This window comes from Leptosomus discolor, chromosome 20 (assembly GCF_034619465.1).
Source record: "Leptosomus discolor isolate bLepDis1 chromosome 20, bLepDis1.hap2, whole genome shotgun sequence".
NCBI classification, from domain to species: domain Eukaryota; kingdom Metazoa; phylum Chordata; class Aves; order Leptosomiformes; family Leptosomidae; genus Leptosomus; species Leptosomus discolor.
The window spans coordinates 8,263,408-8,334,360 of NC_141410.1; the positions used below are offsets into that span (position 1 = coordinate 8,263,408).

General features: G+C 44.7%; 3 protein-coding genes across 5 annotated transcripts; 1 reads left to right on the top strand and 2 right to left on the bottom strand.

Annotated features, from left to right (window-relative positions):
- Positions 1-8,398: 8,398 nt before the first annotated feature.
- TNFRSF4 (TNF receptor superfamily member 4) lies at positions 8,399-14,469 on the bottom strand. The gene is made up of 7 exons (XM_009960815.2): positions 14,328-14,469; positions 11,777-11,899; positions 11,313-11,414; positions 10,815-10,881; positions 10,116-10,372; positions 9,673-9,798; positions 8,399-8,975 (listed from the first exon to the last, which is right to left on the bottom strand). Exons 1-7 carry the CDS (start codon positions 14,467-14,469, stop codon positions 8,914-8,916), a joined length of 879 nt encoding a protein of 292 aa, XP_009959117.2. The 3' UTR covers positions 8,399-8,913.
- A 2,893-nt stretch (positions 14,470-17,362) lies between these two features.
- On the bottom strand, positions 17,363-32,821 carry SDF4 (stromal cell derived factor 4). 2 transcript variants are annotated; one of them, XM_086476024.1, is made up of 7 exons: positions 32,556-32,821; positions 30,971-31,336; positions 25,656-25,792; positions 25,050-25,163; positions 21,681-21,839; positions 20,354-20,529; positions 17,363-18,733 (listed from the first exon to the last, which is right to left on the bottom strand). In XM_086476024.1, the coding sequence occupies exons 2-7, from the start codon at positions 31,276-31,278 to the stop codon at positions 18,557-18,559; spliced, it is 1,071 nt and encodes a 356-aa protein (XP_086332150.1). In that variant the 5' UTR covers positions 31,279-31,336; positions 32,556-32,821; the 3' UTR covers positions 17,363-18,556. The 2 variants fall into 2 exon arrangements, with proteins under 2 accessions (XP_086332150.1, XP_086332149.1); XM_086476023.1 differs by lacking the exon at positions 32,556-32,821 and adding an exon at positions 32,119-32,192.
- Positions 32,822-33,428: 607 nt separating this feature from the next.
- On the top strand, positions 33,429-34,472 carry B3GALT6 (beta-1,3-galactosyltransferase 6). Of its 2 annotated transcripts, XM_086476261.1 has the most exons (2): positions 33,429-33,602; positions 33,648-34,472. In XM_086476261.1, the coding sequence occupies exons 1-2, from the start codon at positions 33,429-33,431 to the stop codon at positions 34,470-34,472; spliced, it is 999 nt and encodes a 332-aa protein (XP_086332387.1). The 2 variants fall into 2 exon arrangements, with proteins under 2 accessions (XP_086332387.1, XP_009954215.2); XM_009955913.2 differs by having other exon boundaries at positions 33,429-34,472.
- The last annotated feature ends 36,481 nt before the right edge of the window (positions 34,473-70,953 follow it).

The following is a 70,953-nucleotide window of genomic DNA, read 5'->3' on the forward strand; positions in this document are numbered from 1 at the left end:
CCTCTTCCCACACAGCCCTGCTCCTCACGCTTCTCACGGCCTGCACTGCTCACCCAACGCTGGAAACACAGACCCACCGCCTGCCGCAGCCGCTGCTCAGCTGGCCACGGAGAGTCCTGGACACCACCAGCTCCTGGGTTCAGTCCTCCAAGCCTGGATTCCTTTCACCAGCTCTCCCAAACAGCATAACCACAATGTTTATCCCTGGCTCTTCTAAAAATAAGCTAATAACAAGGAGAACTTGTTCCAAAACCCTTACTATGGTTATGTTAAGATTCGCCCCAGGGCAGGCTGGCTGCAACACCATTTGAAAATCCTCCTCCTCACATAACGGAGCAAGGAACACCCGGAGCACACTAAGCCCCTCACCTCACTGTGGCTGCAGGCAGGATTGCTGGGGTTACAGCATCCCACATCTGCCCTGGTAACAAGTGCTGCCACTCTTGTAAACGGCGGGCTAGCCAAACTCTCCCTTCCACCTTCTCCTCCCTTTTGGCTCTTCCACCACACAGGCTGGTAGGGCAGGGAAATGCGGCACCAGGAACTTCTAGTTCTCCTCGATGCGTGCGTAAAGTGATCGTGGACAGGAGGGGACACACCTTCCCATTCAGCCCAGCACCTTCCCTGGCTCTGCAAGTCCTTCTCACAGGCTGTGAAAGACATGTGTAGCCTCAACTGCATGAAGAAGGCAAGAACAAAAGGCCCACGAAGGAAAGCCAGATTTCTTGAAATCAAGACCTCTTCACCGTCCCAGCAGCACCTGCCTTTGATGTCAGGTGCTTCCAGTTTCATCAAGAGATAGTGTACAGGCACCCACAAACATAAAAGGGCTGCAAACCCTCTTACAACAGGCAGCCACACTGACAGAAATCACGGGGCATGTCACAAAGGGTCTTAGGAGTAACCCTGACAAATCCTTTATTCATGAGGCGTGCAGAGCAAAATGTAACTCGGGAATAAGAAGCGATGGGATCAGCTCCGTGTGCTGCTGAGAGACATGCCCAGGGGTGCAGCCCAGGCTCCCCAGAAACTCCCTGAGGCTCTGTTCTGTGTACTTGTACCCCGGGTGGAGTCCCACTGCCATTACCGAGGGGGAAGAGACAAACCCTGTCAGGACCCTGACGGCTGTTCTAATGCCAAAGCTGCGGTCCTGAGGAGCTGAGAGTTATTTAGCTTCGCCTTCTGGAAGCTACACCTCAAGGCCACCCCCCCTGGCATTTCTGGCACACCAGTTACCGATAACTAATGCTGCTGAATAACCAACAGGAAGAACTGTTACTTCCAGCAACAGCAGGGACGGGTAATTGCATCGTTAACAGAAAGACTCGAGTGGTAGAAGACCCGGTCTCCAAGTTAGGCACCACACTTAGGTCTCCTGACGCCGTACTTTCTTCACCTTTAGAAGCACAGCAGTAGCAATAGACCACGTTTATCAGAAGGGACAAGGACAGCGCAGCGGTTCCAGGTGGAGGAACTGGCCATTCCCCTGAAGCTCAAAGAAGGACATTGATAATTAGCACTGCCTAAATACCAAATATGAACATTCATCAGACTTCTGCTTAGCACATACACACAGCAATAGAGAAGGGACCTCCAAAGGTCCTACCAAGACAACCGGCTAGTGGTCCCCGAGGGAACCCTAAGCCTGGCAAAGGCTGCAGGCAGGCGGTCGGTGTGGGTGTTATCAGATACCTGGTGTCTATCAGAACAGGACCTAATAATTTATTTCCTTCTATCTTTTCTGAATGTTGTTTCTTTCTGACTTGGTCTCTACACGATTTTGTTCTTGTTCAAGCATTACAGCCCTGCACAGATACTGCCAGATGACGGAACATTTACAGTCAGATCACACACAGAAGTTGTATATGCCAAGTCTAAATCTCTAGAGTCAGCAGTGACCTTTCAGAGACAACTTGACTATCTAGCTTTAAAATCTTTGGGGGTTTTCTAAAGCTAACCTTACCTGTCTCTGATACAAGGTAGTGACATTTCTTCTGTCAATCCCTTTCTTGCTCAGTCCTGTACGTGACGTACGTCAGCGCTGCTAGGTTCCACGCTGCTGCCTGATCCCACAGGGTTTCCAGCTCTCTCTGCACCTATTGATAGAACAAATGCCTGTTTCACTCATCAATAAGCAGTAGTTCTCACCTCCTCATCACCTGACTGTTCGGTGGTTTTACTCAGCAGCAGCTACAGGATTAACTAGACAGTATTCAACCGAGACTTTTCAGAAATTAGGAATCCTTACAGTCTTCACGCACAAGCAGAGGTTCTGTGCCTGCAGAGCTCCTTTCAATCCACGTGAGCTGTGGTCAGAATTATAATCCCAAGGGTTAAAAGGCTGTTGGAAGCAATGTGGTCTTTGGGGTTGTCTGAGCACACGTATCATGAAGTGCCGTCTCCTTTGCACGAAACAGGAAGACATGGCAGAGTCTTGAACAGGCAAAGAGAAGAACGTGGGGTCCGAGACGTTCAGAAATGCCTCGGGGTTCAGAGTCCCCAGCTGCCACTAAAAAGGAGCATCCCAACGCTGCTGCTAACATCCCTTTGAAGAGAGACTCTGCAAGGGCTTGTGCTGGGGTTTGAAACGAGACGTCTCTTGCATGCCAGGCTCTAGGTCCTCGGCCTTGGAGGAAGAGGTCTTAACCTTCTATGACTGCCTCCAAGAAATGCACCTCAGTTCTGAGTGTGGGGCCTCGCTGTAACAGGAGGACCTGGGGAAGATGGGTTTCTTCTCCTTCCTTCAGCAAAGAAAGGAGGCACAGAAACACACATGGCAAAAGACCCCAAATGCAGTGACTTAACTCCTGCCCCAACCTCCACCGAAGAAAGGACTCTCTTCCAGCCCCGCCTGCCCATACCTGTACATAGCTCAGGGCAAATTAAGGCTGAAACAGAAGCGCACACCGTGATGGAACAGAATGTTACAGGTCTCCTAATACCCTCTCCCTCCTCTGTGCCACCATGACCTGCACGCATAACGCTAGGAGAAGCGCTCCAGGGTGAGATCTGAAGTAAGAACCAGTGGATCCTTCCACTCACTTGTACCTCTGTCTTCAGGGCACATATTCCTAAAAGTATTTACAGAACTGGCTGCAAATTCTACTTTTGCCCACCTTAAGGATATCCAGCCGTGAGCTGAATATTATAGACATCACCGGGTGCCTCATTTTACGGTTTCCTTTTTGCTTGGGGCTACTGGAGCCACTAGTTTGCTGAACTGTACTAATTACTAACCTTTTAGAAAGAACAGAAAAAAAAAGAAAATGAAAAAAAAAAAAGAGCATAATCACTTCCCAAACACATAATTAGTTCTTGCAAGTCCAGTGGCTTTACTGACACCCCTTGGACTTCACGTCACCAGCGAGTATTGTTACCAGGGAGAGTATTCGGTTTCCTGACACTGAGATTTTGCTGATTACCCATCATGGGTGACCAAAGAAGCCATGCAGCTCTCCTACAAGAGGTTGTTCACACGAAATCTACGTAATTTCTAAATGACTAATGATTTTTGTTAGACCAATGTATAAATTGCCTTGTAAGCCTCACCTCATAAATTGTTTTCATCCCACTGTAGAAAACCCCACTGCCAGCTACAGGATTCACATTCTGCTGTACAGGCTTTGTCCACGCTCTTGGGAAACAACGGTCAGTCTTTACTTGAGGAGCCCTTTCCTATGTTACGAGAGCTGTAAGAGATGTCACTCACACGAGGTGAAGTGACCTGCCGTAGCAGGGTAGAACGGCAGCTCTGATGGGCTGCAGAAAGCGCCGAGGAACAGTCAGGGCCTGGGGTGCAGGTCAGTACTGCAGCAGGCGCATGGGGACACCTGTGACTCCACAGAAGGAGACCATACGAGTAGCCACAGCCCCCATAGAACTGTCCAAAGGCTGGGGTAAGAAAAAAAAAAGCTTAAGGGCAGAGAATTTATCTGCAGCCTGAAACTAGAAGACAAAAGTGTCGTGTTCCTTTCAGCTCTGCTAACCTTTAGGCCAGCCTTGAGATTTTGCAGTTCCTAGGACTGGCTACCCTCGGGGTCTCCAGATCTTGGGGTACTTGCAGTGCCTAATACCTGCCCTCTTTTGGCACACAGGGAGAATTACTGCCCTGCAAACCCGTCACAGGTAAGGCTGGGGGCACGGGAGTCAAACCAGGTGGCAGCAGCACGGGTGAGTCACGCAGAGCCACACGTGGGCTCCCGAGGCAAGACGAATTCTCACCCCGAAACAGTCCGGGCTTTGCAAGGAGCAGCAAGCAGTGCCAAGGACCCCGCAGCACGCACTCAGAGCTCAGCCTGCGGAACGAATCCCGCCATCACCCCTCTGGGGTGTCTGCACAGCCCGGCCACCAAAGCGGTGACTCCTGGCAGACAATCCCACAGGCGCAGAGGCCAGGCAGAACGTAACTGACATTTCACTGAGGGAAACCAAACCAGACACAGGCAAAAACCCCAAGTCCCTGACGTTACCCAACTGTATTTCCTTTCCAGCATAGCACCTGGCACGGCGTCTCTCAGCGGATGTGACCTTTCTTAAGTCTCTCATGGCAAACCTGAGTCACTTTGATGCGCTTCTCAGTCATAGGAGAACGTGAAGAGAAAATGCAGGAGATAAAGGATCTGCGGTAGCCACAGTAGCAGAAACTCGTCATATATTTGCAGGGGAAAACCAAAAAAAAGGACAAAAGAAGTGAACATAAAAAGCACAAGCTTTCAAACCTGTTGGGTTTTTTACATTATAACAACTACTGAAATATGAAATACATGTTAACAGCCGAATCTGCAGTCCGAAAGGAGCGTTCGAGGACTGCAAGACCCAGCTCATTTACATCATTATTTTTCTGTTCTTGTCCTAATCCTTCCCCAAAACTGAATGCAGCAAAGCAGTAAGAAAAACAAACCTCCATTTTAAACAAACAGCCTTATTAAAACTCCAGACAGCCCTATGCGATAGACTCTCACGTAGGAGAGAAAAAATACTGTGGACTGTAACTCATGGCTAGTGCCATTTAAAAGAAGCTAAATCGTTCATGAAAAGAATGGCATTATTCTCACCCAGAAATATGAAATTATAAGGAATTATTAGTCAGTTTTACAGATGGTTCTTGAAACAAACAGGAGGCCAAATTTTAGTGACAACATTCACGCAGACACCTTTGCACGTGCTTAAAAGGCACTTCCTCAATCAGGGCTCTACGGCAACCAAGATGCATTTAATTCACAAATCATACAGGTTTAGCACGTACTCCAACTGCCAGTCCGGTTCACACTAAAACCAGAGTTACCATCGGTTTGCAGAATAAAAGAACAACTGACACCTCAGCTGACTGCTTTACACTGGAAAAAACTCCCAGGACAGCCCTGTCCGTACCAGCTTAGATGAAGCTGCACAACTCAGACTGTGTCTCTCTCAAGGGCCTGAAAAAGGGGAAATCTGAATGGTTGAAAAACAGGAACTTAAAGACACAGGCGCAACACTTTCGAGAAGGGAAAGTTTCACGTCTGGCACGTAGGAAGTAAAGCGTGGGCAGAAGGCAGCACCAATTTGTTCAAGATTATCTGCCTATTTTTAACTACTTTCTGCCATTTTGGGGAGGATTGGAACAAAAAAAAAAAATCCAAGGAAGTTTTTCACAGAAGAGTGGCAAGACTGAACATGGCAATTAAAATCTGTTATTCCTTTATTTAGGGTGAACTATCTACATTAGTTTGTTCAAACTGGCAACCGACCAACACCCAAATCCTTAAAAAAAAAAAAACCATAACATTGAATAGGATCGGAGGCGTTTATTACGGTTTAACTCTTCCGATAGGATTATCTGTCTCGGCAGAGTGACTGGATACAGTTCCAGGGCAGCACAGCCCGCACAGACGGGCTCACAGGTACGCATCAGCACAACAGCCAGCAATTCCAGCCTGCGAGGCCTTGCTGTCACAGGCCTTCAGCCACGCAGCACACCGCGCCGTCTGTCGGCTCTTCCAACCGTCGACGAGCAAACGCAACTTGTCCTCAGCCACCCTACCCCTGCTCCGCGCTGCCAGGGCCAGCATCAGGTCCTTCTTCAGCCAGAGAGACCCCACGCCCTGGTCCGCAGGACATCCCCCCCATCGGGAGGCCGCGGGGAGGCCCGAGAAGGCCGCGCGCTCGGGGGGCCTTCCCGCGCTGCCGAGCCGGAGGGCAGAAAACGAGAAAGATTCGTGGAAACGGCTGAGGAGCCCACAGCACAGAGGAGGTCTCTGCTGTCACAGCAGCGCTCCTGTCACGGCAACAGCTCATCTGTTCCCGGGGGCTGTTTTCATCACCTAACCCACAACTTCAGATAGCTCATTAGTTATCTGCACCTTGCTCAGTTACACAGAAACACGGGACTCGCTTTACTGCCTCTGAAGCGCAGCCTACAAGCTCGATAAGCATCGCTTCTGAGAATCTGTTGGGGGTTCCCTGGAATGCTTTTCTCAAATTCATTCACGGCCGCTTCGCCATCCACTCAATTCACTGCGAGACGACAGCCTTTAGGCCGCAGCACACTTTCAAAGACCACAGGGGCTCTGTTTTCAAAGGGGCTGAGCCTTATCATCTTGAATGTCCCGGCAACTCTCGGGTCAGAACTGCTGCCGAGCCGGATTTATGAAGAAAAACACCAAACACAGCTTTCTCAAGTTGCACAGAAAGTCAGGGGCAAGGCAGCACATGAACTCAAACCTGCTAAGCCGTAGGATCGACCATTTGGTGATCCCGCTTTCTGTGAGAATTAGACGCACCGGAGTAGCTTTTTGCTCGTTTGTACTCTCCAATCAGACACATCATACACGTGCATCTAGCTGCTACCACAATTTATTTCAAAAAGTCACTATCACACTTCGTATATAATACAAATATTTATATACATTGTATAATCGCTTAAAGTAGGAAATCATTGCTAAGTACGCCATATGTATAACATATAAGAAAACATATGTTTAAAAACATGTTTCTAGACACCAGTTGTATTCTTGAATAAATTCTCTGTTGCATATTTTGGCATATGCTTTGGTACTGTGTATATAAAATACCCATCTCTAATGAGTGACCTACCGAGGAGCTGTATTTGAACTGAAAAACACTTCCGAATTACGTAACTTTCAAGTCTACTTCTTCTTGAACTTTTACACTAAGGTATTGAAATCACATCAAAAGCTATTCACAAAAACACTTTAGGTTTCTCTCAGACACTTTTTGAACTTGCTATCTGAAATCTGAATGCTTTCCAAAACTACAGACCAATTAACTTGTGGAAAACATCACAGAAGTAAAATTCGTTTCATACAGTGAACAACCAACCACGTATTTTGACTGCACAGAGACCACATCGAGAACACTTCTTCAGTTCTGAACGCAGGTTCCATTGACAGCACGCGCAAGGTGATCATCCAGATGACTGGTCAGAGCATAGTTTCGGCATCTATCCACTGTTACACGGTCTTTGCTCAGATGGAACCCTTGAAGGCCCGGATAGTCAGCACTGTGTTGAGTTCAGCTCTTGCCTTTTATCAACAGAGAACATCTAAGTAGCTACTCTTTTCTAAACCATCACAAAATTAACATTCATCAGCAGAAAAACTCTAAATGTCCATGCACACGCTCCTAAACCTAAGGCAGAAACAGACTTTCCCCAAATCCAGAGCACTGCCTGGAACCAAACTTGCTTGGAGGTTTCTCCCTACATCCCCAGCAAGCAATCAAGTCCTACAGAAGTGGTTTAAGCGAAAAGCTTTTACCGTGGCGGTGTCAAAGCTTGACTGAAGCAGCCTTGCTGACGACAGACACACCAGGGCATGCCGCACAACAGGACATCCACCAAGGGGAAGCACACACAGCCTGTCAGCTGCACAGGGCTTATAGACAAGCCTTTAGTTATACACGGCAACTTCTAAAGTTTACAGTGCAGACAAGCGGTGCTCTACCCTTCCCCCTGTTTTGAACTACTGTTTCCACTAGTACTGTTCTAATCAGAAATTACCATTCCCTCTGCCTTCTGGCAATCCACATATTCTACGTTCCACACACATGAAGGTCTCCACGGAGATTTCCAAGCACTCTGAGATCTGGAGCTACCTGGTGATCATGAGTAATCCCATTTGTCGGCCTGACAATGGGAATATTGCTCACTACGGTAACATGACATTTTCCCAGTGGGAACGTCTGAAGAAATGCAGAGAAGAGGGGGGTGACGTCGACTAGCCATCTCTCAACGGTCACTTCACAGCTAGCACCGGAATTTCTGGTGCTATTCCGGTGCACGGCCAGCATGAGAGTCACCAGCAATGAAAGCTGTCTCTGGATGCACACCAGACAGATGCCACTCGACCAAGAATAAGTAACTTGAAAAAATGGAAGCCCAAAGAAAGCTGGGCTAGGTTCATCAGGGGAGATTCTGCACCTCAAGCGAGGAGAGGTCATTTGGAAACTAGACCGAAACACTGGAAATCCTGCACTGAGAGAGACACGCTCTGCTTAGCATCTCGGAGTTGTAAGACAAGATATAAACTCAGTTATAAAGCAGGTCTTGTGGTTTCCCTGTTTTTCTGGCTGCTCAATAATCATTTCTTACAGCTTCATAAACACTTTCCTCAGTACAAAGACGACTGCCTATCACTACATTCCGAACTGGCTAGAAACGCACGGAGGACTACACCAACTCAGTCCCGGCAGCAGGGATGCTGTGCACAGGATCTGCCCCAGAATCATGTGATTCTACTAAGAACAGCTGCTCCCTTGGGTCCTAACACCAAAGGGGCCACTCAGCGAGACTCAAGGAACCGAAGTGCAATTAAACAGTTACACACACCCACACACACAGCCACAGAACGCTCCGTCACGTTACTCGTCACAGTCGATCGGCTCAGAAATGCAGGAAACAGTAATGCAACACAGTCAGTTTTTGATGAGACTAGAATTGGAGTCAATTTGTTCTTCCTGGATAGGAATTCGACAGCCTGAAAGACAAATTAAAAAGAAGTAGAAGGGGCAAGAAAAGGGAAGGCAGTGACTTTTCTAGTTTCATGGACAACTATGAGTGACATTTGGGTCGGCGCTCGTCTTTCCAGCCAGCGCTAGGAAACACCAAGCGTAGGGAACAGCGAAAATACACTTTGCCATTGCTCTGGGAACGGAACATGAAGCAGCTGTGGGCTGACTCAAGCGCCAGGCTGCCACTTAATCCTGAATATAGAGGTCAGCTCTTCTCAGTCAAACCTTTCCTGTGTTTGCGGGAGACGCTTCAAGACAATTCACATCTATGTAGGCAAAAAAGTTTGGAATATGCTCTTTAAAAGGCTGTTGATTCTGGATCCTCTCTGTACTGAATAGAATTCCCTGCACAAAATCGTTATATCATTTTTGCAGGGACTAAACAGAGGAAAAAGCTAGGAGGTGTTAAAATCAGAGACATAGAGTGTCCTTCTGCATGGCAACAAGCAGGGGAATCTGCGCTCTGTAAGAATGCCAATCTGTGACGCTATAACCTCCAGTGCAACAGGACTAACTAGAGGATCAACCGCTGGTTTAACTGCAGAACACACTGTGCTACTTAGCCAGGTAGACTGCATTATGATCGACGCAATTATCAAAGCTCAAGTAGGGGGCCCTGATTATTCTCTTTCCTACACGTTTTCCCTATAAAAAGAAACTCACCCCGATGGTTGTTTCTACAAGGCTTCCTCTTGGTCTCTTTTTTGACTGCTTGGATAATCAACAGGAGGATGGACATTCCACTCACCATGAGTAGTATCAGACAAATAAGGATAAGTGATAAAGAACCTGGAAAAAAAAACCAAAAACAAAACAGAAGAAGAATACATTGAAAGAGATTCATGGTTCTAGCTGGAGTTTCCAGCTTCAACAGAAGGAACATGGAACACCAGAAGCAGCCCTGAACCACAGAGCATGAAGTCCCAGCTGCCAAGCAGACGAGCAAGAAAACTGGAATCCTGGGTGTGTCTCACTGAAAGACTGTGCAAAACACAGATACGGCTTCTGAGAGAGAGAGTGATTTCATTTCCAATTAAACCAGTTTCAGATGAAAAGCCCCAACCACCTCTAGGAAGCACAAAGACTTGGTCATTCCCTCTCCTTACCCCAGTTAGTCTCTGCGGGGCTGTTGGCATCCGGGCAAATGAAAGGAATCACGCTGGGTCTGGATGGCGAGAGCACTGGAGTCGACGTATTATTCTGGTGGTTAGTGGTGGAAAGAGCCAAAGCGGGTGTCACAGTGGAAAGATTCAAATCAGACGTTGCGCTCTGAGAGGGAGCTGCCTGTGTGACGCGGCTGCTGCAAACGGCATCACTGGTTTTTGTCCCTGGTCGAAGAGTGCTTTTCCCAAGAATGCTGCAGCTGGATGTAAAATAAATCAGTGTAGTTTTTCAAAGAGCTGCAGTAATGACTTTGTAAGTGCCATGGAACAAGTGAGTGAATGTTACAATCCTCGTTTTACCAATACAAACTCAGGCTTCACCTTTCCTAGACTAGGCTAATCGAAGTTATTACTCAAAAAACCCCGACATTCTGTTTTTCTTAGCATCTATTCAAAACCTCCAGACCTTTAAAAAGAAGGCCGAGACTACTGTCATTGCCACAGGTGAAGAGAGGAACGGCAGACGGCAGGCAGATGCTTCGAATCAGTCCACAGACTGCCCCAGGCTCCTGAGAGCCATGAGGAACGTGGTTTCACTGCACCTGCTGCAGGTTTACTCTACACACCATGATTTGGGCATCAGCTGCGACAGAATTAAACCCAAAATGTTGCTCTGAACAAGTTTGGATCAGTGACACGTACTTGGTCCAAGGTTGGCAGTTTTCATTTCTCCCTATGGAATAAGACCCTTCAGGACACGGTGAGCATACTGGAAAAGAAGAAAGAGGCAGAATTTGAGTTCAGTCAGCCACGTAACTACGACAGCTACACAGTGATTACACTAATAGGTTATACTAGTAGTTTAGCTTATAGAATAGACCCAACAAAACCCACACAGCATCTAAAAACCACAGTCATTGGGTCAGAAGTAGCACAGCACGCTCAGTGATTCATTTTAGACTGCAACGGGCAAGGTCTCCTGTTTTCTCTGCTGGCTAATTCTGGATATTAACAAGGAGAGCATTAAGGTTTCTGTCAGCTCAGGAATCACAGAGCAACAGCTTGCACAGCTACCCTGCTAGAACACTTGTGTGGAGATATCAATGAGACAAGTGACAACAGCTTTCATGCTAGAAATAACAACCATCTCATCTGAAGGGGAGGCACGAGTTTGGAGAGTCTGAGACATCGCTAACTTACTGCTTCCGAGCGTGTATCTGACATCTGGCATGTAACCTGCATCACACATGCAAATTCTGTCCGAGGTCTTCTCACACTTCTTCACTTCCACGCTCCCCTTCCCTAGCAAGGACAGAATAAAGGGCAGGTGAGATACAAGAAATAAGGTAAGAAAGAGGAAAAAAAATAATTACTCCATTCCTATCCGTTGTGTGTAGAAACAACTGCAAAGAGCAGTTTATTAGCAGTTCCGAAGACACCAGTTTTCAGGCAGTACAAGCCTGCTTCCCTTTGAAGGCTCTACCACCAGTACCAACCAGGAGATATCAGCTATCGAAATGATTACCCAGTCTTCGGACTGGGTTGTCTCAAGTGACAGGCTTTATGACACCAGCCCTTAAGGAGCACACAAGGCAAGAAAGCATGTGAAGCCTGACTGCCTCCCAAACTCTTACCGAGAAACGACCACTGTACAGCTGACTTACTAGTGTTGCAGATGGTACAACTCTTGCAGAAGCTGTGATTGTGCTCGTTGCTGAAGTATCCGTCTTGACAGGGGGCACAGACTGTGTCTGCTGTGGCGGTGCAGCGGCTTCTCATTCTTTCACCTAAAACAAAGGCGACGCTGATCGTTATCAGAAGGAAATCCTCTTCATTTTCATGCATTAGAATGAAAGAGTGCACAGAAAGTGACAGTTTCACTTACCACTCTGGCTGAAAACATTCAGCAGATTTCAATGTGCCAGAATCCCAAACTTTTAAGTTAAGCTTTAACTTTAGCTGTACATCAAGCAGCTAGAACGGGCTAGCAGGGGCCTAAAGACTTGCTGACAATCGAGGCAATGCCCCAAATGATTCTCCCAGTGGATTCCACATATCACTTCCCCAGACCAGCTTTTCGTATGTTTTAGACATCACAGTTTGCTGCCAATGCCAGTTAGGAAAAAAAAGCAGGTTTTTAGCGTAGCAATAGGTCTGATCTCTGGTGCAATACCACGGCTTTACGACAGATCCTGCCTCCCCTTGTGAGATAAATCACGCAACTCACCCCAAAGTAATCTCAAGCAGGTACAAAAGAGGGCAATGGACTGCTCAGGTTTGCAGAAAATTCACTAGTGAAGCAGTTAAGAACAAATGCCCGTAGTATCTTTCTGTCGGCATTCTGAAAGGCCATTAGGCACGAAAGAACGCGGTCGTATTTCGACGTGCCTCTGTACCGGCACCCACCAACATCAAAGATGTCACCAGCTTCATTTCACACACAGCAGGACACAGCACAAGGCGCAAGGCAGCGCCAGGCTCCTGGTCCAAACAGTACGTGTGCATCACGCACTGCGTTTAGAAACAAGCTCTGAACCCACAAATTCCAACCCCTCCGACACACAGGACTCGCACGGAGGTTCAGCCTGAGGCACCAGGATGACGAGGTTCGTGAGCAAAGCGACTTGCCCGAACCGAAACGGCAAGTTAACCGCGGATTTTGGAAAAGGAGCCAGACACGTTCTTTCTGTCTCGCTAGCTTCTCTCCATACAGCACAGGCTGCAGGAACTAAGCGACGGGCGTTTTTACAGTTGAGCTTAAACATGTCCATATTCTCACAGACTGCTTCTTTCCTTTGCCTTCTCCATCTTCCCATTCTGTAGGTGAACAATGAGCAAAGTCTTTTGCTCACTCTGATTTCCTCTGCATTTTATTGAGTTCTGTCAGTGGCAAAATACAGGAGATTTTTACCGACCGCAATATAGGCCACACAGTTCTACATTTTCACTGTCTACACAGTCAGGAAGAGACTATGAAGAAACGTTTCCCCACCAGCAGCAGATGTGCTAACAATGCAAAAAAAAAAAAAACCAAACCAAAACCGGATAAAAGTTCTTTCAGCGTAAGGAGGAACAAAAAACTTTAGAGATAAAGGATTATCTGTATCACACAAGTACGCCCTTCTTTACACCGAGCTCAGAAACACTCAGATTTAAATAATTTTGAGAATAATGCAATAAACCGCCTCAAATCTTAAATTAATTTATTCCAGGTAGCACCTTTGAAGGTAACGCTACTGCATCAGTTCACGCCACATCCATCTTGTGTAGTAGACTTAATTATGAGAAAATAAACTATAGAAAGACGCACATAAAACCGTATGCAAGGTTTTAAGTTGCAACTGTATTAACAGACGTGATCCACACTCCCCCTACATGTGTACAGGTACCCTTCTTTTAGTACAGTCAATACTGACTGCACTAAAAAGAATCCCTTCTGTTAAGGGGACTGCCCCAGAACAGCACTATTACCTACTAATTGTTGCTACTCTTCACTACTAAGCCACTTCTGTAATGAAATCCCGACTATTAAAGTATCTGAGGTTTGATATTTTGCATGTGTGCTTCTCAATACTGCGTGGCCTTCAGAGATATTCAAGTTGTGGAAAAAAACCCACACATATGTATGCAAAACCCAGAATTCAGACTCATTCAGTTTCTACAATAAAAAAGGAAGAAACAAGTATGTTTCCTGACAAGTTACGCTTTGCTAATTTCTATCTATGAATCAAGTGTATTTTTTCCCTTAAAAAACACACCAAGTCTTAAGTAGTATAAACCTTGCTATAAAAGAAAGCTTAAAAAACACCTTTAGCAACAGAATTAATTACCTAAAGTTTCCCATTATCATGCAAGATTTCTGAGCTGCTTTATGTGGCAGGTAAAGGACAATAACGTAAATGCTATCACCTTTTCCCAGCTAACACTCTCACAGTTAAAACGCAGCGGACTGACACATTAAGGAAGCTGGGAGACACAAAAGAAGTTAAAGAACACGTTACTCTTTCAAAGAGCTAACTTTCCTAAATTCAGTATGTTATAATCTTTGTCAGCCTAGACTGATAGGAAAGTCTCCTCACCAAATGCTTTTTCTCCATGTTATACTTCCTACATTTGATGGAAATAGCCTTCAAGCTGTTTTCTACTCCCTGGGGGTTATTGCTGACAGTTATTACATCGAGCCCGTATAACCAACATCCCGTGAAAATTACTTACCAGGGGCACAGTCCATGCAGCATCTTTCACCAAAAGGATATTGATGTTCTTTGCATTTCAATCCCAAGCAACGGCTAACAGCGGCTGCCAGCAGCAAGAACAAACCAGCAGAAAAACCCGAGTAAAAACCCACAGCGACCATAACGCAGCCCTACTGCCCCAGCCAAATTCTGACAGCGGCAAACTCTTGGGGAAGTGATTCTGAACTGCTGGCGACCAGAACAACTTCATATGTCAGTTGCTGGGAAATTCCCAGCATGAGCTCCACGCCCCCATCCTTCTTCCCACACCCCACAACCCTACTTTTTGCCGCTCACAACTCAAACATTCACAGGCAGAAAGACACCGTGCTGAAGAGCGCTATGAAGATTTCTACTCCTAGCCTTAAAGCAGAGTGCCTCCAGCCCGGTGCGTACCTCTGCACAGCATGAAAGCACAGCCCTTGAACGCCAGGAGAGCCAGAAGAGATGATCCTTGTTCTTGCAAAGAAGAGTATTAAAGCACTACAGAGGTAACACCCAAAAACCTTTACGGATGAGAGCCGTAGGTAAAATGAAACAGAGCCCACATGGGCTTGCTCCTTAAAAGGCAAAGTACAGACAGATTCTCTCCCCTTGCTCTCACAGGAACGGCAGACCCGTGGCTTTTATTGATGCGTAAACCCCACGTTGTCAATACATTTCTCGGGGAGAGTGTGGAATCACAAGTCATCAGTCATCTCGATACTGGCCTCAGGAGCCAGCAAAAGCTACGAACGAGAAGTGTTTGCAGTCTCCATTTCAACTCTTCACACCAGACTCCCTGCACTGCCACTGAAGAAGAGCAAGCTCCCGATTCCAAAAGAGAGACTGGGTGTTACCCCGGCCATTGGCTCCCATGGAAATAAAAGCTTCCAGCAGAGGCGTGCTCTGTGAAAGCAAAGGGTGCCACATTCACGTACCAACTACTTTTGATGCCTATTTTGTTCCACAGAAGCACGTTAACTCCGGAATCCAACCCCCCAGAAGGCTCCTCCGTGGAGCTGTGCAAGCCAGCAATGACGGGGCCGCGACGGAGGGGGCTGAACGGCAGCACACGGGCACTGCAGCCCTGCCCTCCCCTAACACAAGCACGCAGCGTAGAGAGAAAAAAAGCAATCACACCAGGAATTAGTGGGTTTAGCTTCCCAGGCTATTAGAATTTTACTAATTTGATCTCATCGATCTAGGGTCTGAATTTCAGGTCTTTCAGTTCTAAGGCACTTGAGCAACTCTTACGCAAAGGCCCAAGTAAACAAGACATCCTACAGTAGTCAAAGACGTTTTATTTCCTTGCTTAAAAATCATAGCTAGACTTCCCAGACAAAGCAGACCTACGGTCAGTTGACATCCAAACGCAAAGGAGACTGGATTGGAACAGAAGTACACTTGGAATCCCAACAGCCGGCAGTATTTGGGAGGACTGAACAGCAATACCGTGGCATGTTTCGTCCAGAACTGTTGCTTTTCCTTTCTTCCTTAAATTTCTGTAAGACTATTTAAGAGTTGAAGGGGAGACAAAAGCAAGGCAAAACAGTAACTATTTTTCTACTTTGCTTTTCCAAGCATTTTGGAAAACAACCACTATGGAAGAGAACTTATACCTTAAAGCCATTCTTTCCAAAAAAAAAGAGCAAAGCTGACAGAGCAAGTAAACCACACCAGCTGCGCTTCAACTGCCTTCACACTCAGTGCCTGCACGCAGGACGTAGCCAAGCCTCTTCCCGCTGTAGGATTACACTCAAGGCCATTTAAGTGGCTTTACGCCTCGTGACTCAGTCATCCCCTCAGCAATATTTAACCAGATTTTTTTTTTCCCCCAATTCTCTTTCACAAACACTAGCAGACTTCATCTATTCAATAAGTGAATTATTATTCAGTAAGAAACCGAAAATGCAAACTCCTGTGATGTTCACAAACAAGGCAAAATTCTGCTATATACATTTAAACTGAAAACTCACAAAATACTACAGCTGTGATGATGAAGCCTCAGAGGAGGAAAGCTTCAGAGTGGTGAGTGGAACCACGCTATAGGTCAGAAATAAGAACTTGTTCTGCTTTTATTTAATATACATGTATTATTTTTGACTATAGATACTTATCCCAGATATCCCATACAAGCTTTTGAATTCTGGAAAGACAAACCACGTCCAGGAGATAGTAGCAGCACTCAGATACCAAGTCCTATTAACAGCAGGCAGATTGCCTGTGTACATGAAAAAAAACCAAACAAACCCAAAACAAAACCCACAAACATGGAACTCCTAATTAGTGCTTAATGAAAGGCTTTAAAGAAAAAGTCACTAATCCTTAGGGATTACAGGCAAGTAAGGGACCACCTATGGGAAAGGACCTACAAGAATCTGAGAAAGATTAAGTGCATATAAAGTACTTAAAGAATTTTAAAAAATAAATAAGTCTACAGACAAACTAGATTAGTTTTAACTTCTAAAACTGCAATAATTTTAACTTGTAAAATGGCAGGAATAACCTCGTGTACCTCCAAATCTCACCACGCAGTCCACTCTATCCTTACAGCTGTTAGTTAACACGTGATCCCGATTTCTGGCAGAGAAACACAGAACACATTAAGGTGCAGAACTCCACGCATACATTAAAAATTAACTTTTCACAGTTGTTCCTCAAGTTTCTGATTTATCAAGTGCGTGGCCAATACCGCAACAACACAGTTTAACGCCTCTGCAGCTGCTAGCGAACCGCTGCGTTACCTGGTGTTTTCCAAGGGATTCCATGCTCACATTATCAGAAGATTAAACTAAGACTGCATATCCATAATCTTTGCCTTACAGCTCTTTCAAAATCGTATTTTAATTTTTCTGTCCTCAAGAATTTCAGTTTTTCCCCACTCAGGGACAAACCTAAACACAGCAACATTTCCAAAGCATGGAGAAAAATATTTAATGAAAAAGAGAAATATGTATGTAAAAAGCCTTTGATACAAGCCATCGAACAAAAAAAAACCAAACACACCAAAAAAAGGGAATACTGAAACAGAAAACAGACAGCAATACTTGTATGTACATTATATTAAGAGAATAAATTTAATGAAATATAACATCTCACTTGGGTTTTCAGGCAACCCTTCAGAAAGAGGGATTTTTACAGTAAAGATGGAACAGAGTAAAAATAAGTTTTCTATTTTTGACAGTAGTGGATATGACCCTTGTGTTGCAAGACGCTTTCAGAGATTACCCAAAATCAGACCGATTAAAAAGCTTCCCAAGTGCCGACTGTACATTGCTCTGGCAAAAGCAGTTCAATAGCAAAGCCTGTACTTCCCCCCAGCTTCACCATTCATGAGCTCTTCAGCATCATTAATTTGCACAGAGGCAAGTAATTATACTAGTTTTAACAAGGAATTTTAGTGAAGTAGTAATCATACACCCAGGAAAATCCCACTGCTCTGTCCAACATCTTTATCCACAAAGAAACCTTTCCCACTGTTTCATTTTAGAACGACATTTGATTTTTTTAAGACATAAGCAATCTCAAGTCTCTCACATTCCCAGCGGAGTTGCAAACACGAGTCAGGCTATAACCACTTTTCTTTTTAAGTATACACAGAAGAGTTCCTCTGTAAGATTTAAAATCAAGTTCTTCCCCACAGCTCCTAAAGATAGCTCAGCAATAGAGGGAGAACTTGGATTAAATTCTCAACTATATGCAAGTAGGTTGAGATGCCTTGAGAGAAATACCGGAGGATTAGCCAATCAGTCTACGCACGGACATCCTCATGAGGCCAGAACACGCGTATTTGAATCACAATCCCCTTGACAAAAGCCAACATCTTTCAGTGTCATCTGTGATTTCCATGGATCAGCAGCTAGGAGGGCAACAAGAGTTAAATATTTAAGAAGCCTCCACCAAACAGGGTTAGCCAAAAGCAGCTGTAACTTCAGCTGGATTAACTGTACAAACCAGGGTGAACTCTAGCAGTCCAGCACCTGCCCCGTTATTTAAAGACCTTTTTTCCCCTCACACCAAAGGCAAGAGAGCCGTAGATCTTACGTATGGACGGAAGTATTTTTAAGTCTAGGACAATACGCTGTCAGCATAGAACACAGGTAGCAGCAAAGTAACTTTCTGTCTGTTTGGGGGTTGGATTTTTTTTTCTTTTGGGTTTTGGTGGGTGGGGTTTTTTTTTTTTTGAAAGCAAGAAAGTGCTTCAGAGCTCTGGAAAAGCGAGCAGGATCAGAACTCCTCATGGACGTTACGTGCATAGTCCATAAGCTTGCTGCCTGTGAAGTATTCGCTGTATTTCAGGATCTCCTCCAGCTCTAAGTGATGGTTTTGATTTTCATCTGCTACTGCTATCATTTGCTTCGCTTCATTTAGGGCATTGTATTCATTCATAGGATCCATATATTCCTAAAATGAGCAAGAAAATAGTTTTCAGTCACGAAGCACACACTTCCACACGTCAGAATTATGAACCTTAGCTCTGTGGGAGCTTCAGCAATTACGAGACCGACACAAGCCATCCCGAAGTGAACACAAGTCATGGAAAAAGGTGTTAGCACATTTTTTTAACAGGCTTACATCTCTCCCCTAGCTGTTCTTCCATGTACTGCTTCCTTGGCTGTTCTAACAGAAATCCAGATTTTCTCAGTTTATGCCAGTGTCTACAGTAAAAATATTTTTGACATTTCGGTTGCAAACTAAACTCACTATCAAACCTGGTGGTTTTCGCGAAGAAGTGCCAATTCAAAATTAAGAAGGGGCACACTATTGATCTCTATGACCTAAATTTTCTTGTTTCTGGAGATAACCTTTTTAGAACCTGTTCATTTTAGAACTTCCTTGTTCCATTTTAAACCACCAAGCAGACATGACGGAGGCCAGAAGTCTCAGAAACAAAAGCATTTTGCTCCTTCACCCCCCTTGAAATAGACGGAAAGTTTTCAAGCAGCGCACTTTAGTTCATGACACAGAAAACTCAAGATTATCTTCAATGTCTTCCCAGATGTGCCATGTATGTGCATGTGTCTATGTATGTATAGATATACAAAGACTTCACAGATAAAATACCCATTTTACAAACAAATTCTCTGTAAAAAGACTATTAATAGCCTGTGTCACAATATAACTGCTCATCCATACTGTCACCACCGCTCATACCCACCTATTTGCACACTGAAAAGGTTAGGAATTTTAACATCCATCCTGCCTCGGGAAGAAGACCAAAATTTTAGAGGTCCTCCTTTCACACTGCCTATGCTGCAGTTTGAACTCTGCTAGTCACAGTACATTCGTACATCCAGAAAGAAGAAAAAAAGAGCCAGAAATGAGCCACAAGTCTCCTCCATTGGCCACAAAACTGCCACAAATACAGGGTGCAAAATATTTCACGTTTGGTAGACTCTTCTGGAGACAGAATTATTAGCAAAAAGCCTTACTTCTGTAAACCAAAGTCCAAAAAGGCCACAAACTTGAATCCACACTTGCAAATAATAATTTCATGTTTAGTCTTTCAGTGTTTTTCTTTTTTTTAAAAAAAAAAAAAAGAAAAAGATCTCTGCTATTTTCTAAGCTACTGGGGCCCCATGGTTTGTTGGTCGTTGGGTTTCTTTGCTTTGTTTTATTTTTAGTTTGGTTTTTTTTTAAATGAATATATAGGCTGCCAGTTACTCCTTTTGTAACTGAAAGTATGACTCATTGTCCCATTAACCAGCACACCTAATGAAGTCTGTGACTTGCTTTCATGCGTTCCATATCCATACAAGAGTCTGTGACAAAAAAACCCTAAAAGTATACCTGTGAGTAACAGTTATGCTAGGAAAACTCCCCCTCCTCTTTAACAAAACGCATAACAAAATCTCCAAGCACTGAACAATGCTATAACCCAAAGTTTTGTAAAGTAGACACACATACTGTGCTGTTATTTCAACTATTTTTGGACTTCATATTCTCTAAAGCAGTTCCAATCCTGTATTTAAAAAACAACTATTTCTTTAAAGCACTAGAACTAACTCTTTGAGGCAGACTTACCTCCAGCTCTTCCATTGTGACAATACCATCGTGGTTAGCATCAATGACCTCCTCAAATTCCTTCCTTCTGTCTTTTACCCAGTCATCATCAATATCTTGAGCTTGCTGGTTCTCTACAGTACCAACAGGTAACGAAATGAACTCCGAAAGGGTCAGTTTCTTATCTCCGTCTTGATCTACAACAGAAGCATACAGCAACTGAAAAGTATCTGCGTCGTGCCCATTAAAAGTGAGAAATTCCTTCGTGTCAGAGGTGTCATTGGTACAGTCTACCCAGCTGCAGCAGCCCACAACTCTGACTCTAGCAGAGAAGTGACCGTTTATATCTTTGTTTAGCCAAAACCCCTCTGTATTATGGTACACAGACAATGTCTGAGAAGGCTAAGAAACATACACTCGTCAATATACTAAACAAAAAGAATTTTTCTGGACCTGAAGGACACACCAGGTGGCAAATCGCCTTTTTTTTTTTTTTCTCTCCAAGTTCTTGTTTATTTTTTCAACCATTACTGCAACAGAAATTTTCTTAGAGCTGTATCCAGCCTCCCCTTGTATTAGCATTCAGGTAAATTAACCCTCGTAAAAGACCGGGTACTAGAGTTGTTCTGTCTGTCCCTGTCACACACGCAAGTATCACTGGAAACTCTTCATATTTATCGAGCTAATAACTAGCAAAGTCACAGTTCTCTCTCTTCTTTTTGTGATCCAGGTGTACTAGCAGTTTTAAATATGCATCGCTATTGACTCAACAGAAAAAAAAAGTGTGTGCCAATACCTATGAATTTTTTTTTTTAAAAAAAACCACATTATTTTCTTAGAAACCTCAACCATGTCCTTCCACTTTCATGACTGTATGCCACAATTCTTACATGGCTGCTGTACTGGGGAAGTACAAAGCAATTAATGTCCTCCTCACAGAACATCCACATCAAGGTATTTTATAATATTTTACAATTCATCAAACCTTTTCTACTGTTGCTGCAGCAACCCGACAACGCAGCAGCACTTCAGTGCGAAGCACTGTCAGTGGATCTTCTTTGTACGGAGGACTCTGAGTATCTTTCCAACATATAACGCGCTGTTCCTTAACACCAGAGACTAAATTTAGCCTTGAGAGATGCACAGACAACTCCACGGAGATGCCAGCATCTGCACTAACAGGTTGTTTGTCTTACTCACCGTATTAGAAAAATGTGTAGAACAGAGCAAACAAGACGTGCCAGCACTTCATGCTGACCCAAGACAGTGCCACGACCTAACAACATCTACCCAGTGAAACGGTTTGCAAGTAAACTGCTCCCAAGAGATGTGTTTTCAAGTGGCATACCCAAATCTCGGATGATTTCTTTCACCATGAACTTCAGCATTCCCCTGCTGTGCTCTGGGTGAAGAAAGGACAAGAACTCTTCTTCATTCAACAACAAATCGGGAGGTGGGTTGTCAGCTTGGTACCACCGATCCTTCAGGTTATCCAACACCTCCTGTGCTAGAAATTTAAGAAAAAGATTTAAGCTATCCCGTTCCATCTATTTAAAGTTCTTAAAACATACCATCCATCCCCTGTTACCCAATTGTTTAAACAAGGATGATCTGTGAACCAGTTATTTTACAGTTCAACTCCCAGAGAAAGCAAGTGCTGAGGGGAAACAAAGTGTAATTAGTTTCACCTAGTTTGTGCTGAAACACTAGGAAAGACCCTTTAACCAAACAACTGAACTGAAAGTAGGAGATGAAAATAAAGATTTAGCTACACCTGTATCAAAACTTCAACGTATCAAGCAAAAAGCATTGCCCTAGCAGCATCGTTAGCTCCTTCTGGTAGGAGGTATGAATAATCCAACTTTGTTCAGTACTTGTTGTTCTCCTTTCTTATTTTCATATTTTGAAGCCCACTATCAACAGAAATCTTTCATCTGCCTGAGTAGCAGCAGTGCCTTTCTTCTGAATGAATCATTTTTGTTTCCTACTTCAAACCAGTCCCGTGCACTGAACTAGCCAAAACATTCTTCAAATTAAAAACATCCTTCAGATTCACTATCTCCACGCACCGCTGTGTGACACACGCTGGTTAACAGCACTACACAGCTTTATCCTACTCTCCAGCACTTCTAAGCCTACTGCAGTAAGAAAAGACTCTTCACCAACACAGCGGTTCCAACCACGATCAAAGGGACACATTTTTTTACTCCGATGTTACAACATTCAACTTTTCTTATTTCAACTTTGCATTTCTTCATGTAACATGATCTAAACCAAAACTAGTTGTAGTATTGTTTCAACCTCTTCAGGGACGTTCAAGCTCACAGGATTTGAGTGAACAAAATGGCACAGTGACCTACCACCAAGTGATATTATCACACTTCATGCCATTTTAAGTGCAGAGGGTTTTTTGTCCAGCCACACCACAATTCCAGGTAGCACCCTCACCCTCCACAAAGCTACACATACAAATTAAGCTTAAGAACTGTATTAAACAGATTATAACAAAGAAAAAAATCAAAGCCTAGTTTTTACAGCAATACATTTCAATGGACAGCTGCCCTTTACAAGGCACGTAACTGAAAAGGCAGCATAAGCAAAGCCGTAAAGCCGAGCACGAGGAAGGCTACAAAGAGACTTCAGCCCTGCTTCTGCTCCTCCCTTCTTTCCTTCACCCTCTCAAGGGCTCAGAATTTAAGCAGCACCTACCCACAGAGAACTTACATCCTTAGACTCAGACATATCATCCAGTATTTCAGTCTAAAAATGTGATTTGTTGGAACGGTGAGATATTCAGGAGGGTAGCTCTACACAAGAAAGTTTGGAAACATCAAGCACCAAGAAACACATTTAGTCTTCAGTTACTTAAGGACACAAGTACTTATTACTCCTTTTAGCTACTTTGTCTATTCTGTATCAGAAAGCATTCTGACTTCAGACCTAAACCCTGCATAGATATCACTATAATTTAATAAAGGGAAATATTTTTGCTGCAAGGAGCAAGGCCAAGTTGAAGTATGTGTGTACAAACAGATATATCGGCACCAAACCACTTTACACTTCCACTTCTTTCATTTCATCTTAGTCCAGACAGACATCGCTTTTTCAGTGAATTTTTCCTAAACTCAACTCAGAATCACAATTTGTACATGACTTTCTGCTAAAACCATGCATCTGATTCAAAGAAAAAAAAAAAAAAACAACACACCCTGCAACACACAGCGCGAGTATTACGTGCACCTAGTGGTCCTGAACATAACCAAACAGGAAAACACCACCTGTAGAGAGTATTCTTTTTCTGGTGTAGGCATTTTCTGAATGACACACTGGAAAAAATACTGTCTGTAGCATACCCTGCTATCGGCAAAATACAGTAACACACACAAATCTGAAGCATTTGCTTTTCACAAATTTCAAAAACACTCTTGAAAGACTAGTCTTCAGATAATAAACTCATTTAATTAACTGTCTTAAATGGGTCCTGCGTGCTTTTGGTTGTTGAGTTACAGAGGGGAAAAAAACCCCAACAGTCACATCTACATTTTTGAACCGCTAGTTGCAATTAAAAGGTAAGTCTTCAGGGACTGTTCTTTTGTGAAGAGTAAAGAAAACCTTCAGTCTTAATACGAATCTTAGGGCAAGATTGTAAATGGCAAGCTCTAGTTGTACCGAGGACACAAATAAACACAGAATAACCAAATCACTTGCTTATGGGTTTCCAGCGTAGCCAACCCCAAGTGTTAGGAGTCACAAGGCAATCGCCCCTTGCCTGCCTTTCTTACTCAGTCTTCAAGGAAACCCAGCCGTCGGCCACCAGTTGAAACTGTCGCTACCTGCTTAAGTTCAGTGAAGCTGAGTCCCTAGTTGTGGCCTGGCATCCCAACTGCAGCGTGCTTCCGCGCAAGACTCGGAACAGGCCTCAAGATCCACACATTCAGTTCTTTTTTTCTTATACAGACCCAAAAAGAGCACTTTTACACGGCACTAGAGTATGAAAATAAGCTTTGCCTATCACCCTCAGGAAGCGGTAGATCACTAATTTCATTTTCCCAAACAAGGCTGGTTACCTAGGTAGAAAAATGATTATGTGCACACTTCCCTTATTCAGCAAATCTTTTATCTGATGAGCATTCCTGTAAACTGCAGTTAACCACACTGCCGTAGAACGCGCTGCACAGGTATTTTCCCCGCCATAAAATTCAGAGGCCCGCTTTGCATTTTAGTTGCTTTTTGATAAATGGAAAATATAACATAACCCACTTTTAAATGACTAATTCCTGCAAGGAAAGGCTAAGGCTTTGTATTTTACTTAACAGTAAATTTAAACACTTTTTAGATGGGGGGGGGAGTGGGGAGATTACTCTGTTCAGAGTTGCCACGTTTATACCAAGCCAGATTCAAATGAAAGTTTCAGAAGTAACAAGGAAGAAATGCTCAATCTCACCAACCTAAAGAATCAATCTCTCTCTCTCTACAGAGAACTCAGATGAAACACAACACAATTGTTAGGCAACCTTCTACTATTAACTTCCAGCGTGCTTTGCAGGGCCTAAGCACGTACCGAAAACACTCATCTTGCATTAAGAACAGGTTTGACATTCAGGTTTTAGAAAAACAGAAGAAAAACAGATGCACACCAACAGCCTGCACTTGCACACCAACAGCCTGCACTTGCACACCAACAGCCTGCACTTGCACACCAACAGCCTGCACTTACTTTCTTCATCTATTTTCAGCTCTTCGTTGTTTCTGATCTTCTCCGCAATCTCTTTTTCGTTAAAGCCCTTACTTGCCAAAAATTTTATTTTATATTCATCCCAGGACACATGGCCTGTAAAGAAAGAGCCGTATTTCAGACGTGACATCGTATGGTTAAATGATGAACTTTTGGTCTCGTTACTTAAAATGGTATGAGCAAAAATCTTCTGGTTCAGCACAACAGCCCTCGCAGCAAGCTTCATGAATGGCAACATGAAAACTACCACGTGTTCCACTTTTATGTTTCTTTGGACCAGTCAGGCCTTGTGAAAATAACCTCTTTATGTCACCGTCCTCACCCCATCCCTGGCAAAGCCACTTAACCTGTTACAATTTCCCGTGACCACAAGTGAAATAACAGAGCAGTCACCCCAGAACTGCCACGCTGACTGGAGCACGTTACTTCGCTCTGTTGTCCTCTGGGTGGGTCAAACCCCTTGTGTTTACACGCAGTCCAAATGAACCTGGATTTTTGTCACAGCACATCTGAAGAGCAGCCAGTAGGTTTGGCTGCTGGCAACTGACTTCAGATGTCATCAGGAGACGGAGGGATCGTTCACCTTACCATCACCATCAGGGTCCACAGCTCGGAAGTGCATTTTATTCTCTTCCACAGCTTCCTGGAAATGTTCGTCTGTCTTTTCCATGATCCAGCGCTGCATCTCTTTCGCACCTATCTTTTTATCATTATTTATATCCACCCTGTGGATGAAGAGCAAACAAGATTTAGATTTAGGGACTGGGGGGGGCGGGGGGGGGGGGTAGAGTTGTACTATATTTTTAGATTCTAAATTCATTACTTTATTCACAACAACAAGCACAGTTTGCTACAGAAAAGGGCATGTTTATAACCCTCCGAGAAGTTGTACATTCTTTGAACTACAGAGTAAACAACTAGCAAGTTAGCCATTGATTTCACACTTAAATTTAAGTAACTACAGCATCTAGGTTACTGCTCAGTGAAAAATATTCAGCCACGCTTCGCTTTGCTGTAAGTGAACTCGTTTCAATATTATGTTTTTGAGGAAATTTTTTAAGTAGAGGAAACTACAAATACATCACTCATGGCACATTAGCTCATTTCTTATTGGTTCAGAATCGTCAACTGCCAGCTGGTGCAGATTTTCACTACTTTGAAAAACTTCTTCTCTAACATTCTCTCAGAGCATTAACTCCCCCTCAATACCTTAAAAGTTCTGCACCTACATTTGTTCTCCATTAGGTTTCCGAGTTTTCAGGCTGACTTTGCTTTGCCAAAGGATATGCTCGTACTCGGTGCTATCGAGCTACAGAATCAAACTTTTTCTACCGGACTAAAATTGTCAGTAAACATCCAATCTGACAACCCACTGTTCTCCTTAACATACCACCAATACTGCCATACCATCGATTCCACACCATCGCTTCATTGAAAAAGGAGTTAATATAAAAATTACACTTACAAGAACAAATACAAAAGCAATAACATGCCCCTTCAAGGTTTTTTTGAGCATATCATTAAGTATTTATCCAAAACAGACATAACGATATTTAAAACTGAAAGGACATCGCTAACATTTAGGAGGCAGGATTCTATTTAAAGCATACCAAAACCACTCTTGTTCAATTAAAAAAAAAAACCCAACAAAGAAAAACACAACAAAAAAAAACCCCAGCTTGACTCTGGCTTTTTTATCTGTTTGTATCACTGTCTTAACAGCAGTGAAGTGTTATCATTGAAACTCAAGTTATTAAATACGTGATTTGCCTTTAAATGTCAACTAAATGTTAAAAGCTTAAGCCAAATAAACAACCCTAGCACCTGATCTTCTACAACACTTAGCTGTATTAATTCAGCATTAGTGGTTTTAAGTATGGTATCACCTCTTTCCACATTATATACGCCCAGGCTGAGCATTAGCAACTTTTCAGTGTCAGTGGTAAGACCAGTAAAACGATCACGTTCCACTCACGCCACCTTGCACTCACCAGACGAACAAGTGTGGGGTTTGATACGGACTAGGTACTATCAAAAATGAGAAGGGAAAACAAAGCATTTTCCTCTCAACATTTAACATTCTAGTTTCCTTAGATCAAAGCTATCAAACTTACTACTTCCAAGCTGTACTTTCCATCTAAATCACATTGTAACTACGGAGAAGGGTGACAAACATCCCATTCACTGCTCTTCTAGCTCATAAAAGTCACCTTCATTCTGCTACCACAGTTCACACAAAGTCTCCAACGACTCAGATTTTCAGGAGCTAACAGGCACCCACTGTACAAGATGGGCTGAAATCCTTTCAGTGTCTATAAAGAGCACTTTGCTTTTGAGAGGAATATTTACAACTGTACGATATATAAGGTACAGTCCTGCTAAGGCAATAAAAACAAGGCTGTCCATGCTTCCTCAGATAACTCTCATTCAGAATGGGCTACAGAAAAGAAACCAACACAAAGCCCTTCTTTATGTGGTAGGAGGTACACAAAATTTATTAGATGTATATTAAATACAGAGGTTATGAAAAACACAAATCAAGGTGCGCACACTACTTAATGGCACAGAGCACGAACAGTTTTTTTTAACTCAAGAATATAAACCTGTAATCTAAACTGAAGATATCAAACCAGGGAAGCTTAAAACATCCCCTCTCCTCATACTCTATTCTACCTGCTGCTGGTCAACATTGGCTGTCACTACCAGCATCCTCCCACCACAGACAGAATGCACACCAGTACTGTGTCAGGCTGTGAGACAAACCTGAAAGCAAGGGGGCGTGGATCCTGCCCGGTGTGCAGCTGGAACACCAACACTCACAGCTCTATGGTCAGAGCACTACACTTACAAGCGTTGTGGGAGTCTGAACAAGTTCTGCTTCAGGAAAGGATAAGTTTATGACACTTAAACACGGGGAAAAGAACACCAAAACCTCTGTACACAGTTAGCAGAAGGTGTATTAACAGAAGCCTGTGACCTGATGAATGACCATCAAGGCGGGGCTAACCGAAAGATTTTAAAATTGAAATCACAACTAGAGCTGCCACTAAATAGTTGAAAACATCAGCAAAGTGCAAAGGCTAGAAGGCTACTCAACCTTCAAACTCAGGGGTAACTCCATCAGCACAAAAACACCCTGCACAGCACAGAAAGCCACACACATGACATTCTTCTGCACTTGGATTTACCAGCTTTGCTCAGGACAGGTAATTTAATTCAGAAGAAAACTGGTCCTTAGAAGCGAGGCTCACCTAACCGCATTCTAGTACCCAATGCCCTCGATCTAGCAAAATTAGTGTCACCACAAACACACTTGACTTGTATCACCTCTTTCCACATTATATACGCCCAGGCTGAGCATTAGCAACTTTTCAGTGTCAGTGGTAAGACCAGTAAAACGATCACGTTCCACTCACGCCACCTTGCACTCACCAGACGAACAAGTGTGGGGTTTGATGTGGACTAGGTACTATCAAAAATGAGAAGGGAAAACAAAGCATTTTCCTCTCAACATTTAACATTCTAGTTTCCTTAGATCAGTATCATTCCTCCTTCCCTCCCATCAACGCCCACCTACGCAAGCTAAACCACACCACACAGCAAAAGAATTTTCTATAGATTCCAGGCTCACTTAAACTATTTAAATGGAGAATACAGCAAGTGGTTTTTTGGCAATTATGAGAAGTACAAAAAGGAAGGATGTCGAGTGAGCCCCTCTCACAGCGTTTCTTGACATGAAGGTACCTGAACACTCAGCCTTGGCAGGGGAAGATGACCAAAAAGACACACCCAGGATTTTCTGCACCATGCCCTAATTTCATAGGGCAAAGTACCGGTTAACTTGTAAAAACAAAAAAACCCACTTCTGCAGACAAGCAAGGTTTGTCCTCCCAGTAAAGAGTGACTTCAGAAACTGAAATACAACATTATGAAATGTTCTTTCAGTCACACATCGCTCGCTTGCATAGAAAAAACACGGTTTGGGGAGCTTTTCTTCCATGTTTCACTTTATTTTCAGTAACCCTATTAGACAATAATGTATGCTTTGAACTGACTACTGTGTATCTCACTGGCACGCCACAGAATCTCAGCTGTCATTAATTAAAAATATGTTGTGTGTTTTCTTTACATCTTCAAAGAAAGTATTTCCAAAGCATCTGGAAGCCTGTGACTTACCAGCTTTTCACAGAAGTTCACGGTATTTCTCTCTTCACTCAGCCTTGAAGAGTATGTCTAGAAAGCAACACATTCCTCACAATGTTTTTCTACATTTCTAATCTGATCATCTGAGGGAATGTAATTTTAACTAAGCACCTGAGTGAAGACGATGTGGAATCCAATTGCTTTAAGCTTCCTAAGACAACCTCTTTCGTAACAGCCAGGCAGAAATGAACGGAGTCTGAAATTCGTGCATGACAATTTACTAACCACCACTGAACGTTTCCAATAAACATACAGCAATAAAGAAAATGAAAGCAATAAAGAAAATGAAAGCTTCTAAGCACAATCTTAATATTTGTAGATATCCTACCAATGAGGTGAGTGGTCTGAATAGCAGACACAGTAATAAAGGATTCTACTCTGAATGAAAAAGGCACTCAGGTTTGTCTAGGTGCTTTAGCTGCCTTTACTCTTGACAACAACAGGAAAAAAAAACCCACTCCAATGTTGTTATTGATATTTTTTCCTTGTTACTGAAAAGGTTGCAGAAAAAAAGCTCTGTTAAGCCTTCTCATTTTATCTCTAGTATCCCCACACTATCATCAGCACTAAGAGCACCAATGTAACTTAATCTGTTCTGATAAAATTAATCCCCCCCTTGCAAAAATGCGAATAAAGCCCATTCTGCCATCTAGCGTCTGAAAGAACGCCCTGGATTTGAGTTCCACTTCCATTATGTTTTCTGACCTCCAAACACCTGAGTTTAGCAGCTGACACAAACCTCACCTAGCACAAGTGCTTTACACCGAGTAAAGAGCTAGATGAAGTTTTCAAAAAGGCTACAGAAGAAAAATTTTATTTTTTCTTCTCTTGTTTCGTTCCTATTCTCTTTTTCTAAATTCTGAGGAGCTAAGTGTTTCGTTAACCACACTGCTAACTTAATGAAGAAAGCTGTCATGCCGATTTCTGAATTCTTGGTATGTGCAATTAGACATAATTATTTTTAACCTTCACGTATTTCATTTGAAACACCCGCATTTTAGACACCTGGCATCTACTAGGAAGTTTCAGGAACAAAAAGCACTGTTTGTTTACCACAATCTTACCCCCATTGTCTCTCTGTCCCTCCCCTTCCAATTTTACCATTGCCTTTCCAGTGGCTCTCTGCAGTAATTTGCAGAAGTCACAAGAGAACCAAACCCAAAATCCGTACGGAATATAAGACCAAACAATAAATAAGAAACTTAAGACTGCCATCCAAAACTAAACTTACAGCAAGCACTAGAGCACACTACTGCTGGAACAAAACCGCAACAAACTCCCACCCTCCCAGTTCATTGCATGGGCATCCCACCACTCAGGAAGCCCCTCTGATCAAATTCCTTGATCCGAGACACAAGTGTGACTGATTATTTATTGAGCCAGGAAACCAGGTAAAAGTAATATTAATTCTCACACCTCAGGAGGCTCAGTAGGTTTTTTCACATAGAAACGGTATGTTTTGTCAAAACTTTTACTAGAGCACAGCACCACTCCTGCATACTGATCGTGACTCTCAACACGGGCATTCTCACTCCTGAGCACGGTTTATACAGGTACGTTAATACCTTAATAACGTGAACACAGTATGATGCTTTCCCCCTCATCATTACAATTTTTAAATACGACAGAAAAAATTGCCAATTTTACCCTAAAGATCAGAGAAAGAGGCTGCACTGTTCTTGGCAATGTAGATAACTCACTTTGAAAAGATGACCATGAGCTTCTTCCTGTTTTTCCTGGGTTCTGAATCTTCCTCAAACTCTTCCATCTCTTTTCCTAGAAAAACTTCTTGATGAAATTCTTTGTTCAGATGTCCGTCCATCTCCATTTTGACCCCGTTCAAGTGATCTGGGGGCAAGATCTCATTCTCATCTTTACTGTCAGCTGGCTTTTCTTTGAGGGCTGAATTATTTGCAGGCCTTGCATAAACATCCATTAGAAGAAATATAAACAGAAGGGACAAATACAGAGATCCCAAACTGCAGAGAAAGGCCTGTCTTGACATCATTTCTTCCTTTTTATTCAAAGTATTGGCTGATTAAATTACTGTGAACGGATTAAATGATCTAGAAACAAAAAGGGAAAAAACACATTCAAATTAAACTCTAGAACATCTGTTGCTAATGTCTCCTGAAATTCAGAAGAACCTACACATACGGACACAAACGTTTGCTGTGAAAGAATAAAAAACCTGTCAAATAAAAACATGACAGGAAATTAATCTGTGTCAGTTTTCAGTCTGCACAGCTGTAACATCTGCCAGAGGACGCTGGAAGAGAATGTCCTTTAAATGGCCTAGTTCTGCTGTGAAAACTGTCTTCAGGTGCCGCAGCACGAGCTGACCTGACAACTGAAACCCAACCACTGACCGAGAAGTCAACCCAGCACACGAAGCACTTACTGTCCCACTGTAAGCTCAGCTCGGGCAACGACAGCCACGCCAGCACAACAGCTGACCAGAGATCTCTTTAGAAAGGCTGAAAGCTGTAAAAGGTCTTTTTTTTGGGAAGAGGGAAATACGATGAGAAATAGCGTAGCGTGAAGCGTTGCTGGAAACACACGGGAAAGAGCCGGCAGGAAAAGCAGCCCCAGGGGCGGAGCTGTCAGGACCTGCTGGCTGATGAAAATCGCTCCCACAGACGAGTTCGCAAACCGCAGGGACAGGGAGAAGAATCGCACCGGGAGCGCAAAACCCACAGGCCCGCCAGGCACAGCCGAACCCTGGGCAGGGAGCACCCGCCCAGCCCGCGGCACAAGTCACGGACCCTCCACCGGACAGCGGGGGGGGGGGGGAAGCCCAGCCGGGGCTGCCCCCCAGCCCGCTCCAGCAAGGGCCAGACGCACTCACCGAGAGCTCCGGGACGCCGCCCGGGGTCCCTGCCTTGCAGGAGGGGGACGCAGCCTCCCAGAACCGTGACAGGCCGCGGAGGAGGCCAGCCCGGGCCTCGCTGCCCCGCTCCCCCTGCGGGCCTCGGCGGCTGCTGGCGGAAGGACGTCGGCCGGCGCGGAGGACCCCGAGCCCACTCCCGCCCCGGCGGCACGGGCGGAGGGAGGAGAGCGGGCCGGGCCGCGGCTGCGGCTGCGTAGGAACTTCGTCAAAACGCAGGGCGTGCGTGAGGGGCGCGGGGGCGGCCATCTTGGAGTAGGGCAGCAAAGCGCCCTGTGCCCCTCCCGGCAGCCATTTTCTCTCCCAGAGGGCAGCGCCGTGCGGTTGCCGTGACCCGGGAAGGAAAAACTCCCAGTGTTTAAAAATTCGGGCTTATTTTTCCAGGTGCTCTTCCTTACCTCAATTAATAATAAAGCAGACCTTCTCCAAGCGTGAAGGAACCTTTTTAATTCCTTGTCAGGTCCGGTTTAATTCCCTGTCAGGTTCTTTTTCCCAGCTATACGTACATCTCCGGCTTTATGCTTATCGGCTTCGCATGGGAGCCCTTAAAATACCGCCTTTTGTACGTAGCGCGCCGCTACCAACCCTTACGGCGTCAGAACAACGGCTGGCTGGCCAACACACACGACTGCTTCCACAGGACTATGTGCCACAACGAGGCAGCACCGCCACGCACCACAGCCCCCAGCACGCCTGGAAGCACAGCCAGCCGAGGCGCAATCCCTCCCTCATCGGCGCTTTCCCGCGGCTTCCCTTTGCCCTGACCCCTCCCCAGAGCTGCCGGCGCGGCGCAGCACCGCGCCCGCAACCAAAATGGCCGCGCGCCGGCCTCGCGTTGCCCTGTTGCAAGATGGCCGCCGCAAAGGCGCCGTCGTGTGCGGTCAGGTGGTGCAAGGCGCGGCCACTCCTCCTGCCCCTTCCCCCCACAAGGCAAGCGGCGGGGGAAGCGGCGGCCGCTGCGCACGCCGAGCCCGCGGTACCGGAGGCCCAGCAGGCGGGCGGGGCCGGGGCCGCTCCTCCTCCCGGCCTGGCCCGGCGCTTCCCCGAGGAGAAGGGGAAAAGGCAAGGAAGGAGACATGAAACCACCTCTGAGGGACGGCGAAGCGCGGTGAGGGTTCCCACAGGAAGCTTGTCCCCTCTCGGTGCCCGTAAGCCGTTCCCACCTACCGGGGGCGAGGCTCTTGCCGTTCCCGCCTAAACCCGCGGGGGCGGGGCCTGGAGGGGAGGGGCCGCAGCCGGGCCCCCGCTCGCCCCGTCGAGGCCCAGCGGCCATGAAGCTGCTGCGCCTGCTGTGCCGCCACAAGACGGCCCTGGGCCTGGGCGGCCTGTCGCTCTTCGCCGTCGTCCTGCTTTACCTGGCCAAGTGCACCTCCGAGGGCCTCCGGCCTCTGCCAGCCCCCCGCGGGCTCCCGCACAACCAGCCCGCGGCCCTGCCGCCGCGGGGTGCCAGGGGGCCGCATCCCCCCGCGGCCCCGGCGGCCTCCCCGGAGGAGAACGCCTTCCTGGCCGTGCTCATTACGAGCGGCCCCAAGTACAGCGAGCGGCGCAGCATCATCCGCAGCACGTGGCTCTCGGCCGCCGGGCGCTCCCCCCACGACGACGTCTGGAGCCGCTTTGTGATCGGCACGGCGGGGCTGGGGGCCGAGGAGCTGCGTAGCCTGGAGCTGGAGCAAAGCAGGCACAGAGACCTCCTCCTTCTGCCAGAGCTGCGGGATTCGTACGAGAACCTGACGGCTAAAGTCCTGGCCACCTACGTCTGGCTGGATCTGAACCTGGACTTCCAGTTTGCCCTGAAGGCTGACGACGATACCTTCGTACGCTTGGATGTGCTCGTCGAGGAGCTGAGAGCCAAGGAGCCACGTCGACTCTACTGGGGCTTCTTCTCCGGCCGCGGTCGAGTGAAATCTGGCGGCAAATGGAAAGAGAGCGCCTGGGTGCTCTGTGACTACTATCTGCCGTATGCTCTGGGTGGTGGTTACGTGATTTCTGCGGATCTGGTGCGCTATTTGCGTCTTAGCAGGGACTACCTGAACATGTGGCAGAGTGAGGATGTCTCCCTGGGGGTGTGGCTGGCTCCCATTGACGTGAAGAGAGTGCACGACCCTCGTTTTGACACTGAGTATAAGTCACGAGGTTGCAACAATAAGTACATAGTAACTCATAAGCAAAGCATCGAGGACATGCTGGAAAAGCACCAGACCCTGGCTAAAGAAGGAAAGCTCTGTAAGGAGGAGGTTAAGCTCCGGCTTTCCTACATGTATGACTGGGGAGTGCCTCCTTCACAGTGTTGCCAAAGGAAGGATGGCATCCCGTGAAAGTCCGAGGAAGGAAAAGGCGGAATGTTGATGGACTCTCTGAGCTTGGTTTCTATTACTTGGGGAAAACCCCGGTGAATAGGGCTTAAAAATTACTCAAAAGTATTTGCACGATTCGTTATGTCACGATCAATGAAACCCTGAAACTCCTAAGAGCTACTAATGTGGCATGATGTAGAGATGTTTCAAAAAAAAAAAAAAAAAGAAACAGATGACAAAAAGCATGGAAAGGCTCATGTGACAGGATTGAAGGCAAACAATAGGTTGCAAAATACGGATAGAACAGAAAATTGGAGGGAGATAACTTGAATGAAAAGTTGCTGGAATGTTTTTAACAGATTCCAAGATGTATTTGCTAAAGATCGTGACAGGCCTTTATGCTATCTATAAGATTGTGAAACCAGCATCTGCTGTTTATTTCTTGGTGAGGAAGAAGTGTCAGTTTGGCAGGGTTTGAATATTCTAATGGGGCCACAAATCAGCTGCTGTTGCCACTGGGAGCAGGTGACTGGTTATCGACACAAGCAGTCAAGTCAAGGTAACGATTTTTACCGAAGATATTTGTGTTGGAGCAGGGAGAGAGTCTGTTCTTTGGCGAGTGCTCCGATTTACAAGAGTGGAAGTGTTGGACCTTCTGTGTAACTTGTCTGTAAGCTTTTCTTTGTTTTAAAGACATCATGTACATAATTATCCGGCAGCTATGGAGTAAGTCTGTGTTTAGAAAGGTGGATGAGTTACGGTATTTGGCAGATAGAGATTATTTTATCGGGGGGGCAAACAGTTACGCTACAAAGCCTTCAGTTGTGAGGCGAAGGTGTTGTTCTGAGCTCATCCTCCAAACACACTGTGTATGGACAAACATTTCCCCATCCGACAGTAAGTCCTCTCGCTGACAAGGTCAGATGTTGCAGGCTTCAGAATTATATTGTCTGGATTACCTCTGCAAAGTGTAAATTAGCAGGATTAGATCAATGGAAGCTATTCAGAGTTCACATGAGATTGCCCTAACGCGTGTACCTCAGCTAAGAAGGTAAACTCTGTATGTAGTCAAGAGAAATAGGTTCCCCCACGCCACAAACTCCTGTTTGAGGAGAGCCTTGCCTCTCTTTTCAGGAGATGTGTTGCAATCTAAGGAGACTAATCCCCTGACAGTCACGTTTTAGATGCCTGAAGCTAGACTGTGTGAATTCCCTCCTCCTCTCCAGCAGCACCTTTTAGTGGAACTAAAAATAATTTTACAGGCGGTCTAAGTTAATTGCTCAAGGGATTTGTCAGCAAGTGGGATTGTGTCCCTTAGTCCTGTCTACACTACAGCTAATTCTAGCGCTGACAGAGCTTGTCAGCATCAGATGCAGTAGTGAGCAGTAAATGCAGACAGGGCATTCTTGGCTGTAGAACAAATCACTTACACAATTTCACCGTGTTATTTATCTTCAAACCTGTAGGTAAGCAAACGTTTTTGAATGGCAGGTGCTCTAATACACAGAAATACTTTTTTCCCCAGTACTACTACAGAGCTACTGACTTCCAGTAACCCTTGTCAGCTACAGATCTTTCAGTATAAGCAGAGTTTTTACTTTGGGGCCTGAAGGGCATTGTTAATTATCGGTTTAACTGTTTGTTGCACACTGCACTTTCACACAATTTCATTTCCTCCTCTCCCTGGGTCAGTGTCTGTTCCCACCTGCAGGAAGAGACAAATTGCAAAGGAAAAAAGAAAAAAAAAAAAGGTGTGCCAATATCGCTGTACTTTTGCTTCTTAAATTAGCAAGTTAGCCATTTACACCAAAGGAATCACGTATGGGCTGGTTTTTTTTGTTGTTGTTCTCTTGTTTTGATTAAATTATTGAGGATTAAGAACAGCCTTCTGCAGAGGATGGTGATTCTCTATTTTGAAAATTAGAACAAATCTTTGACTTCCTTCTGAAACAAGTTAAACTAAGATACCGAAAAAAAAAAGTTATTTTAGCATGTGTCCATTCTAATGCATGCTTACGTATTGACAGATAGGCAGATGTGCTTTTCGGCAAGGTATACTATTCCAAAACAAGAATTTAACAAGATTGCAGGAAATTCGAATTGGTTTTAGCGTTTTAAAAAATAGCTATTTGCCATTTGGGGTTCGCTAGTATTGTGTGTATATATGTGATTAAATGCTTGTAATGTGAGTATTTATTTATAATTATTGAAAATGTATGATGTATAGGAAAAATAAGATAGTTCAATGTCATTTTGAATTTGTTTAAGGAGGTACTGTAATGTCCATGAGAGCTACATATCAAGCAGTGCTTGTATTTATGGGTGCACAAGCCATTATTTAAAGTCCTGGGATCTGAACTGCAGATCAGAAGTCTGCTGCATGTCTCTCAAGCTAGTAAGAATGGACTGTTTACCCATTCCTACCAATACTGTGTTCGTGGAAGTTGTTTACATGGTTGACTTTGACTCTCCCTCCCCACAACTCCCATCCCCACCCCCCGCAAAAAGCGTTTGTCCTTGCTAGCAAAATTCACGGTGAAGAAACGCTGATCTCCATCTGATATTGAACCCCATGGGAAACATTCCGCATAGAAATACTTCCCAGTTAAGGAATTCTCTGGAAGAGTTTCTTACAGGGGTGTCAGGAGCAGCGTGCGCCCCGAAGTACCCAGGTAGATCTCGTGGCAGCAGCGCAGCCCGTTGCCTGCCGAGGTGCGCGGCCTGCAATGCGGCTCAGAAATGGTGGTGACCCCTCGTAGGTACCTGATACCTGGATCTTGCTCTGATCAGCTTCATTACGCCCTTTTCTGTTTCAGGAAACCCGTGTTTTGCTCTGGTTGCAAAACAACTTAACGTGAAGGTTTGACAGATTCTTGTCCTTCGGTAGGGGGGTTAGTTTCTTTACTAGACACCCCCTTACTGCAAATAGAGCACTTCGATTTCAATCCCAGTTAACTGGGAAGTTCCACAAAAGTAAAAGATGGAGGTTTTAGACTTTTTTTGGTGTTTTGAAAGCAAATCGAATCAGTTGGGAGAGAGCAGACATCCCACATGTGTGGGAAAAAAACCCGAGAAAAACATTAACTAGTACAGAATTATTTTTTTACATTCTGCTAGAAAGAATTTGCATGTGAAAGACCTGTTAATGTTATTTTGAGTAATCAAGAAACATCTGTGTATTGCATGAGCGAGTCGCTAAAGTTTTAAAGTTTCAGTCCAAAATCCATTTTTGAGCCCATTTTTTCTCAGCGAAATAGAAAGCACATTTTGAACAAATCGAGTCTTTTAAGAGTAGTAATTAAAGGCTGTCTTTCATGCCTTCTCAGGACTAGGTTCTGTATTGCCTGACATCATCTCAGAAGCCTCGTACATGGTGGTTTTGTACTTGAAAACCGCGATGTAATCTTTGTCTGTCTTGAAAGTCAGGGCGAGGAGTCTGACTTCAGTGGGTCCAGCATTTGGGAGGATGTTTAGGTGCTGTTGAGGTCTTTATAGCAGCTCTATTAGAGGGGAAAGTTTTGGTGTGGGCCTTAGTGAAAACAAAGTTATCCAGGAACAGATTTGTCTTCTTTTTTTTGTAGCCGTTCGTCGTGCCGAGAGGTTAGTGATACGTTGGGCTTTTTATTTTTTTTAAATGGCGTTTCTGCTGGTTTCCCAAGTTTTCTCTTCACAAATATTTTGCATTTTTGGTATTACTGTTAGTATGGGGAAAAAGTATCACCTCAGCTTTTCTAGCTATCAGTGTGTTACGCACTGTAAGTTAGGAACTGTGTGAAGTTTATGTCAGCATCCATTCAGGTCTGCCATGGAGCTGATCTGTAACACTACTGAGCTTCTTGTTATTGCAGATATATATTTTTTAAATCGGGCATTTAACATTCTACCAGAGCTATCTACAGCAGAGAAGTTAATTGTTCATGACGTGCCCCCTCCGTGATCACATCCAAGACTTGATACTGAAATGTTTAAAGCTGACAATGGCATAAATTCAACTAGAAAGTTGATTTTATTTTCCAGTGATTTTTTTTCAGGTGCAACATGACTTAATTACTTTTATGTGTAAAAATAAGTAGCTAAACCATTAATTACCATACTAAATGAACTAACAGTCCCTCTAAAACAACCGTTAAACTTCCAAGAATTCCTATAGTCGGTTCAAGAACTTCAAAAAAAACCCAAACCCAACTTAGAAATTACTGTTCCTGTAACCAAATACTTTCTTTTCTGAATGTCTAGCCTTGTTCTTGTGAAGTTTGCTCCAATACAGCTTCTGTGTGTCACGCTTTTGACAAATGTTACGTTTTCTGTAGTTGAAATGCCTCATTTTTGAGCACTTCTATTTGTATTTCATGTCTGTCAACACTGATGTTTTGGAGGCCAAGGCGGTAGCTCTGCGGATTGGATTAAAAGCCCAGCGGCACGGGAAGGTGATGGAGAGTTGCATTTCTATTCGCTTCTGTTCAGCTCAGCTCCAGCATCAGGGTTGAAATATGGTTTTGGTGTTGCTGTACGCTTGACAAACTGTCAACACCTTCACTGCTACGTATTTTATTTAGAACACACTGCCTGCAGGACTCAAACCTGTTGCTACATGTAAGATATGCTTTTACCTTGGAACTGGAACTACTTTATGCCAACATAATATGCCAGTTATTACTTTCGAATACAGACTATTTAGGTAATGTCTAGTAAAACTTGGAAAGGGATCAGTCTGTTCCTTGTAGCCTATCTGAAGCTGAAGGATACTACGTAAGTGTGCCTTTATGAAACAGAGTGAGCGTGGGGTACTGTGCTGAGTAGGTTTTAAACAACTGAACGAAATTGCACATTTTTTGCAGCCACACAACTCTACCGTTTGGGGGTGGGGTGTGGCACGCTGTTTATTTGCTCAGCATTTATATTGGAAATAAACTGCTAGAAACCTGAAGCTATCTGTGATGACAACAACTCTTGGTACTTGCCTAAGCATATTGTATATGTATTTCCGTCCTTTCATGTACGCCTTTATTGGCCAAAGGATCCGTGTGCTGTGATTTTTAATAAAACTTTTGCTGTAGAGGTGATTGTGCTGTACAGGTTCTGTGTGAGAAAAGGTGCAAGCGTGGCTGCCTTCATTTTATCGCCCCTGAGAGGCACAGAGGGTCAGCTCCGTCTTAAGCAGTTGCACAAAAATGCTTCAGTTCACGTCAGTGAGAAGGACTGAGCAGCAGCCAGAGAAGCAATTGAAGTGCGTTGGTTCCGCTCTAACCGTGACCAGAGGCTCTTGTCACCAGTAGATACTGCTGGGAGGCAGGAGCACTAAGGTCAGAGAAAGCCAGAGCCACAAAAATGATGCTGGATTCTCCCCCCAGCTCACTCTTAATCTGTACCTGGTTTTGAATGTCTAGGTCACAGTACAAACTCAGCTTTAATCTACATTTGGGCCAAAAGCAGCACAGCACCCTTTATCCGTCCTTTGCCACTGCGCTGGGGTGCAGGGGTAGCGTCCCTCAAACAGAATGTAGGCTGCAAGTCATCAGTGTTTGTTCTGCTACTTCTCAAGTAGCAAGGAGACAGCCCCATCAGGGCAAGGACAGGGAAATGAGCTTTTGACACCAACTCAGCTTTGTCAGGACCAACACTTTTATTCTCCTTTTCCAAGATACTTATTCACCCCACTTGGTGGCTAGAGTCAGAGTCAAAGAGTAATCTTTTGTTATCGGTCTCTTTACAAATTTCTGAGGAAACCAGGAGCCAGTGGATTGGACCAGCTTTGTTGATTTTGTTCCTCTCCCCCACTCCAAGTTTACTGGGAGGCACCATGAGTTGTGCCTTATTTGGTCTGCTTAGGACCTAGCCACCCTGTGTCTTTTATTGTCTCTGGGACAGCACGAGCTTTCATTGCTCGAAGCTTCCTTCAAACTCAGTCGTCCAATTCCAAAGAAATCCAGTTCAGAAATTATTCCATGGCCAAGCAATCTAAAGTAAATGAAGGCACAAGTATAAAACTCTGAATCTAAGATTAGTTCTTTTGCTACTTGATGTCAGATGTTTTAGATCCAACACAAATGGTGAAGTCGCTATTGAAGCGAACATAAGGAGAAGACTGATAAATGATGCAAGTCAAGGGAGCTAATTCAAAACAGGCTGCCCAGGTTATCAGCCAAAGAAGATCTGTATTAAGATTTCTGCCAGTGACCAAGAAAGTTGCGTAAAAATAGAATTCATGGATTACAGAAAAATTTAGAGACAACCAGTGTCCAAGGGCACACAGTGTCTCAGTTTTGGAGTGAAAACAAGTCAGCTCAGAGGTGAAGCAGCTTGTCCGAGATCGTGTAGGAAGCTGGCCACAGATCAGAAGGTAGAAACTGGTCATTGGTGCTGTTAGGCTAATGCCCTCTTACTAAGGAGAGAGCTGATGATAGCGTTCCAAATCTTACACATAGGCTGATCATAAGTTCTTCCTTTCAGAACAGACATGCCAGAACTGCACAAATCCAACAGATTTTCATCCTGTTTGTGACAACAGAACTAAGCCATCTAACTGTCCTCTGTGCTAATAGTCAGTTTTGTTTCCATCTGGAACTTCCCCAAGTCATGGATGTCTGGGGACTCTTAGCAGATTGTCAATGAGCAGCTACAATGGTAATTGTCAGCCTTTAAGTCCAAAAAGATTAGCCCTTCAGATGGCATTTCGTCAAGTGCTGGGGTTATTAACCCCAGAGCAAGTTCTTAGACAGCAAGAGAGAAGCAAGCAAGATAGGGCTAAATGGGTCACACCAACTGACGGTTTGCAGGTAATGCACACACCAGATAGTCAATGTAAGTTTTCAGAGAAGTGTGAAAGTTTGGTAGTTTTCATGATTTTTTTTCCCCATGACACAAAATAGACAACAAATACTTAACCTCTCCTCTAAGTCCAAACCCACCCTCTTTTGCAACAGCCCAACTGTTGTTAGAGGAGCACTGTTCAAAGATCTTCTGCCCAAGAACCAAAACAAGTCTTTCAACTCATCCACCTTACCTTTTTCCTCAGGAAAATAGCAAATAAAATCCATTTACCAAATGTGACTTCTACAGGACGATGTCCACTGTCACAGCCCAAACACTCCACACCAAAAAAACCCCTCCAGAGCTGTTCTCGCTGCTTTTATAAGGGCCACTTGGTCCTCACCTTATCACTGACCTCAGGGAGTCAGCTGGGAAGCCACAAATCAGCTCCAGATGAGGATTAGACCCGGCTGTTTTAAAGGAACATCCCCACGCGGGTATTGTCCATCTATTTTCCCCAATACAATCAAAAAGTGTGTTCCAATTGTTTAAAAATGCATTTTCATCCAGATTAAAATCTTTCACGTACATATAATGAACTCATTTCTTTTTGCATCTGTGCTGCAAAGATTTAAAATAAGACTTTTCTTCCATTTTTTTCATAAATAATTAAAAATAACGTTCAAATTTGTTATCGAAGCAGACCTTTGAAGCAAGATAACCTATTTGGTTCTCCTGTTTACTTGCCCTATACAATTCACTCGCTAGATGTCACTGTGTGCCTTCAAGAGCACATAACGGGATGTGTTCCTTCGTTAGGGGAAAAAAAAAAAGACTCAAAGGAGGAACCTAAGCAGTGTCAAAAGAGTTGTTTGTGACTAAAATCTAGCTGTCTTCTCTAATAAGTGCCTACTGTTTAACATAGACCCAAATGGATGATCGGGGACAGAAGGAAAAAAGTTTCCCAATTCAGAAATGGAATTCTGAAGGAATTACTGAGGGTGGAGCCAACATATTGTTCCATGTAATTAACGATGGATAACCCACACCCAGATCTTAAAGACCAACCTTTGTAAGAAGCCCACAAAGCCCCCAAAATGGAGAAAGCAAAGTAACTAAAAATGATGAGCCGCGTTTTGACCCCTATGATAGCGAAGTTTAGACACCATTTGGGAGCTACAATAACTTGGGATTATGGAAAGATAACTAACTGTGTCTGTTATGGAAAAAAATGTAGCTATGATTTGCCAAAATCTTCGGATGGCTTTTTCTTGTCTATGTATGTTTGTGGTTAAACTGGCCAAAAATTTTACATCAAAGGACTTTGTTGTTGTTGGGGGGGAGGGTTGGCAGGTGGAAGAGAGATAGCTTTTCAGTGAAGTGGACATTTTTTATAGAACAAGCCAAAACAAACCAAAAACCCCAGTCCCTGTACCCCCGCCCTCCTTTTAATCAAGTTTTTCTATGGTTTGATCAGCTGAAAATACAATTGATTTGACTTGTCAAATTTCGTTTTCTTAAGGGAAACCCTTTCCCAGAAGAATTCAGTTCCAAAAAGTGTCTATGTATGACTCCTTGAATTTTGGGGTTGATTAAAGAATACGTAGAAATGAAAACTATTAAACATTACCAACAACACACTGATCGAATCTAGGAGCTTCTCAGGTGAATCTTTTCTGGGATAGGGTGCTAATTATCTTTAACCAAGATTTGGAGCTGAAATTTAGGGACTGTTAAAAGAATTTTGTGAAAGCAGGGTTAAGGGATGAGTTATCAATACTTACATTTTACTGCAGGGGAAATAAATATTTGTTCTGAGTCAGATTCCAAGGTCCTTATTAATTCGGAACAGTTCCCGTGTGAGTGCAACAGCACTTCCAGGGAAATACCGAGCAGCTCTGAGAACCAGGCCCTGTCTCTGGACTTGCCTATTCTACTGCTTAGGTACGTGAACTCTAGAGCACGCCAGGCAGAGCGGGGCCGTGGTGGGGATCCACACCAGTGTCCCAGTGCGGTCGCAGCCCTGCCTAGGGTCCCGCTCAGATCAGCCAGGGTTTCTGTCCAGGCAGGCCGTAGTGCAGGAATACTTATTTCTGCCATAGTGGGTATGGACTGGTACAGCTCTGGCCTCGTTCCAGCACTGTTGTCAAGCTGTCATAGCCTTATGCTTTTATACCCAGCTCACAAACATTGCAGAAAGTCCAAATTTCAGCCATACTTTCCACATCCTCTCCTCTTCCTCTTTTTTTTTTTTTTTTTTTTTTTTTTAATTTATTATCAGTTTCAATGAAAACATGGAGGGGAAAAAAAAAAAAAAAGTGGAAAAATCTAGACACTGATTCATGTTTTGATGAAAACTCAAAAAGCCACAAGCCCACACCTCCACCCCCTGCTGCCCACTGTTTCATGATCACTCTGGCCCTGATTTCGGGAGATGCCAAGGCAATCACCTCTGCCCAGCACAGCAGCAAGCTGGCAGGGAGCCCAGAGGACGTCTAGTCATGTAAGGCCACAAGCCCCACCTTATGGTGGTCCGTGTCATTCCCTGCTTTGCTTGACAGCCAAGATCCAGGGAATGTGAGCCCTGCTACAGCATCTGTTTATTTTCCAGGCAGCAGGCTGATGTGCAGCATCGAAATCTGAAGTGCTGGACAAGTAGAGAAGCACGGCGCCAAGAGCCTCTAGTGCAAAGTGCGCCGGACATGAGCAACAGAGGGGACTGGAAAATTAATAACACGCTCTTTTTTTAAATAAAGGAGAAGGTGGTTGTTGTTGCTAGTGATCAATTGATTTGGGGTAGTGCCAAATGGCTCCAGTTGGCTTTGAAGCATCATAGCACAAGACACTGCAAAAACATCTATCCAGAACAGATCCTAGCCACAAGAGTTACAAATATTTACTTTATATATTTACTTTAGGGAAGGACTCAAGCCAGAGATAGTAGATCTTGATTGCAAACATACCAGCAATTGAGGTGCTAAGAACTGGAGGTTTGGGTCTAATCTTTCTGATCTTATCTTGTCTAATATATTTGTCTTTCTTTCCATGCCTTGACCTCAATAAAACAAGCGTTCTACGCACTGGAAAACCACCCCTATAAACGTGCCGTGCTGAGCTCCGGGCTTGAACCTATGGCTCTGCTAAGATCAAGGGGGCCAGGAGCTAAGCCAGACTTAGATCCATTTCAGCGCCTTTTATTGTTCCTTCAACGTTTACACACTGCACACTTGTGTGTGCAACTTTCTCAGCTGTCTCTGCCCTCATTTGCAGCTAGCCTCTCATAGTCCCTAGCAAGGGGCTTCTGTGTCAATGCCACACTGTGTCCCTTCCTAAAAACAAACCTTGCTGAGTTTGGCTGCAAAGAACGTTGGGGGAATCTTCAGCCATACAGGGATTTTCCCAAATACGAGGCGCTGTGCACAAGAAGTTAGAAAATTTTTAGCTGTTCTGGCTTTCTTTACCCTTCCTAACCCCTGATTTCACGGGGACTCTTGGCTAGTAAGATGTTTGGCGGGATTTTATCTTTCTTCTCTGACTTGCCTTCTAGAATACTATTTCACAAAGCTTTCCAGGGTGGTGGGTCACTCAGCTGCTGCTTCTTGCCCTATAGCGGAGAGCTCACCGTGGCAGCAGAAGGCTGTAGAGAGACAGAGAGGAGAGATTCCCTCAAGGAGACGTGACTGAATGGCAAAAGGGTGCCCCAGCAAGAGGCACTGGCGCTGGCAAAAGGGAGAAGAGCTACTGGCAATGCACTGTGAATGGAGAGGACAGCCTGCTGTCCACGCCTGCGGATTTAAAGTCAGGTCAGCCAGCTCCTTATCCAGGTGCTGGAAGATGCAGTTACTCCCAGTACCCTCTCTCTCCTGCAACTGCAAAGTAACGTCTGCCCTTGAGTGCTAGAGCAGTAAGATATTGGTGCTGAACGTTGGTTGTATTATAAAGATTATAATATGTATTATAATGTTATAATTTATAACATTATAAAGAAAGAACTGACCGATTATTTTTAGCTAGGACTCCTGAAGCCTACCATCGGATTAGTCTGTAGCCATGGGCAGGTGTGCCAAACCATGGTCTGCAATGCCCTGCGTTTGTAATGTGCTCTGTATCCATTATTCCAGACAGAATCCAATAGAAATAGCTCTTAAAATGAAACGAATAATTACACTGTGCCTCAGTTTCTCCCTCAGGAAACTGATAATAACGTTACTTCTTCTCAGGGCATTGTGAAGCAAAGCCATCAAAGGCCTTTGGGATCCAGGCATGGCTGGGCTTAGGGAAGTGCCTGATTATCTTACACTTTGTAAAAGTCCAATCTGGCTCCTGAAAAGCTTCATCAAAGCAAACCCCATAGCTGGAAGGTTTATGAGGACAGGGAGAGGGATAAGAAAACAATAACCAAGATCTGATTTCTTAGGAGTTGCAGATAGTCCTGGGAGGATATAATTGAAGTCTCTAATAGCTGCAGATAAGATCAGACTGAGTTACTATTTTCAGCCAGTCTCAGACATCAGGACTGGAGTCACCGAAATAAATTCTAAAACCTGAGACAAATGAAGTGCAGTGATCAGGAAGGTGCAGGGTCCCAAAGAGCGAGAGACAGCAAGAAATGCATAAATATTGCAAGTGGGTGGAATCAGCCACGAGGCAGCTGTCCCAGCTGTCCTAAGCGCTGGGGTCACTAAAGAAGAGACAGATGCCTGTTTGGGGATGGACTGAGATGAAAAGGAGGAACTCAAAGGGGTAAAATGACCTTGATTTTAATCCCAGCTGTGACAAGAGGAACTTTAACCTCATTACAGTGTACGGGCAACAGCTCTGTGCTCCGTTTGCTTTTGGAAAAGAGCAGGGCACAACCACAAGAGACCCAGAGCCATGTTTAGCCCAGGGAGTTGCTCTGAGGTGATGGGTAGGAGCCTGTAAAAGTGGGCAATGCCTGAGCGAAGGCGGTGTCTCCCAGATAGGGGCCTGATCACCAGGCAGTGGTTCCGAATGAGCTGTACAGGTAACTTCAGAGATCACCAGGGTGAAGACTAGTGAGCCTAGCAGGGGTAAACCTTGCGTGATCATAGCAGAGAGATGGTGGGATTGGGAGTCGGGGAGAGTTTTGTTTGTCTGGCTTCTTACCCTGAGAAGAAAGAGGAAGGCTGGTGACTAAAGGCAATGCAATCTCAGAAGCTCGCTTCCTACCTTACGAGCTGTGCGATTGCTGGGTGTTACACAGCACCCAGCCACCTGTGGGTCATGCAAATGGATGCCCTAGTTTGGGAATTCCGTCCTCTGCGTCTTGTTTGGTGTGTTGAGCACACATTGTAGTTGCCTTAACCTGCCCATAGGCCTATAAATCCTTGTCTGTGGACGCCAGAACACGCTCCCTGCACTGCCAAGGAAGTGGGGCGTACCTTCAGCCGCCTTTCTCCACACACGAGCTACCAAGAAGCAATATAGTCAAGGGCCCAGGGAGCTGGGCCTGTTTAACCTGGAGATGAAAAGCTGGGGGGGAGCTAATAATGAGCTTACAATACCTCTGAGAAGTTAGCAATAAGACAGATCCAGACTCTTCGCAGTGGTGTATGGCAGGAGGACAAGGGACAATGGGCATGTTGAAATAAGAGAGGTTCAAAGTGGATTAAAAGACATTTTTTTCATCATGCAAACAGTCGATTATTGGAAGAGCTTGCCCAGAGAGATTGTGCAGTCTCCAGGTACGGACCTTTTCAAAACCCATCTGGATAAAGCTCCGAGTAACCTAGTCTGCCCCCAAAGCTGACCCTTCTTTGACCAGTAGGTTGGACCAGAGACCTCCAGAGGTCTCTTCCAATGTTAATTATCCTAGGATTGACAGCAAGTCTGCCTCCACTCATCCTTGGCATGTGTAGAGATCAGCGTTAGCCAGGGCACATGATAAATGTGAGATTACATCACCAGGCAGGGGAATGCTTGGGAAACATCCCATCACTTGCCTTACATCAGTTCCATCTCGGCTCGTGCAGAGAGCACCCCACCCAATCCATGTGGATCTGTTCACTCCCTACCTCTGACAGCTTGTTTATTCAAAAGCACTTGGCTCTCAATGCCTTCCAGATGAAATAAAGAGATCAAAGGCCCTAATTTCCTTTCCTCCCACTGCATTCCCCTTCCATGTTCAGGCTGGTGTTCATATTGACCAGGGATTTCTTCATGGCATGGGAAGTCCCGTTGTGAAGAACCCCTAGCAAAAGAAGAGGCACAAGCCAGGAGCAGGTTGGAAGTGGAATTTTAAGAGGTTGAGTTAGCAGCAGTTGGGAGTAGGATTATCCAGAGTCAAGAAAAAAGACAGGTTCAGAGGTGTTACTAAATAGGTAGGAAGCTAGTTGGAAGGTCTTGTCCTTGCAGACAGGATTAGAAGCGCTAGGCCAGCTCTTCTGTGAACACTAGGAGCTGAATGGGGCTCCTTCCATTTAGCTGAGATACTAAATGGGAGTCCCATTACCAAAGAACTTCCCAAGCTCGACCTATCCTCACAGTACGTCTACTAAAAAGGTTGGTGCCATGGAGTGACTTCAGAGGGGAGCTGAGGCACAGGCAGACCAAGGTGACAACTACACGTCATCCCTCAGATCCAAGCTTAGTCTCCTGCTCCACAAGCTTGACACCAGCCAGCTGTCTCGGGAAGGCATTTTAACCACGTTCGCTTGAGTTCAGCATCATGCTAATCAGCTCAGACTCCCTAAAAGTTAACAGACCACAAGGAACTTGCTGACATTGCCAGTCAGGAGCAGAATGGAAGAACCGAGCCATGTTTTCACGGTCCTGCCCAGGCCCCCGGGCTGCTGTGGCATCTCTCCTTAGCCCGTGCAGCAGCAGCACTGAGGTCTTGAAGTGTCTCGGTGTCCCCATTCCTTGAATTATTCAGAATGTGTTCTTTCTTCTCCTGCCTGGAAACAACCTGTGATTCACTGATTTCTTTCTAAGCAAACACGCAAGCCCTTCCTTGTAATCAGAGTTTGTTTATTCCACTGCTTCCCCTTTCTTCGGAGGCCTATGGCTTTCCATTTCTTTTCAGGCATCAAATGCTAATTTCACTTGGCTTTTGTCAGTGAAATGGGCTGGAACAGAGAGTCATAAACAACTGGATCAGTAACACTGATGTTTACTTAAAAGGTAGTTACGATTATTTTTTTTTAACCATAATTTTTTAACTCTTGAAATCCAGCATCTTTCTGCGGCTGTAGTTTTTTCCTCTCTGGCTTTACAGAGCAAGAAACTGAAGGTGGAAAAAAAAAATCAAAGAGAGAACCTGGGATAAAATGATCATTTAGTAATCATTGATCCTTGGGAGACAATCCTGCAGAAGCCAATCCTGCATTTCACTGGCAGGGTGTGCTTAATAACGAGTGTAAGCACCTGCATTTGGAGGATCGTGCCCTTATTTGTGAATGACACTAGGTAGCCAGGCGAGAGGGGAGGAAATGTGAGGAATTTCATTTTCCTTTTATTTTTTTTTTAACTCTGGGCAAATCTAGAACAAACTAGTGAAATGAGCTTGGGCAAACAGCGTTTTAATGTAGCTGCATTGGGTAACAATCACAAACTGCAGGTGGGAGCACAGGTTTGGCAGGGACTAGAGCCTGCAAGAGCACAGCTAGAAACACACCTGGATTTACAGTCTAAACTGGAGAAATTGTTTTAATATTATTGTGCTTTTCCCTTGAACGTTTCATGGCTACGAAGGCTATCTTGCAGCGCTTTCTTCTAATTTCCACAAAGCAGCTGGAAACACAAAATAAATGCCTGTGTCTGGAGGCTCGTGCGGATACTGAAGCGATACAGACTTCTGCTGGGCCAATGCCTTCTGGTTCGGGCCTGCTCTCTTCTCGTTTCTCAGCTCTGCTGTTTGCAAGCAAGAGTCCAACAAATGCCATTTCCTACAATGCCTGTTGCTACACAGATGCCCCTCTTAGATGGTGAAGTAGGGCTGTTGGGTCTGTTTTGCCTTGACTGACTAAGAAAGCTCATGTGCTGCCTCTGCCCGGCCCCAAATCAGCTCTGCAGATCCATATGTTAAACCCTGCAGCACCCTGCCGATGAATGCCTCCTCTTTCTGAAGCTTTCAGATTCACACAGAACATTCTCTTGTCCTTGGGGAATGTTGGAAAGAAAACAGTGTTGTCGATAACTGTGAATTGCACTAATTGGGATATTTAATACTTGGTTGCAATTGCACTGGTGCTGAAACCATCATACCCTGGCTATAAAAGACCCCAGTGTCAGAAATACAGTAGTGTTTTTCATGCCAACTGCTGTTCTGGGTTATGGCTCCAGTCTGGCTGCATTGCTCGTTGAAATATGTTATTAGAAAATTAAACTAACAAAGACAACATTACAGCAATGTTCAGCCTGAGCCCAACCCACAGAGGGCTGGGACATTCATCACAGAGCAGGGAATTGCATCCTAGGTCAGCCTAGACGGGGCGTACTCGGCGTAATCCTGCAATGGGCTGAGCACTCTCCAGGCCCAAAGGCTTCAGTGAACGTGATGGTGCTTAGGATCTCGCCCTGCTGCCTGCAGGACTGAGCCCTCCCAGGCACCGTGACCCCCCCACGTCACAGTGCCGGCCACAACAGCACTTGCTGACCACCGCTGGGTGAACGGACCCGTTGCTCTTTTTCTCAGGGGATCGAGAAGCTTGTGTCCTGCTGGCTCAGGGCACAGGCTAGCAAGGGAGCGGATGCCGTTTCCTTTCTCTCCTCTGGCTTTTCCCAGCGACATGCTGAGACACGGCATCCTTTAACAAAGCGCTTTCTACGTGCCCTGTTCTCCATCTAGGGCCCGAAGGGGCCGCTTGCAAGAACGCTGACATAATCCACTGCTTAGAGCCCATTCAAGACAGGGTAGCTTTGCCAAGGCCACCAGCAAGCAAAAAAACATTTGCTCTTTGCAGGCTGGACTGAAACCGCTCACTCTTCTCCCGCTCCTCTGCTGGCCCAGCATGGATCTGAACTCACTACTTATGGATAGAAGAGGCTTCGTGGTCCGTTAGATCATCTGCTATTTAGCCAAATTCACCCCATGCTCGCTCCACTCGCTGTAGCTGACACATGGGGCTTTCTTAGCTGAGCCAAAGCCTACTGGAGATGCATGAAATTTCATAATCAGGAGGAACAGAAGATAAATTTTGTCACTCCGTACGCTGGATAAAATTGATTTTGCCAGCATGTGTGTGCTGAGTCTGGGGGGCTCTCTTTGATAAGAAATAATTTGTTAGCAAAGGGAGTTTGGGTGCTGAGGGAGTAAACCAGTATTTGATTTAGTACTTCGTCTGCCAAGAAGCAGAAGTGATTAATCTGCTTTGCAGTCTGACTGATTTTTTGAGAAGCTCCACTATATTAAATGAAACCAGTTGATTTTTTCTTCTGTGTACTTACTTGCAAGAGCCGTGAAACAACGGAGAGCATGAAATCTTCTTGCAGTCATCAAACCTAGTATGCTTTTTCCCCTCTCAAACTCTACAATGCCACTCAGCCAAACCCTCTGCAGAGGTAGATTCAAAGCCAGAAAACCTTGCAGCAGTAACCTAAACCCCTTCCAGTGGGGTTTATGGGTGAGACAATGACAGGCAGTGTCCTCTGGTATGGCACTGCTAGCGGGCGCCACGGTAATGCTCCGATTTATACATTCATTTCCTACTCTCCTCTGCGGTTTTGAGTCCCCAGGTCTGTCACAGCATGCTCTGCACAGGGACATAGGCTCACGGAGGAAGGATGGAATAACACTGATGGGTGCAAGCCGTTTTTTAGGAGGCCACAAAAAACCCCAAACCCACAGCAAAACACACGACTCAAGAACAAACCACTTTTTCTGCGCTGTTGGAGTTGCAAGAGTTATAGTCAAAGAGGGGACAAGATAACATCTGCCCAACCACAGCAAAGCAGTGGAAGCCCATGGCTGTTGATGAACTGTTTCCCAAAGTTAAACCATAAAGCATTCAGCTCCTTTTTGGTAGAATTAATCTCTGCAGTGAACGCAGAAATAAACTCATTTCAAAATACAAGAGAAAAAGGAACGTAAGGGACAGGAATTTGAGCAGTGAACAAGCATCCTGAACAGCCAGGCCATACTGAGAAGGAAGACCCTATAAAATCTTGCAGGAGGTTCCCCTGTGCAGCCAGTAGTGCACACTTCTCACGTATGAGGGCACTAGTGTGTTTTTAATTTGGAACAGGTTTAGTCTTGGTTCCACTCGTAAGCAGATGTGAGGGAATAAAAAAATACAGAGGACTAAATCTGGCCACAAACCAAAGATTCTGTTTGCAAAGACATCCCTTAATGAGCCTCCGCTAGGTATGGCAGAAAGGCTTTTCAAAAAAGAAAAATTGTGATTAAACACCAAGGAGGAGCTAAATCAGATTCTGATTTCAGTCTCTGCCATGTGTACCTGGAGTCAGACTTGCACAGTCAGTGGTGTTACTTCAGAACTCACACCAACGTTGTTGAGAGCTGAGTGTAGGTCACTGTACTAAGCAAAAATTGCCAAAAAAATATGTTCCTCTTGACTGAGAGCCAGGCGGATTCTGTGGGTAGTTTCAGAGTTTGGGGTCCTGTTCAAATCTGGTTTGGAGTCTAAGGCCAGCAGCACTGAAATCTTACAGGCTTCATACCAAAAGAGAATTTCAAATGTTCTGAGGCAGTGAGGCGATAGCGAGGCTTCTGCCACACTGAATGGCCTAAAACTAGGCTGTGCAGAACACCCTAGTACCCCCAGGTCTGGCGGTCCATGTCCAATAGAGTGGAACTTCCAGCTGTGTGGCGTTTCTCCCCCATAAACATTGCTGCAGCAGAATTACTTCCCTGGGTTTCCAACACTAAGATGCAGGACTAGTCCCAGCAACGGCCACGAAGAGGTTAACTAAGCACAGACAGAGGCCAGTGTATGTATCTCTCCACACACCCTTGCTGAGGCAATCCGGATTACTGTTCCTGTGTAAATAAAGCATAGTGAAAGTGGGTGGTCAGCTCCCATCCAATCTGCTGTAAAGCATCAGTTTTCTGGGCCTGGAAAAACTCCAGCCATGTTGGCCTGATCCAAGAAGTGCTAACTGTGCAGCTAATGCATAACTGCCACCCCACGTTCCAGCTTTCAACGGACATGAAGGATTTCCCTTCACATTTGTGGTCACCTGCTTCTGGAGGGCCTGATCCAATGGAATTGATAATTAATGAAATGACCATTCGTCAACTGATCCGGTGCCCATTAACGGAAGGTGGCACCTGATGAACACAGCTTAAGATTGGGTCTCAGAGAGCTGATACAGAAGGAAGCACTGTGTGGAGATAGACTGCAAACAGCTACATTTCGTCTCACAATTTTAAGTGTTCCTTTAGCTTTTCACTCTATTTCTTTTAGTATCGTCTGTTATTACTATGGCCGCTGTTGTGTTAGGTGCTGAGCAGATTCAGAGAAAAAAAATAGCCTCTTCCCACCCAAAATCTGCAAACTAAGGTTAAGATAAAAATAACACACAGATACAGAAAAGAAAAACCAATCAAACAATACAACAGTTTTGGTCAGCACGCCAAGAAGAGATCTCAGCACACCATGTCCCAAAACTGCAGCTAAGGTTCAAGCATCTCTGCTAAGTAGGGTTTTAACGGAGAATTTGAAGAAGTCAGCAAAGCTTTCCTTTCTTCAGCAGCAATTGAGCTCTTCAGTTTGAACAGGGTTCAAACAAACGGGCAAACCTTCGGGCCACTTAAAAACAACAGCCCAGAAATTCATAATAAGTCACACCAAGCTAGGAAGAAATCTACCCCCCAAAAAGAGGCATCAGTTCGATGTGAGAATCCATAAACAGGAAAGGTTGGATTTGGTTTTGAAATGCTCCGAAGAGGTACCAGACAGACAGGGCAGGAGCCAGAGCTGCGGGTTGTCCGAGCGCGCTGGTATGGTGTACGAAGCACGCGCTGCCCCGTGCACGCCTGCCTGGCTGCTCTGGAGCTCAGTCACAGAAGCCAAGCTCTGCTCTCTGGCTGGTGGTAATAGTTCTCTCAAACCCAAACAATTTCAGCGCTACCAACACACCGCAACACAATATAAAACTGCCTGCACTTTAAAAGAAGTCATCGAGGAGGCTGTAAATAACACATTGCCTGGTAAATCCAAGCCGAAGAGGGAACTCGCTTTACCTCCTACAGACACTCAGCCATTGGGATTAAAAAAAAAAAAAAAAAAAAAAAAAAAAAAAGATTAATCCAAAGGGAATATAGAATGTAAAAATAAACCATAATGTAACCAGGATAGAAAAACTAGCACCTGAGTTCAACATAATTTATTTCCTTGCGTAACTCCTCAGCATTTCTACCTGAACCTTGACTTTCCCCAGCCACTCCCGTTGATTTTTGTTTTAGCTGTTTAAAAAGCCACCAAATTTGGTAAGCAATGTTCTTTGCTCTTAACTCCTCAGAGCTTTTTAAACGTTCTCTTGCTGCAGAGGTTAATGCTTTCATCCCTTTATAAAGCTCTAACTGGAAACTCCGAAAGCTGAAGAGAAAAAGATGTTTGAATAGATGCGCGTCTCCTGCAGTGTTTGCACGTTGCATAAACACGCTTCTCTGCTACCAGTGAATTCCTCGTCCTGTGTACCTTCTCTTTGCACTACACCGTACTACTCTGAGTGCAAAGATGGAATACAGACATTGCAGAGAATAACTTAGGGTATGGGACTACCCTCTACATTGTGTTAAAGTTTCCCTTAGGTTACTTTCCATCTCTTCACCTTGGATGATATTGCAGCCGCTCGCAGGACCCTGTAGCACACACTGCAGAGCAATGTACTTTAAAATGCTGCTTTAACTACTAGCAGAAGAACAGATCTTCTGGGTTAGCCTGGGTTTCCTGGACAATCTACGAAGCTGTTTTCTGCCATCTGGTGTCCAGAGACTAAAGGCAGATGTTACCACTAATCAGAGTCTTCCAGATGGTCACCAGCCTCAGGATGTTTGTCTTACACGATTCTGTAGCCAGGGACTGAAGAGGTCTCCTCATAGCCAAAATTCAGCAATATTACCAAGGGTAATACCATCTGTGTGCTATCACAGGGATTGAGTTAGACCTAACTCATCTGGAAAGAGCACGGCTTGGCATTTGGGAAGCTTCTTATCCTATCAGAGGTCTCAAAGGGCTTTGATAACATTAATCAAGCCTCATTAAGCCTCACATGCACATCTGTAAGGCAAGTAAGGATTTCTTCTGCCTCAGCTGCAGAAGAAAACATCGAGGCATTGGAAAAGAAAGCGACTTGCCCTGGGCAGGGCTGCTGAGCCTTCTGGTATTAGCTTGAATGTTGTGGTATGTTATTAATGCAATATCATTCTTCTGGGGTCTCAAGTCTTAATTTTTGAAGGGTTATAGTAGGCAATGAGGCAAGTCCATTGTGAGGCCAGGAAAACAAATGAGGAACTTAGACTTTGATTTTTCTATTTAAAGTAAACTCATCCTAATCTCATTATAAAGACTCGGAATAAGCATTTTAATGTGTAGCGAGCTGCACTCTCTCCAGCATCCTCAAATATCCACTGCCTGCTTGTTTCATGGGCCTGGCTCATTTGCTAGCCAAGGAGTACCTGCTTTCACATAAAAAGAGACACAAAGTAAAAGTTTGACCCACATTCCTGAGGGATTGTCCCAAGGAAATCACTAACGTACGATCCGATCACCATTTCTTTCAAACGCGGTGAAGTTGTAGTTTGGCTGGCGAGTGTGTACTTGCTAGGAGATGCAGGCACCATGCTCACGGGAAGTACTTGGTTGCCTTTTTTTTTAATGTTTGAATCAACTTTATCCATCTTTGTTATTTTCGTTGTAACTCAGATGATCTAAAAATTGCCTAGGCCTCCAGTGTTTACTTTCGAAACAATAGAAAATGACTGGCTCTCAGTCACATGCATCCCAAGACTTTTTTCTTAAGCGTAATTAGAGTTCCTTCCATGGCTAATTAAATTCTCCAGTGAATGAAAACAAATTTCCTGGAATGAATATCATCTTGATTCACTTTGGGCAAAGCCAGGCGTACGTGCTTCTCCCACTCTGTTCTCTGAGGGTGTTGGCTACATTTCTGAAATCTTCCTGTCAACACATGATAATGCAGGGAAATATTCTAGTACTGGGGTCTACATGCTCCTTTGCCACAGATTGCAAGAAATTGTGTCTACCTTATTCCTTGTCTCTGCTTTAAGTGATTTTATAGACTTTTACTGTCTCCTTCATTAATCTTTTTTCCAAGCAGAACAGTCACAGTCTATTTAACCTCTCCTTATACCATACGGTTCTATACTTCTGGCTATGACTCCTGGTCTTTGCTGGATGGATCTTTTCTATTTCTGTTATATGCTTTTAAGCATGAGATACTGGTTGACTACTCCAGTTATGTCAGTACACTAGGATATATTTGGTAGAAGTATGAACCCTTTTCTTATTTACATAACTCAGGATGCCAGTTCACTGCATGGCTTGTCCCCTTACTCAGATATTTCTACAAACTTCTATCTCCTCATTAGGAAGAAGTCTATGGTAATAAGCACTGAGTGAAATAAGAAGTCGGAAATACTGTTCTGACAGCACTGAATTCCCAATACCTTGCTATTCTGCCAAATTTCCCTTCCAAGGAATGTACCCAAGTACCTATCAGAAGCGCTCACACGGTTTACGAGCGCACAGCAATTGATTTTTACTGTTGGTACAGCCACATGTATGGGAGAATTTCCTAGAACTTAGACATTAGTTACAGCAAGCAAGTCAGCAAATTATCTTTAGTGCCCAAATTCCCCCCAATAACTGCCTAAGAAAATGGCACTGTTTTACCTCTAAACGTCATTTTAAGTTCCCAGTGACAGAGGGATGCAGATTTTTGCATGATCACGCTCATTTAGTTTTGAGAGCAATTTGCTCATAACTTGCTGAAGGCCACTTGCTGAAGTTTACAAGCCACTTTGGATGAAGTGGGGAAGATTCCTTCCAGGGCAGAGAAAGATCTGTACCTGGCAAAATCACCTCCTTTCCTATGCTTGTTCCCAGGCTGTCATCTCCCTTGTGAGGCTTTACTTTGCACTGTGTGTTCCCTGGGGCAAGGCAGGCCCATACTCTGCACTTGGCAGTCAAGTGAGGTTAAAGTCAGCCCAAAGGAGACAATAAATCATTATCGTGGTTAAACTGTGAGCAGATGGCTTTGGAGGCCATCCATTTTGAAGGCAAATTCCTTCCCTCTCTGACGTTTGCTTTCCTGTTTATTCCTTTCAGAGCCTCCATAAATGGTGCTCAGTTCTCCATCATCTTTTGACACTGAACTCTGTGTCTAACTGGCCTCCAATCATCTCCTCCTGGTAAACACCGTATCATTCCCTCATGTGCTGGAAAACTTCATTCTCCAGACAAACTTGCGGTTTATCATTTTATCACCCAATTTCCATTGTCCTGTCAGAAAGGAGATTTGGACCATGCACTGAATAATAAGGCAGAAACAAGGTGCCACTTCACAGTTGAACAGAAGCAAGTTTTTCTAGGATGTGGCCTCAGAGATCACACTCTGTCTGCTTTCTCTACATCTACATGATGTCTACTATGACAGTGTGTTAGCCTGGCTATGTGACCTCAGAGAGCTGTGTCAGCACAGAACTATTTCACTAGGATGTTCAGGCTGTGATCAGCTAGTTGATGGTTGCATTTCTGTGGAATGAGGTATCGTTTCTCTTCTGTGCTGCAGTGACTGATGGTGGGTGTTCTCCAGGGCCTAGGCTGGTCTGCTCCACAAACAGATCACAGAACAGTTGAGGCTGGAAGGGGCTTCTGGACGTCATCTGGTACAATCCTCCTGCTCAAGCAGGGCTACTTAGAGCTGGCTGCCCAGGACTGTGCCCGGACAACTTCTGAGTATCTCCAAGGATGGAGACTCCACAACCTCCCTGGCCAACCTGTTCCAGTCACCATCACGGGAAAAAAAGCATTTCCTGACGTTCAGACAGATCCTCCTGTGTTTCAGTTTGTGCCCATTGCCTCTGGTCCTGTCACTGGGCACCAGTGAAAAAAAGCCTGGCTTGGTCCTCTTTGCGGTCTCCCTTCAAGTATTTATATACATTAACAAGATCCAGCCTTCTCTTCTCCAGGCTAAACAGTCTCAGCTCTCTCAACCTTTCCTCATAGGAGAGATGCTTCACTCCCTTAATCATCTTTGTGGCCCTTTGCTAGACTCTCACCAGTATGCTCATGCCTTTCTTGTACTGAGGAGCCCAGAACTGGACTCAGTACTCCAGATGTGGCCTCACCAATGCCGAGTAGAGACTAAGGATCACCTCCCTTGGCCTGCTGGCAGTGCTTTGTCTAATGCAGCCCAGGATACCATTAGCTGCCTTTGCCCCAGGGGCTGTGTTTGCAGCCTTCTGTCCAAGAAGTACTTGCATTCTGGCAGCGGTTCGGTTACTAATTTTACAGTTCCTACTCTACCCACAAAGTCATCTTAAATCCTGGGACTTTTAGGACTCGAGCTTTCTGGCTAGTTTTTATACAGCTTCTCAGACTGGAAGCTGTGGAGTTCAGTTTCAACCAACTACACAGAACACACGTGCGTCTTAAATGAACATGGAATGTCCCACATCATCACATGATTCCACAGTTTGGAGCTTTGAGGAAAAGCCAGTATCTTAGGATAAAAGCCATGAGAGTTGTCAGCACTACAGGTCCACATCAATTCTGCTTTGAAGATAAAACTCTTCCCTAGGCCTTGTGCACCGCCTTAGTTTGTTGTGAACAATTATAAGTATGCTGCAGAGGTTTTTGGTTTAAGTTTTAGGACTAAACTGCTGGTCGTTGTTCTTGGAAACATTTAACTTGCAAACCGAGCACTGGTTATTCCCAGCTCTTTGCTAAAATGACGCAAAACAAGTAGACTGTTTTCACCTATGTGTCAGGCCAGTACAGGACAGAAATTCTGTGTTAGAAATGGAATGGACATGATCTCATTTTGTAAGAACTGCAGTTCCTGAATTACTGTTGCTTGCTTAGTAACATGCGAGTTGTTATGTGTGAAATTGCAGCTCTACTGTGTCAGTTAACTTCATTATGCCATGAAATACTGGCCAATTTCACAGTAAAAGGCTGATTTCATACATTGCATTATGTTGCCAAGAAGTTTGCTTGTGCATCTGCTCAAATGCGGGATGCAGAAAGGCTAAGGATGAGAAGAGAGGACCTCTACTGGCAGCCATCATTTGACCTACTCAATAGCTTGGCTTCAGTATCTGCAAAATGGAGGGACCACCCTCTCTGTAATGGGGTAACAATTAACATCTGCAGAATGTTTTGGAAGAGGAAAGGGCCACAGAAGCAGACACTGTCTGGTTTTGTGTGCGTTTCTGGAGGCAGTCTGTGATTTTCCTGGTAGAGGTATATGTGCGGTGGAAATGCTTCGCGCACTTGTGACTCTTGAATTTCATCGGGCAAGAATGTAACTTGGATAATACCTGGGCAGGAGGAAAAGAACCATTCTTTTACGTCATGGATCCTGAGATGTCAAAGACAGCAGTTGGATGTGCTGACTGTAACCGTGGGTGGGGAGGGATGGAGCAAGGACTGTACTGGCTTCTTCTCCTACCGTGTAACAGCCAGGCAGAAAACTGAGGGTGTACTCAAGCAGCTAACCGTAGGATTTAACCTCTACGCCGGCGTTGGTACCTCATCGATGCAGTTTTAGAGGTAGCTCAGCATGAACTCCAGTCCCATTCTTGGAGCACAATCACATCCTATTTGCCCCTATTCGGTTCTTAGAGACCACGGCTTTTGATTCAGTTTGCATCTTCCACAAAACTTTTGTCAACTGGGATTCTCAGGAGCCATAAAGTACCATAATCCCAGTGACTTCAGCAAGCCTACACACAGCTGTGCCGATCTAAACCTTAGTAAATTCTCTGGGTGAAATGTTTTCCAAGGCCGGCTGATATGAGACCTAAGTTTCCCTAGGTCAGCTGCTCTTCTCTTTTTTTCCCAACACCCCACCCTCTCCCCACATTGCCTCCTTGCCTCCCAGACAAAATGACATAGAGTGTGTTGCTCTTTCTTAGTTGTCTCGGAGAACCAGTTGGGAAGAACCTACAGACTGCCAAGAATAATCTAATAACAGGAAAGCATGGTTACTGGGATTGGATATGCCACCCACGTTGTGATGAGTGGAGCCAGGGGAGGTAAGGAGAGGGTAACACTGAGGGCTGTGCCTCTGCACAGCAGCATCGCAGCTCGGGACTGATGTGGGATTATCCTGGGAAACAGCTATGTGCTCTTGCTCTCTTCCATTCAGCAAGACAACCCGTTTAAAGCTCCTTCATCTTAAGGCCACAATGTGTGGCGACAACATCCTCAGCAACTTGTTCACCTCTGTGACAAGTCAGCAGGACGACATCGCTGCATTAACCTCATCACCAAACATTCCGTTCCTTGGCTACACTTGTGCAGGGCAGGGATTGAGTACAAGTACCACAGGGAAGTTGAGTCTATGGGGACACAAATTCACACTTCAAGAGGGTGCAGATCCTTTGAAAGCAATAGATTCATACCTGCTTACCCCACTGATATCCAGCAAACACATGGGAGTGGTAAGATGACCTTGCAGGTCGTCCTTTCACTACAACGCCCCATCCACCTGGATGCTGTCAGTTGGACAGCTTTCTCCTGGGTTTGCACAGAGATTGATGTAGACTGCTTCCACGGCCACAACATTGTTCTAGGTTTGCCATGCATAGACCTTTAGCAGCCGCAAGATAAGGCTGAGCAGTACTTGAAGAGCCTTCTAGACTGTTTCCTTCCCTGAGGCAGACTTAACACTGTCACACCCAAATCACAAGTGCCCCATTCTGGATCTCAATAGCGACTTGGTAAATCTGTGAAGAAAGCAGGGTTTGCCCCACTCATATGAGCAGTCATCGCCCCATGACAGGATTCCCCTCTCAATGATGTATAGGTAGCACTCCTATCAGAAAGGGAGTCAAACAATTCAGCCAGAAAACACACAGAAGGGAAGTTGGCTTCAACCCAGGCAGGCTGTTTCCCTCCTATCTCCCCTGTCAGAAGACGAGGATAAGGCCCCTGGCATGTGAAGCATAAGGAATACTGTGCAAGGTGAGGCAGGAATTGTATCCATGATAACAGAGAGGGGAAAGCCTTTTCCCCACTGCTGCCTGCCTTCCCTTGCACCACCTTTGGCAATGTCTACAGTGTCAGCTCTGACTGAGGCCCCAGCTGAAACAGAAAGACAGACAACTTAGGGATTTCTCCAAACTGCAACGTACAAATAAACACATTAGCCATCTCCTCAGCAACCACAGAACACCCTCCCAAAAGCAACACAGCAAGTTGCTTATTAGAGGCTTAATGAGCTGTGGAAAAATAACACTGTTCCTTCTCAGCTACTTATTCTCTGTCCTTTCTGAAGTCATAACTCAGCCCACCACAGAACCACACAGGCAGAGTGCAAACTCGTGGGCAAAGGCAGGCACAAGCTCACTTCAACACACAAGCTCCCAAACAGTATTTGTTGGCTTGTAGCTTTGGCTCTGACCTGGTTTGACTCCAGCCTCAGCTGCATTAGCCCTAAACCCAATTTGGATTGAGCTCATGAAAGCTGGAAATTACTACCAGAAGAATGGTAGGAAAAGATCCCTTCTAACAGTTGATTAGCTATGTACTTCATCTTTATAAGAACTGCAGATACTTCTACGGTTCCTTTTACCCTGGAATCAGAAAACACACGATGAACTAAGGGCTATTCGTGTCTCCGAATTCAGAAAAGCAGGTACAAGGAAATTATGTGACTTGACCATTTAAGACAGGGGAAGGATAGAAGCCATGCCTGCTGTGCTCCTGGACTGGAACGCTAAGCCCTCAAGCACAGGGCCTCCTCCGGAAAGCTTCTACCGAGATGGAAGGATGGTTTCATTTCTACACTCCTTGCCTTGCCGCTGTGGTTGGTGCTGCACCCTTGCCTTCAAAATCAGCCAGCCAGGATTGTCTGTTCTTATCTCACGTTGGCAATCTGAGATGTATCCTCAGAGAACGTGTTGGCACTTCTCCGACTGCCACCAGTAGTCAGCACCACCAGTCCCAACTCTAAATTCACTTCCCAAATTAAACGGAAGCCCTTGGTAAATGGGCACTTTTTGATTCCTCTTTGTTCTCCAGTTGCCAAGAGGCAGCCCCTGAAATGCCCCCGCACTCCAGTGGAACCACCTGCATGCTGGTTTAGGCTCCTTTCACGCTGGTTTAGGCTCCTTTCACGCTGGCTTAGGCTCCTTTCAGTAACACCACTGGCTGGCACAGAGCAGCAGAATGGCAAACATGAGCACCACCTCTAGATGGAATAAAGGTACCTGTTACTGCTTTCTTTGAGACACCAAACCATACCGATCTCCGCAATTACACTTCCCAACAGCGATGACAAGCCTTCTGTTACCAGAGAGAGCACCAAGCTTCAGACACCGCTCTGCATGTCAACAAGCGGCAGTGCCTGGAGGCCTCTGATTGGGACCTGAACTCCACAGTGCTGAAGCCTGGGTGCCACTTCAAGATGGAAAGTGGAGCTCCACGGTCAGTTAGCTGCCACTGAATACTACTCAGAGCTGCGTGCACTGGAGCAGCCAGTGTTAATAAGAAAATGTTACCATTTCTCAGTGCCTGCCATTCAGTAAATCCACAGATACAAGTAAATATTAGGAAATACGGTCACACCCCACGAAGCTGTTTTTTACCAAAGAAGGGATGAAGACAGACACGTATCAGTGTATGTGTACTCTTTTGCAAAAGAGTCTTCTAGAATTATTCTTTTTTTAGCAGTTTGAAAAAGTTCACTGAACACTCCTTTCTCTCAATTAATTTTCTGTTTCACCGTTTTTTTTTTTTTTCTTGGTCTCAGAATGAATCTGATGCTCACAAAGTGCACACAGATAGTCGTCAGATTTTCTTTTCCTCACAATTTCCCTTGGAAATGCCTGATGAGCTTCAGAAAGAGATTCAAGATGTTCTGTCTCTTCTGCAAACCAGATCTAGAACCGGGGGAAAGAGTGACCTGCTACTCCATTGAAGATTCACATGCTTCACACAGTTCAGATGGACTGACTGAAGTTGGCTGCATTCACATCTCAAAAACTTAACAAGAATTGCTTCCTAACCTGCTTGTTTCAAAGAGCAGCAACAATCTAACGTGAATATCAACCATTTGCTTTCTGCGAAAGGTCTGCCAACGAAAACGTGTGTAAAACCACACGTTTGTTCAAAATTTGGTCATATTCCATCTGTTCTGTTTGCAAAGCTGAGAGCACCTGTAGGCTAGACTGTCACGAGTAGAGCTATGTAATCTATAAAGAGCTGCTATGAACATATCTCTTTCCTCATGATTAGCCTTTCTTAGTCCTGTATAAATTAGACCCAGATACCATTCACAAAGGCTCCGTTGCTTCCCTGAAGACACTTTTATAGGTGGGACTGAGAGCTAGGAATAGCATGCATCACTCATTTCTTTCATGACTACAAAAAACATCCCACCAAATAAAAGCAATCCATTGGGGTTTATCAAGAAGAAATTATCCATTTGCCTGAGATTTAGCTGCAAGCATCTCGAAATCTGATGAAGACCTCTGCTTTTTTTCAAGACATCAGCTTGTACTAAGACCACACAGAAATGTCAGGAGAAAAGGAGCCTGTACAGGTCTCTGGAACAGCGAGAAGTCTGATACAGCTACACTGAGCACCAAGAAGAAATGGAGTTAGTCTCTGGTTAATATTAGAGCTGGGAAATTAATGGCCCAAATCTTTACCTTCTTCTTAATGAACAGGACCAGTTCATCTTCTACACCTCCCTTCTCCTCCCTGATATGAAACCATTTCTATAGAAAAGACAATCAGGGCTTTAAAAGCTGCATCACTAACACATCAGCTTACGAAGGAAGAATAGCCCCTGCCACAGGTCACATGTGTTCGTCATGACCGCAGGCTGTTTGAGGCTTTTCTTGTTTGTTTAAGAAAGAAACCCAGCACGTGATAAATCTGTGGCTGCCACTGTGTGGTGGAAGTCACACCTGCCTCCCTCCTTGGTTTTGGCCAACACAAGCAACAGTACAAAAATGCCATCAGGAAATGAAGGATGAGGCTGTGGTGGGTCAACTCCATGTTTAGAACAAACACTGTTTCAGAGCTTCTGACAAGAGAATAAATTTTTTTCTTTTGTTTGCATTGATTATGTACATACCATTGAAATTCCCAGACAAATTCCCCTTCTCTAGCTTTTAAGGCTCCATCCTGCAGGATGATGAGCCCTGAGCCAATAAAGCACCTGGACTTGTAGTTGGACCTAAGCACAGAGCAGCTTGCTGTGCTCACACAAATGGCTGAGTCTCAGCCAGGGTTTCCACCTACTGCACTGCAGAGGGGTATATACTTTCTAGCATTGAGCTTTTTTTTTTGTTATGAAAGGAGCTCTAGGAATGCCAGACATTTTTTCTATATTCTGCATCTTTGAATATAAAATAAATTAAAGGCTTCCAAGCCAGCCACTTTATTTTATAAACCAACGTATTTCTAGAATTTGTGTTCTTCAGAAGTAAGAACTTGCTGAAATTCATGGATATTGCAGAGTCCAGAACATTGATTACAAGGAGCACCAAAAAAACCCTCCAAAAAAGATCTTGCCTGTATGGGAGGTGGCAGCACTGCTGCTGGAAAGTAGAAGGTAGCACATGTAGATGGACCTGAGATAGATTCCTCCTAACCTTATCAAGCAATAATCACAGCAGAGCTAGCCAGCACAGAGCGCAGCCACGGACCATGTATGGAGGCCACAGATTATCCACACAATACAGTTCCTACTCTAATCCATCACTGCATTTGCCCATTTTCCCTGTTATATTTGTCAGGCCTTCTGTTCCTCTTCCCAGCCCAGTTTTTTAGGTGCAACTGCTTGGTCAGGGCATCTTAGTGCAGAGAGCTCCCTTTTCATTGTCCAGGCTTGCAAGATGTGTGTGGATTTCATAACAGATTTGTCTATCAAGATCTGCTGACCAGCCTGGTTTGCCAATCATGAAATATTTCTGAAGAATGAAAGCTGTGACACACTCATTCCACAACTTGGAGGACAAGGCCAAGTGGATCCTTTCCAAAAACACTGCAGGGCTAATGACTGTCTTCTTGCAGATCTAAAATCCTTATATCCCAACAAATCATTTTGCTTGAAGAAATCCCAATCAAGGCTATTAACACAGAACACACCTTTCATTTAGTGGTAGAAATGTCAATAGAGGAACTCAGACTGAACGCTAGGTTAACTATGCACATGTCACTGCATGGGCTGGAAAGCATCAGAACTGCCCATCAGGATCCATAAATACTGCTAGATCAATTTGACAGCCCCTTAGCTCAAGTGACAGCCTATTTCTGAAGCAGAAGGATATGCATATATCCAGCGTATAGTAATCAGGAATGTCTAGAAAGTGGTTACAGCATCTAGCAGAACAAAAGCAGAAAAGTTTTGTGTGGTCATTTGGTAATATAAAGAGATATACGAGTTGAAATTAACCTTAAAGTTCAGTTAGGGATGGTACTGATTACAGAATCAACCACCATGGGGCAAAAATGAAGCCATCAGTATCATTTAAGTTAACTCACGTTGTCAGAACAAAACTGCATATCAGAGAATTGTACAATGATGGTCTTAAACACTGTAGCCTACAGTTTTGTCTCTGCTGCACATGTGGCTGTCACATTACAGTCCTGTATTCTCCCCACCAAACAGGAGCTACAAGCTGTAAGGAATGGGTTTCAAATCAAAAAGTTTCTCAGCTATGACTTTTACTGCTTGCTGCAAAAAGAGTCCAGAGCATAGAACATCAGGCTCCTGTTGGGCCAAGTTCTGTATAGGAGAAGGTGGCCCTGCTTTGTGTGGGGGCTGGACTGAAACTCTGGAGTTCCTCCCAACCCACATCATTCTGTGATTCTACCATTGTCCTGTCTGTTGGAGACAAAGGTCTACAATGTGCCATGACCAGCACAAGCTCCATCACTCATCCTTTCTCGTTAGGCAAGGAATGAGAGACCGAGACTTCAGCAGATAAGCTACAAAATCCATTGCAGAAGACTGGCAGGCAGAACTGGGATAAACCCGAAGCAGGGAGCTGGTTTGTAGGCCTGTCAACCTGACTAGTAACCCCCAGACAAAAGAAATACCTATGAGGAAATATTTATCTTAGCACACATTCCAGACTATCAAATTTCTGGCAGTTTGACTTCAGCACTCTTGGAATCATGAGCCATGGGCCAAACATGACAGTATCTCAGTGCACTCTTAATCTTATTTCACTGGGAATTGCGGCTGGCCCCAGGCTGTCTCCAAGGAATCAACTCTCTGTCTTCTTCTCATGTCACTCCAACGATAACTGACATCCCAGGCAAACTTTTAGTCTCAGTGTTGCACACACAGATACTATTAGTCTGAATTTACACACATATTTTTGTGTGGATTCACTTTACTAATTTGCACATGCCTGCATGACAGAGGTCTTTTGGAGTATATCTTAGCTTTGCACTGGACTAGGATTTGCGCATGATAGATTTAATTTCACTTTTGTTTATACTGACTTCAGCTTGATAAATTCAGAAGAGTTGTTCTCAGCATAACTGAGGGTCAGAAGCCAACCAGACATGAAAGATTTAAAATGGAGCAAGAAGGAATAAGATGAGCTTCATTGGGACACTTTCTGGGAGTGACAGTGAATTTCAGAGACTTTTTTTTTTTTTTTTCCCTATTAGTCTTTTATCTTTGGATATTTTTAGAACCTCTCTGGAATGAGGTACTTTCAGCCACAGTTTTTTGTTATAATTTTTCTTAAGACCTTCACGCCAGAGGCCTTGAGTTCTGGCAATATTCCTCCTAAGGTATTTTACAGATGGAATGAAAGGAGAAATACTGGATATATTGCAGGAAGCCTTCTAGCTTTCACAAACTTTCTGGTTTATTTATGCAGACACATACAGCTCAGGTCAGAGAGATCTCCAGATTTTGGGAAGATTCTCCAGACCTCAAGCTCTAAACACATTGCAGTCTTCCTGCGTAGCTGCATACATCTGCCTGCAAATTGTCTGAGAGAAGAACTTCCCTTCTCTTGAGCTCAAATCGTTTGTTTGGGGAAGTATCAAACAGCTGTAAGTAAATGCCAGGGAGTTAGACCAAAAGGTCTGCAGAGTGATAAAAGCAGATAGACCTGGACCTCAAAGGGACCAGCTTTCCTTTATAGAAGTGCCAGTGCTGGCCTAAGCAGCTCATTTCGTGAGCAGAGAATTGGCTGGCACTGCACGGACCTTCCCAAATTATTTAACTCGCTTTTCCACAGCCAGATGGGCTTTGGACAGGTGCTTAATAGCTGAGCAGGGCTAATTAAAACCACCCTTGCAAAACCTGACCAAGGCCAATTAAAAATAAAATAAATAAAGTAATGAGTGTTCCTCTGGAGCTCTGATAGAGCCTCTGGGTGAATCCTCCAAGTACCCAACGCTGTGCTGGAAGCTGGGGAAGCTGCTTGGGTACTCCCCATGCACCGAGAAAAGGCAACTTGGCAGGAGGTATAGCAGGCACTTTGAGATGCCCTTAAGTTTGGCTTTCTTCCCCAGGGTGAAGCGGGGTAGATCACCCACCTTATTTGCAAGGAGGCACCCTGTCTGCTGAAACAAACGGAGAAGTAAAGCACATGCTACAACAAAGCACAAGCTGTTTAAAGAAACATTAATAAGGCTGCCAGCTGTGGGTTGCCAGAGCTGTGCTGGCAGACCCCCAATATTAGGGGGCTTCCCACTAGTCAGACACGATCATGCCAAGAGGCTGGGCAGGCAGACTGACTCTGTTTTCTTAACATATTTGGAATGGGACTAGTTAAGTGATGGTGTAGAGACTGAGACAGAACTGAGTGAAAACAAAACCTGCAATTGTAGCTCACCACCTGAGTGACGCTGAACCTGTCACTCACCTCTCAGTTTCTCTCTCCATACTAAGAGATTTTGAAGGAAGTGACTGTCTCTCCTAAAGGCCTCATCTGAGGATACTAAAGTAAGGTGAAAAATTAAAAGCAGCAGGTATGGCCACCTGTTTTCCCCAGATGAAAAGCCAAAGTAGAGACCCTAGAGGCTGACCCATAAAGAACCAGAACCAAAACCATCATAAAATCTGGAACCTTTCTTTCCTCAGCTTCTGATGCACCCAAACCGCTGAAATGTCAACGCTGCAGGAATGAGGTAGAAGAGCCAATTTTTCATTGCCCTGCTTAGGGCTGATTTGTGCCACAAACTTTGGTAAAGGCGGGTGACTACTCTGACACTCTGCCTGTTGACCTTTTAAAACCATATGATATTTCCTGTTAAAGATTGCCAGAGGGAAGTCAGTTAACTACAACAATCAAGCACCCATAATTGCACTGCAAGTTAATGCCCTAGGGAGGTGAAAGACACCTTGGAGGAATTCAAATCACTTTCAGAAGAATTCTTTCAGGCTCCCCGACCTGCAGAAACACAAAAGTTGTATTCAAAAGGGTTTCTCAGGCTCATAGCAAGTTAGGAAAGAAGCGACTGTGAGGGTCATCTATTTCAACCCATTGCCAGGGCAGGATAAACCACATGAAGCTAACCTAACTTCTTCAGAAGCCAAGGGCCACCTGTGAAGCATTGAAACCATGTACTGCCCTTTATCAGTCCTGCTTGAACCTGCACTGTTGCAATCACCAGGCACAAGGCACCGCTTCTTTTGAAGGTTTACTCCAAGGATTGCTCTCCAAAGCTTAAACAGGAGATAAATGTGAGCAAAGTGATAAAAATTGAAGAAGGTTGCATTTGTTTCTCCTGTAAGTTAAGCAAAGGATCGGGAGGCACTGCCAGACCACACAGTTCTGTTATTCAGGTATTTTTTTTTTAATATATATATAAAAGGGAGACAACTTAGGTTTTGTTTCTTTGGTTCATATATACAGCACTTGTGTGGTCTCCGGAGGAACACACCAGCCTGGGCGCTTTCCTATCCCTAATCTCTTCCCAACCATTTTAAGGCACTGCTAATACCTGGTGGTAATGTCATTAGTGCATTTGTGTGGGCAAGGAAAATTATTCACATGGAATGACACTAGGGCCTCTCTCCTAAAGGGACGGCTGCCCAGCCTCTATTTTCTGTTGTTGCCAACATATTTCTTTGTGCCAGTGGTTTGGTGCCTGCGGTTAAAATTGCAGATGGCAAGGCGAGCTCTGGAAGGTCCAACTCCCTGGTGAGATCTGCAGAGCCGTTGTCTGTGGTAATGCCAGCACTTGCCCTGGCAACTACTCCTGCCTGCTGGATGGCGGGAACAATGAAAATCCAGCTTGTACTTTATTACAGGCCTGGAAGAAGGATATTGCTCTGGTTGCCTTTGCACAACAGAGCAAGGCCAGAGCCTTTGCAGCAGCCATCATCCTGTGCTAGCAAGTGACCAAAGGTCCACGCTTGGGACAGCCTGGAGCGAAGAACCAAGGCCCAGATGCTACAAAGACGTGAGGCACTAAGCACCAGGCACTTTCTTTGCAGTTTGCCATTCGTTTCGGTCTTAAGAGACCCATAACCTCTGCAGATGAGGCACAGGGGCGTCTCATACAGGGCTAGGTAGCTGTAACTGCACAGTACACGTTACTGGTGAGGCACAACGGCTCAAGTGGCTAAGTGTAGAATTTCAGGCTTACCATTGGATTTCCTGCCCTTGCCTGGAATAAAATTCTATCTGTGTCCTTCAGTATATGGGAATTTCCTCTCTTAGATTATACAAATGTTATTTAAAGAGGTACTGAGTAGATTTCAAAACATATTTTAACTTTGGGAAGGAATGTTTGCTATCCGTTTATTCAAAACGTTGCGTTTATTGATGATGGTTGGGTTAAAGGTGTTTGTGTCTGAGTTGCAAGTCCTTACTATTCCAATGTTTCTACGGCTCTTTCTTGCTGTGTTACTGTAACACGTTAAAGTTATATATCAATGGATAACAAATATATAGTATATTGTTATCAAATGTATATAAATGCTCAGATAGTGACAGAATATAAATATTAACATAATCATTTATATTCCTCAGCATGTAATCAGATATTCATTTGGTATAAATCAGTGCTGGTTGAAGTCAGCGGAGCTCTTTGCAGTCTTTGGGGTCAGCAAAGATGCAGGTGCATCCCCCTTTCAGTGGATTGTCACCTGAACTGGATTTGACTGGTGGTGTTTTTTCACAAAAGAAGTTATCTCAGTAGGCGGTGTTCCCTGATACCCGGGGCAGCAGATGAGATACAGGACCCGTGGGACGGTATAACTCTGACCAGCCACCCCGCCCTCTGTGCCTCACTGCCCCGCAGACAAGCTTCCCTCGGGATGGGTGACTAAGCAGTGCTGTCTGCAAGGCCCACAAAAGTGAGACCTGGAAGTATCTGGCTCACCCTTCTCACCCAGGTTTGTGCCTCCAGTGACGAGACTGCTTCCCTCCAACCACCTGGGATCCTCCGGAGTCCCCTTGTCCAAAACGGCTGAAATCAGCGCCAGATGCAAGAAGCCTCCTGACACCAGTGGGGTATGGCGCAGACTCCCTGCCTCCATGAAGAAAGGATAAATCTGTGACAGTTGCTTAAAACCACACAAGGAACAAGCGTGGACAGATGATAGCTCCGTCCCCTGGCTCAGCCCCCGCCCAGCTAGAGAGCAGTAGATGCAAGAACCCAGGTAAGAACCAGCAGAACCTTATTTAGGCAGAAGTATCTATTAATGCTAAGCTAACCCTGGGTCCTCGTACCAAATCGGTAAGTCTAAGCTAACCAGAGGGTTCCCCTGCTTCCCCCCTTCACGTTGCTTTTCCTGAGAAATCACGTGAGCGTGCGCTTCCACTGCTTTTGGACAACTTTGTTTCTAGTCCCAGTCACCCTTCTGCTTTAATTTTCATGCTTAATGCAAAGCAGAACAGTCTCTGGTCCTTTAGGCAAGCCACAGGACCATTCCCTCTACCCCACCTCTTAAATACAAAAAGCATGCAGCATAATCTTCCCTTCAGTCATGAAAAATACAGTATAATCTTAAGTAAATATTAGTGTTCCACTTACGTAAATACAAACTGCCATTGAGGGCTAAAGCACTGAGCCTGTCAAAACCCCAGACTGAACATGTTTCTTTGGAAAGGACAGTAAGGGTCAGGAGTGAAAGATACTTTGGTGTTCACTATGAGTTCTACTGGGAAGAGAGTGGGCCAAATAACAACTTCATCATTGGGCTCCTGGAAAAAATGGCAAAGGAGACACTGCTTGAAATAAGGTTTTCTTGATTTATTCCTAAACAAATATCTCCTGCTTGCCATTCTATGCCGTTTCTTGCTGCCTGCTGGGCAGGGATATATAAGAAATTGGTGTAGGGCAGAGGTGGTTAAGGTGACTGATGAAATGAGGACAGTGTTCTCCCTCTTTGAAGCCACTCCAGCTCCGAGAAGAAGAGGGCAATGTCCTTGTACCCACTGCCAAAACACCTCTCATTCAGATTTCCATGTTATAGACAGCACTGCCTCCTGGACCTGAGCTAGGAGAGGTATTTTTTCCTTCCCCATCCATTTGCTAGTACGGATATATGCTGCATATAACAAAGGAGGCAGCGGGAAGAGACACTGTGCTGTTTACCAAATTATCATCTAGATCAGCTGCTGTTCACAAATTTTAATAGA

What these genes read in the sequence shown, in the direction of transcription:
- TNFRSF4 (XM_009960815.2), bottom strand. Translation starts at nt 14,469, where the DNA reads ATGGTCGCTGTGGGTTTTTACTCGGGTTTTTCTGCTGGTTTGTTCTTG. An exon ending in CTGCATGGACTGTGCCCCTG is followed by an intron (nt 11,900 to 14,327) that starts GTAAGTAATTTT and finishes CCTTTGTTTTAG; the next exon opens with GTGAAAGAATGAGAAGCCGC. An exon ending in AACTGCCAACCTTGGACCAA is followed by an intron (nt 10,373 to 10,814) that starts GTACGTGTCACT and finishes TTTTACATCCAG; the next exon opens with CTGCAGCATTCTTGGGAAAA.
- SDF4 (XM_086476024.1), bottom strand. Translation starts at nt 31,278, where the DNA reads ATGATGTCAAGACAGGCCTTTCTCTGCAGTTTGGGATCTCTGTATTTG. An exon ending in CTCATGGTCATCTTTTCAAA is followed by an intron (nt 25,793 to 30,970) that starts GTGAGTTATCTA and finishes CTTCATCCACAG; the next exon opens with GGTGGATATAAATAATGATA. An exon ending in GCTGAAAATAGATGAAGAAA is followed by an intron (nt 21,840 to 25,049) that starts GTAAGTGCAGGC and finishes TTAAATTTCTAG; the next exon opens with CACAGGAGGTGTTGGATAAC.
- B3GALT6 (XM_009955913.2), top strand. Translation starts at nt 33,429, where the DNA reads ATGAAGCTGCTGCGCCTGCTGTGCCGCCACAAGACGGCCCTGGGCCTG.